The sequence below is a fragment of the Ovis aries genome, chromosome 10 (genome assembly GCF_016772045.2).
Source record: "Ovis aries strain OAR_USU_Benz2616 breed Rambouillet chromosome 10, ARS-UI_Ramb_v3.0, whole genome shotgun sequence".
NCBI lineage: Eukaryota > Metazoa > Chordata > Mammalia > Artiodactyla > Bovidae > Ovis > Ovis aries.
The window spans coordinates 22,769,949-22,842,037 of record NC_056063.1 but is presented as its reverse complement, the minus strand read 5'-3'; the positions used below and the strand labels follow the sequence as shown (position 1 = coordinate 22,842,037).

Here is a 72,089-nt window from a genome sequence, read left to right as displayed (position 1 = left end):
AGTCGGTGATGCCACCCAACCATCTCATCCTCTGCCATCCTCTTCTTCTCCTGCCCTCAATCTTTCCCAGCATCAGGGTCTTTTCCAGTGAGTGAGTTCTTCACATCAGTTGGCCAAAGTATTGGAGTTTCAGCCTCAGCATCAGTTCTTCAATCTCAGCATCAGATTAAAATCATATGAAGTTTCTTTTCAGGGCATAGTGGAATGAAGCTAGAAATCAATAACAGAAGGAAAACTGGAAAATCTACAAATATGTGCACACTAAAAAACATATGCTTAAATAAGCAATGGATCAAAGAAGATATCACAAAGGAGATTAGAAAATATCTTGAGACAAATAGAAAACAAAAAACAAACCAAAATTTATGAGATGCTGAAAAGTAGTGCTCAGAGGGAAATTTATAGCAATAAATGTTTACATTAAAAAAAGAAATCTCAAATCAATATCCTAGCTTACTCTTTAAGGAACTAGAAAAAGAAAAGCCAACTAAAACTAGCAAAAGGAAGGAAATAATAAGAATCAGAGCAGAGATAAACAAAGTAGAGAATGGAAAAATAATAGAGAAAAACCAATGAAACCAAAATTTGATTCTTTGAAAAGATCAACAAGATTTACAAATCTGTACATAGACTGACTAAGAAAAAAATTCAAATAACTAACATCAGAAATCAAGCGGGGCATTATGGCTGATTAAACAGAAATAAAAGCTGTAAAAGAATGTTATGAACATTTGTATGCCAACAAATTGGATAACCTAAATGAAATGAACATCTCTCAAAACTGAAAACTGAACCATGAGTAAATAGAAAATATGAGTAGATTTACAGCTAGCATGAAGACTAATCAGTAATCAAAACCTCCCAACAGAGAAAAGTCATGGGCCAGAAGGCTTCACTGGAGAATTCTACCAAATATTTAAATGAAAATTAATATAGTTCAACTCTTCCAAAAAAATTGAAGAAGTGAGAACATTTCCTAATTCAGGCAATGAAGCCAGAATTCTCCTGAGAGCAAACCCAGCAAAGATGCCATAGCAAAATGCTAGCAAGCTGAATTCAACAGCATATTAAAAAGATCATACACCATGGCCAACTGGGATTGATTCTTTGAATGCAAAGATAATTCAGTATACAAAAATTAACCCATATAACACACCACATTAACAGAATGAAGGAAAAACCCCTGAAGATCATCTCAATTGATGCAGAAAAAAATATCTGACAAAATAACAATTATGACGTGCTTTGTGCCAAGCAGTTCAATTAGGCATTTGACAGAGAATGTTTTGAATCCTCAAGGCAACACCTTAAAATGTGTAATATTATACTACCACATCCTTCTTACATATGAAGCAACTGAGGCTCAGTCTTCAAAAACTGAAGTGTTGTGTTTTAATACAATTTAATTTGTATATAAGTCCTATATAGTGAGGAGTAATATCAGTATGTATGTTATAGATTTTCACATTACAAAGTCCAGGAGATTTCTACTGTGTATTGTGGCTTTTGCTTCTCTCTTTTGTATGTTTTATCAAATCATATTAACAAGGAACTTTGGGGTTGGGATGAAGCCTGGGAGGATGATGAGATCAAATGTCCTTGGCCCAGGTGGGATCTCCCCAGCTTCCTAATTGTCGAAAGCTGCTGTTGTATGAAGGAGAATAAAAATGAAGGTACCAAGAGCTGATTTGAGAGTCACTATCCAACTGATAGATACAAAAATTAACCCATATAATAGTCTCTGGTGGCTCAGTGATAAAGAATCTGCCTACCAGTGTAGGAGACATAGGTCTTATCCCTGTGTGGGAAGATCCCCTGGAGAAAGGAATGGCTACCCACTCCAGTACTGTTGTCTGGGAAATCCCATGGATAGAGGAGCTTGGTAGGCTACAGTCCATGGGGTTGCAAAAGAGTCAAACACAACTTAACGGCTGAACAACAACAACCACCACCCAACTGATGGATTTAATAAAATGGCCTGTGGTGTCTTGACCCCTGTCTTCATCCCTACTGATAACAAAGGGCTGAGTCTGATCGCACATTAACTTTCATTGCTGAAATGGGGGTCTGGCCCATCTCACTCCCCAGCTGACTTTGGACTCCTGAATGATGTTTTCACTTTCCACACTCTCCCCAGGGGAAGAAGGGTTCACGTGGACCAGAAGCCCAATAATGGAGCAGCCCCCACAGTGACAGCAGAAATAGCAGAAAACAAAAAGGAAGCTAACATATTGAGAAAGCTGGAATCAATTTGATTTTGACTCAGAGTCATACTCTGTCTCTCTTGAAAAAAAAAAAAAAAAATTCTCTGTAAAAGTTTGGTGCCAGCTCACTGTACTTGAGTTATAAATAAAAGTCAGAATTAGAGCTTCCAATTTTTTAATGAGTTTTAATAGGTATATTGTTTAGTTTCCTGACAAACTGATGAAATGCAGACCTGCTACACTGCAAAAAAAAAAAAAAAAAAAGTCTGTGACATTTGTTTACTTGAACTATTACAAGAAAAGAGATTATATCTTTTTTATAGTGAAACCCCAATGTCTGCTTCTGCTGACTCCTGAATTTGTACATTTTCAATGTACAGTTTAAAAATTGCTTTCTAACTATTACCTTGCTTTAGCACCACAGCTAAGGAGGTGGTGTACATGTCAGGTCAAGTTATCTTGCTCTAATAGATGACATTTCCAGTGTGTGCATGCTAAGTCACTTCAGTCATGTCTGACTCTTTGCAACCCCATGAACTGCAGCCTGTCAGGCTCGTCTGTCCATGGGATTCTCCCGGCAAGAATACTGGAGTGGGTTGCCATGCCCTCCTCCAAGGGATCTTGCCCTCCCAGGGACTGAACCCTCATCTCTATGTCTCTTGCATTGGCAGGTGGGTTCTTTACCACTAGCACTACCTGGGAAGACGAGAAAGTAGAAAAGCATTTGAGGATCCAGTTTTTGTGGATGAGTATTTTGAGTATCTGCCTCACCCCAAAGCCTGGGTTTTTCTCAGGCTTAGAGACTGGAAATTTCTGGGAGGAGTTGCAGCTACGTGGACTCCTTTTCCTCGAGTTATCCACAGAGGTAACTCCATGTTGTGTTGTTTCCATTGATTGCGTTCTGCTATTTGATAGTTTTTACAAGCTCCCTTGTCTATCACTGGTTGCGCGTGTAGAGTGGCAGGAAAAGCACTTAATGTTTATCAGGCAGTGAAAGCACTTAATGCTGTGGGGCATGTGCATGATGGCTGCTCTAAAAAGTTATATGATGCTATAATATGGTGTGTTATGCCAGTGGAGGACAGGAGGAGAAGGGGGCAACAGAGAATGAGATGGTTGGATGGCATCACTGAATCAATAGACATGAGTTTGAGCAAATTCCCAGAGCTGGTAAAGGACAGGAAAACCTGGTATACTGCAGTCCACTGGGTCGCAAAGAGCAGGATACGATTTAGTGATTGAACAACAACAATGCTGGTTTCATCCTTCCAGCGCAAGTTGTCTTAGATGAACCTGGTCTGTTAAAGGGAAAACCTTCCTCCCTTAAGAAAGTGGAAGTTAAAAAAAAAGAAGAAAAAAATCCCCTTAATTTCCACTTCACATCAGGTCAGGTGACTTTTGTTATCTTCTCTAGGTTGAAGCCTTTAACCACGGGAAATAGAGTGGCATTAAGCAAGAATTTTCCTATCACTGAGAAAATCTGCTTATTAGGTTTGCCAGAAGCTGCCTACCTTCCAGCCAAAATGACAGGCTGGTGAATCCCATGCCAGTGGGTGTGGGCGGCTTATTGGGCTCTCAGCCCTGAAGGCAGGGGATACAAGTAGGTCACAGAGCAAGGAATTGGTGGCTCCCCTTCGGTCTAGCCTTTCCAATTCGGGTTTTTAAGAAAACCTCTAGACTGGAGGCTCGAAGGCAAGTTAGCAGGTACGGGACACCTGGAGGCCAGGGAACCCTGATCATAAACAAGGATTAGGAGGAGAAAACCCATCCAGGGTAATTAGAGCCCATGGTACCATCCCCTTCCCACCAAAATATTTATTAAACCCTGAAATCAAAGCCTGGCAAATCCCCAAAGATCAACTCCACCCACTGGGGTTTGCCAAAATCAGTCCCATCCTCTTGGGGCTTAGGAGATGGGGTCCTTGCCCTTTGCCTGTCTACACTTCTGAATTTTGACCATTAGTCAACTCTGCTGTCAGAACTAACTTTTGTTCAAGTGCACATCCAGAAATATCACCCCTTTATTTTCTATTTTCCCTTCCTTAACCCACTGCAACACTCCCCTGTCAAAGAAAGCCTTTGTAGAGTTATCGGACACAAAGCGAGATATCAGAGCCGTCAGGCTGTAGCCTGCGTTCGTTAGAATAGACATGGAATGTGGCCTTTGGCTTGTATAACCGTTGGGTCTAAAAACAGCAGAGACACCCCTTACCGTCCTGGTGACACACAGACTTGTGAGGAATGAATAATCTTATTGGCAGTCATTTGCGGGGGTAAGCAATAGAGAACAGTGAGTAAAAGCTGATTCCAAAATAGAAAAGTGAGTGTCACGTATTTCAGAGGATGTTTTCATTGTACACTGGGGTTTTCATTACTTGATCAATTCTTCTGCTCTTTTCTCCTTTATTTCTAAAGCCTGAGTTTGCCCCCATTCACATCTTGTATTGAACAGGCTGCTGTGCAGGGGACAGTCACATTGTCTGGATCTCTCTTTAAGGGGTCTGACTGCCAGGCGAGAAGATGAACACAGTCTCAGCAGCAGAATGTCCAGGCCTCCGAAGGTGGAAGACTAGTGAGCCCACATCCCTCTGGTAAAGACACTTCCCCTATGGTTTACAATGATAAATCCACTCTTGCACCAGGGGATTTAGATTCTCAGGTGACTTTAGGCAGTCATTTCTCCTTTGCACATGTAGGATACTCTTGTCAACAGTTTGCTCATTTGCTAAAAACAGTAAAATAAAAGCAGGAATCATCCAGTTGGAGGGAGCAACAAAGAACATAACTTGACATCTTTTCCTACCTACTACCAATATGTCCCACGCCCCCCCCCGCCCCGCCGCCCTTCTAGACTGCGTGTACAAACACTGATGTGAGGGCCAGTGTCTTGGATTTCAGAACTAGAATGTTCTGGTGATAACAGTGCGTGGCAGTTAAAGGTTAAGGAGCATGAGTAGACAGGCCTATTAGTGTCTTTGAAGAAGGGCCGCATTATGTAACACAAGGCCAAAGATGAGATCTCTGAACCTCCCAGTTTCTCTCTCCAACCTTCCAGACACGGCCGGTATTGCTGCAAGTCGTCTGGAGCTGGGCACGTCTCAGGGAGGAAGCTCAACTGTGTCATGGAATCAAGGATGCTCAAAGCTGGTTCTAGGTCACAGAGGCAATTTCCCCATTTCGAAACCTAAGGCCTGTGTAATTTAACTGTAGTTGTGTCCACGAGTATTTGCAAGGACTCTGTGCTTTGTGAATCATTTTTATGTGCATCATGTTATGTTCATCCCTTCAAATTTGAAGTCCAGATAAGCATCCATTTTGCAGTTAAGGAAACAGAAATGGTAAGCGGTTAGTTCCAAACCATGACACTGTAAGTAGTGGGGCTGAGACTGGGGCTCAGTTTTACACATTCTGGGTCTTTGTCACCCGATTATGCCACACTGTCTGCAGCTAGAGCGCACACCGTCCAGTCAACATTTACTGTGTGTTTTCTAGGAGCTGGGTGTTGTACACAGCTCTATAATCTATGTTCCTGCTGCGTCTGAACTATTAATAAGATGATGCTGCATAATTGGAATAAATTTTACCTCTTGGTCATTTTTATTCCATTAGAGAAATAAATACAAGGACTTTTTCTTTTCTTTCTTTCTGTTTTTTGATCATTACTTTCCTGTGAAGGTAAGAAATCTCATTTTGGCTCCCTTCAGGAAAGTGGTTCCAACATACCTAACAAAGACAATCATAGCATCCCCTGGGGAAGTACCTAATCCAACTTTGTCATGTTTGGAGATGAGAAAATTAACACTAGAAACTTTAAGCAAGTTTTCCAAGCCACACAGTTAGCTAGATACTGAGCCAGGACTGAAAACCAAAATGCCTGATTTATTTCCCCTAGAAAATACATTTTATTTCTCCTAGAAACTGAATTCTTTTTAGCCAACTGTAGCTTGACCGTTTCATATTAATACTTCTTTTTCCAAAGCAGCTTTTATGAAGGGGTAGTATAAACCGGGACACTTTCAGGTTTCAAGTTATATATATATATATACATAAAATATGTACCCCTGATGCCAGCACACAGGAAGATTAGCTTTAATTAAGCACATTAATTTGAAAACAAGATGAGGAAAATCAAGGAGCGTATCAGTTCTCATTTCTATTTGTCCTTCGTAATCAAACCCATGTGAGAAACTAGAAGAGAACCAAGAGCCTGGCGTGTTTGCCAAAGACGAAGAAAGGACAGCAGAGAAAGAAAACCGAGGGAAGAGTGGAGCAGAGATTTCAGCACGGGTCCCGCTTCCAGCTCTTCATCAGATAAGAATGTTTTGCTCACTTTGGGCCACTTCACGCTACACAGGAAAGCCTGTAGCTGAACTCTCAGCCCACTGCTTCCTGTGGGGGCCAGAGGAGCAGGTTCAGCCCTGCCATTCCTCTGACGGACACACTTCCAAGTCCGAAGAAGCACCTCACACCTCATCCTGCCCTTAGATGGGAGGGTCCACTCCCGGACAGTCGCCAGGAAACGATTGTCCATTTCTCAGGTGTCCTTTCCCTTTCGTGTGTGTGTGTGTGTGTGTGTGTGTGTGTATGCACGTGTGTATATGTGTGTGTGTGTGTTCTTCTGGCTCACAGCACTCCAATTAACCACCATTCATGCAAATGAATTCTTTGCAGTTGTAAGTTTCCTTTTTCCATGACAACCCCAGCAACGATAGAAACAGGAAAGGGCTTTTGAATCAATCATTCCACCTCTCTGTTACCACAGTCCCTCTTCAGTAAGGCTCCTGAACTTTGGGCCTCAGGGAGAAGAGAGACATGTACTGTTTCTATATAATACCCCCTCACAGGAAAAACATTTCTCTGCAAGGCTGCCTGTTGAGACTCCCATTTTGGATTTTCATTCTTAGATCAACTTCTCCTGAGACCAAATGGCAAAAACCCATCAATAATATGAAAGCGAAAGTGTCAGTCACTCAGTCATGCCGGACTCTTTGTGACCTCATGGACTGTAGCCTGTCAGTCTCCTCTGCCCATGGAATTCTCCAGGCAAGAATACTGGAGTGGGTTGCCATTTCCTTCTCCAGAGGATCTTCTCTTCCCGACCCAGGGATTGGAACCCAGGTCTTCTGCATTGCAAGCAGATTCTTTACTGTCTGAGCCACCAGGGGGATCCATAATATGGGCTCATATAATTGGTTTGAAAGCAGCAGTGCTCGAACATGTTTGTCCATGATCAGCTGCAAACTTCTCCCCAGCAGTCCCTTGCCCTCCTTTTCTCTTTTCCTGACCACCTCGCATTACAGTACTCCTATGGCACCTTCCTCCAGCAACTGGTAAGAAATCACGTCATTCTTGCTTCCCTCTTGGTGTGTCCCAGCAGGTGTGACATTGCAACAGGGAAGAGAGGACAGCTGGTTGACCTTGTTCAAACTCCCTGTCCCTAGAGCATTGCTTTTTTGATCCTACTCCTCCTCTTTTTAAAATTTTATTTTATTTTTGGGCTTCCCTGGTGTCTCAGACGAGTAAAGAATCTGCCTGCAATGCAGGAGACCCAGATTCATTGGGAAGATCCCCTGGAGAAGGGAATGAAAACCCACTCCAGTGTTTTTGTCTGCAGAATCCCATGGACAGAGGATAATTGCTTTGCAATGTCGTGTTAGTTCCTGCTGTACAGCAACCTGAATCAGCTATATGTATACATATGTCCCCTCTCTCTTGGATGTCCCCCCCCACCCCTCTCCCCATCCCATCCCTCTAGGCATCACAGAGCACTGGGCTGAGTCTCCTGTGCCATACAGCAGCTTCCTACTTGAGGATTTTCCTACGTACTCCTGCCCTTCACTCCAGCCCAGACCTACTCCTGTGAAAAGCACTGCTCCGACTGGAAGCTTCTTTAAGGCAAATGAGAACCCTAAGAGTCTCTGGTCTCTTTGCACTAAGAGCGTTCACCCTGGAGCTGAATCTAGAATCCAGGCTGGCACTATGGATATGGGAGATAAATGGTGACTTCTCATTCAGGGATTGAGCCAAGTGAGATGAAATGACGTGCTCGCTATCCACACAGTAGGTGGAAAATGCAGGACTGAAAAGACTTAGATCTGAGTTTTTACTCAGTTTTCTTTTCCAGCATCCCAATGTTGACAGAGCCAAGCTTTGGGGACCAATGGCAGAGCGTCAGCTGGGAAAACTTCCTGCTCAGAGGACTTGGTCCTTTGGTTTCTGATTATATTTCTTACTGAGTAGAAGGAACTATTTATTTTTGCTAGGAAATCTGAAGGAGTCGAAGACCCAATAACCCTGGGGATTGTATAATTTATAGAGAACTCCATGAAGGGCAGGACACAAGAACAGAGAATGACTGATATGCCCAAAAGTTCAAGAAATGAAAGGAAACTCATAAAGCTCTTCATAAATGTCAGATTCTCAGATATTCTCTTTTTTTGTAGTTTATTAACTTACTAGACTAATAATTTTATATCTTACATTTGATAGTGCTTTAAAATACATAAAAAGACAATTTAACATATTATCTTTATTAAGCACCTATTTTGGATATGAAATAGTTGTTCTTTTTACATATTCCTTTTTTGTATTCTTTTCCATTTTGGTTTTATCACAGGGTATTGAATACAGTTCCCTGTGCTACACATTAGGACTTGTTTATCCATTCTAAATGTAATAGTTTTCATCTAGCAACCCCAAACTCCCAGTGCATCCATCTTTCTCACCGCCTCCTTGGCAACCGCAAGTCTGTTCTCCGTGCTGGTGAGTCTGTTTCTACTTTGCAGATAGATTCATTTGTGCCATATTTTAGATTCCACATATAAGTGATAACTTATGGTATTTGTCTTTTTCTTGCTGACTTATTTCATTTAGTATGATAATCTCTACTCGCATCCATGTTGATGCAAATGACATTATTTTGTTCCTTTCTACAACCAGTCCATCCTAAAGGAGACCAGTCCTGGGTGTGCACTGGAAGGACGGATGGTGAGGCTGAAACTCCAATCCTTTGGCCACCTCATGCGAAGAGTTGACTCACTGGAAAAGACCCTGATGCTGGGAGGGACTGGGGGCGGGAGAAGAAGGGGACGACAGAGGATGAGATGGCTGCATGGCATCACGGACTCGATGGACGAGAGTCTGAACGAACTCTGGCAGTTGGTGATGGACAGGGAGGCCTGGTGTGCTGCGGTTCATGGGGTCACAAAGAGTTGAACACGACTGAGCGACTGAACTGAACAGATGACTGAGTGTGTGTTAGTTGCTCAGTCATGTCCCACTCTTTGCGACCCCATGGACTGCAGCCCACCAGGCTCCTTTGTCCATGGGATTTTCCAGGCAAGAATACTGGAGTGGGTTGCCATTTCCTTCTCCAAATGACTGAAGAGTATTCCATTATATATATATATATATATATATATATATATATACACACACACACACACACACACAAACAGCACATCTTCTTTATCCATTCATTTGTGATAGACATTTAGGTTGTTTCTGTGTTTTGGCTGTTGTGAATAGCACTGTTATGAACATAGTGTCCATGCATCTTTTTGAATTATAGTTTTGTCCAGGTATATTCCTAAGAGTGGGGTTGTTGGATCATATGGTAATTCTATTTTTATTCTTCTGGGAATCTCCATACTGTTTTCCATAGTGGCTATACCAACTTACATTCCCACTGGCAGTGTAGGAGGATTCCCTTTTCTCCATACCCTCTGCAGTATTTATTATTTGCAGACTTTTTAATGATGACCATTCTGACCAAGTGAAGTGGTACCTCACTGTAGTTTTGATTTGTATTTTTTAACCAACTGAGCTGTCAGGGAAGCCCAATAATTAGCACTGTTGAGCACTTTTTCATTGTCTCTACTGGCAACTGTATGTCTTCTTTGGAGAAATGTCTATTAAGGTCTTCTGCCCATTTATTGATTGGGCTGTTGGTTTTTTATTGTTGTTGAGTTGTATGAGCTGTTTGTATATTTTGGAGATTAAACATTTCTCTGTTGTATCATTTGCAAGTATTTCCCCCCATTCTGTAGGTTGTCTTTTTGTTTTCTTTTTTTCTTTTTTTAAATGGTTTCCTTTTCTGTGCAAAAGCTTGTAAGTTTGATTAGGTTCAATTTGTTTATTTCTGTTTGTATTCCTGTTCCCTTGGGAGACTGACCTAAGAAAATATTGGTACAATTTATGTTAGAGAATGTTTTGCCTATGCTCTCCTCTAGGAGTTTTACGGTGTTATGTCTTATGATTAAGTCTTGAAGCCATTTTGAGTTTATTTTTATGAGTGGTGTGAGGATGTGTTCTAACTTCATTGACTTACGTGTAGCTGTTCAACTTGCCCAGTGTCACTTGCTAAAGAGACTGTCTTTCCCATTTTACATTCCTGCCTCTTTGGTGATGATTAATTAAGATTCTTAGATATTCTAAAGACACTCTTGCTCAGTCTTTGCCAAATTTTTAAGCCCATGTTCTCACACAGTGCTTTTTCAATGAAGCCTCCATGAATCTCTAAAACCCAAGATTTTGAGTAATTTCACTTGTTATATTTAGGATCATGAAAATACGCACCCTTATAGATTCATCGGTGTCCCCAGGGCAGCTAAGTAGTTCCTCTCCCCACATCTGCTGACAATCCCCATAGCCCAATCCCACAGATGAAGAAAATGCCAAGAGATGACCTGCCTGAGATCCTATAGCTAGTTAGCTGCCTGCCCAAGATAAGAACACATGTTTCCTGTCTTCTAGTCAAGAACTTTATCCCCTATAATGTCCTGCATCCCTAAGAGTTCAAGTGAATCAGGAATGTGAGACGTACTTAGAGTTTTCAATTCTTCAGATTCTTTAAAGTGCTCAAAATATTTCCCTGGGGAGAGTTATTCTAGGCCTCTTCTGGGAAACAAGCACATGGTCTATCCAAATGGTTCTTTACTCAAAGAAATGTTAGCAGCAGAGAACGGAGCCCCAGCCAAAGAAATCTCAGTGTGCCTCTGAACAAAGGGATGGGGGAGTGAAGGAGAAGAAAAGAAAAGAAGGCACCCACGTCCACTTGAACTTGATGTCATAAAAACTGATGAACACTCGGCCCAGAGCAGTACAAACCGTCATTCCTAGACTTAACATTTTAAGAAGAAAACTAATCAGCCAAGTGAAATGAGAATTATTAAATGCTTGGAAGTGCCTCAGGAATCTTTAGAAATTTAAGCAACACTCTATAATTAATACATATGGGATTTTTTTTTTTTTTAAAGAAAGGAAAAAGTACAGCCATACAGGGGGCTCACAAAGGAAGACAGAGGATTTCATCTTGAAAGAGAGAAAGTGATCTCTCTCTGAGAATATGAAAGAGGGTGGGTGCACACTGGAGCACGCCTGAGCATTGCTAGGGACAGGAAAGGACAGCAGGCCCTGGAAGGAATGTGTGGGCAGAAAGATTAAGAAACTTTCAAGGCTTTTATGAAAGGACGGGAGAGAAAAAAGCATCGGAGGCCCATTAGGAAGTCAGAAGAAAGGCAGATTTAATGATGCCCATGACATGATTGAGATCATGAACTGCATCATTAAATTCATCTTTTAAAAAGAAGAAAGGAAATATATCCCCAGGTATCTTTTTGTGTGATGGGGGTGGAGCTGGGAAGATAGAAATCTGAATCTTTTTTTTTTTTTAATGGCTACCAGTAAACAGGCAAATTTTAAAACCAAATGAAGTCAAAAGCAAGCAAAACTAATCTACAACTTGAGAAGCTGAGAGATGGATAAGCCTGGAGAGGAGAGGTGGGAGGCTTCAGGGATACTGGCCATGTTCTATTTCCATACCTGGGTGGGATTCCAGGGGTGGGGGCATGCTCTTTATGAAAATTCACTGGACTGGACACTGTGACCCATGTACTTTTATGTATGTATTATACAGTAATAAAAGGTAAAACTAAAGTAAAATGAGAGCTTTTAAAAAGGTAATTATTAAAATTGTAGTGATGTGACATCTGAATCCAAGATGGGTGATAAGGTAATAGAATTATCAAGCAGTACATAGATATTTTCAAAAATCATTAGAGTGCTGAAACTTAATGGAACAGCAATCCATCAGGGTACAACCGCGTTTTACTTTGCAATCAATATATTCCTGTACCATTATAGGTATATGCATTTATGCATTTAAATTCTGTGATGGATAGGGCTCATTAATAGGAATCTTAAATCCTATTTGAAATTAAATCACTGCTCTCTTTCTTTTTTAAAAGCAAATCCAAATTTCCATATATACAATTTGTTTAAATTGAAATGTATTCAAATTGGCAGAAAGGAATGAAATCATATAGCCATATGTGACTTTTAAGAAAAATACTAGTCGATCAACCAAAAATAATTTGATTGCTAATTGTGTGACCAATCCAATACTAGTTACTCACTGAGGATACAAGAGAAGTAAAAGATTTTGTTTCTGTTAAGAACTAGTAATCTAGTTGAAGAGAGAAGACTAATGAACATGAGTGGCCCAGAAATGCTACATTGTTCATTCAAAGCTCTAAGTGGTGATATGAAAGTAATAGTATGACTGCATGTTAGTTTTTAAAAGTTTTTTTGATGTGGATTCCCTGGCGGCTCAGATGGTAAAGCATCTGCCCACAATGTGGGAGACCTGGGTTCGATCCCTGGGCCAGGAAGATCCCCTGGAGAAGGAAATGGCAACCCACTCCAGTACTCTTGCCTAGAAAATTCAATGGATGGAGGAGCCTGGTGTGTTACAGTCCATGGGGTCGCAAAGAGTCGGACACGACTGAGTGACTTCATTTTCACTTTCACTTTTCATTTTTAAAGTCTTCATTGAATTCGTTATGACATTGCTTCTTTTTTACGTTTTGGATTTTTGGCTGCAAGGCATGTGGGATCTTAGTTCCCCAACCAGGGTTCAAACCTGTACCCCTGCCGTGGAAGGTGAAGTCTTAACCATTGGACCACCAGGGAAGTCCCTGACAGGTATTACCTTAGCGTATGGCTTTGACTCTCTCCTTTCATAAAAAAATGTTGAAATAAGAATTACTGTATCGACTGAAGTTAGTATAGACTATAAACTGAAGACTCATAGGAATTATCTGATGGAGATCAAGTTAGATGTCATTTTATTAAACAGATTCATTAAAATTTTCTAAGAAATTCTTTACAACAGTAAAGAATTGTGAAACATGCAGTTGTTACCAATCCATAACATTTTCTGAAAGGCCTAGAATGTTTAAAAAGGAGGGAAGAGAGGAAGCAGAGAGATCCCTTAAGTTGAATGGCAGTACCACTGGAAATCAATTACCAATGTGATATGTAGGAAGGAACCGGTCCGGTCCAAGCGCTGAAAGCAATGTTGAGGTCAGAGTACACAGCAAACTACACTAGGTTTGGGATGATGACCTCGCAGGAAATGGCAAAACAAATAACCAGAATCTAGGTTTCTCTCTACACAGTGGCAAAAACTCCCATGTGAAGCAGGAAAAGCGTAGTCTTGAAGGATGAGCAATAATAGCTCATCTGAATGTCCACAGTTCAACCTTGTTTCCAACCACATCTGTGAATGAATCAGAATTTTCCCTCAGTTGAGTTGACTTCTGGCTGAGTGCAATAGGTTGAATAAGGTCCCCACAAAAATATCTCTGTCCTAATCCCAGGAGCCTCTGTCTCTTGCCTTTTAGGGCAAAAGAGACTTTGCAGATGTAATTAATATAAGGTTTTTAATACAGGGAGATGAAAGGACCCGCCAGGCTCCTCTGTCCATGGGATTGCCCAGGCAAGAATCCTGGAGTGGGTTGCCATTTCCTCCTCCAGAGGATCTTCCCAACTCAAGGATCAAGTTTCCTGCAGATCCTGCTTTGGCAGCCAGATTCTTCTACCACTAAGACACCTAGGAAGCCCATTTTGTACCACTACGTTTGTAGTGGTATTTTATGGAAGCAATAGGAAACTAATACATAGAGTAAGATAATCAGTCTATTTAGACCTGATTTTCTCCAAGATGTCTCTCATGTTGGGCACTGGATTGGAGCATAGCATCTGCAGAGTGACAGGAAGTTCACAGAAAAGCAAGGTCTTCTTTTAGAGTATTTCTCATGCCATTTTCTTGTATTTTTGTTCTGTCGCATTTGGGGCTTTAGAAGCTCTGAGCTTGAATTTTAAACCCATATTGAAGCCCTTGGCATTATCAGCTCTGAATTGTTATAGGAACCTACACTTTGAGCTGGATCCCTGAAATTCATGTCTATCAAGGCTATGATCCACCTTCAGAATGCATGCAGAGTGGTGCCCAAACTCCAGGAAAAAAAAGAACTAGTCATCTGGCTAAAGAAAGATCATTACAGTACACCTAATGGGCTTCCCAGGTGGCTCAGTTGTAAAGAATCTGCCTGCCACTGCAGGAGACACAGGTTCAATCCCTGGGTCGGGAAGATTGCCCGGAGAAGGAAATGGCAACCTACTCCAGTATTCTTGCCTGGGAAATGTCATGGACAGAAGAGCCTGGTGGGCTACAGTCCATGGTGTCTCAAAAGAGTCAGACACAACTCAGCGACTGAACAACAACAGGCATGGAAATACTGGCATAAGAAGGACATTTGTCAACCCTTCTAAAAACTTCAGTGGAATGATAAGAAGTTAATACATTAAAAGAGAAAACTTAGTGCTTCAATAGGAAGGCTCAATATATATGTGTTGTCTGATCAAATCTTTATAGTAGGGATGACCCTAAGGAGAGGAGCAGTTTAATGTGGAGACAAGAAGTTCTTGAGTTACATGTGGGACTGGTGCAAAAACAAAATGCTTACCAAATGTTGTAAGCTTTATTCAACTCTTCTAGGCTTACCACTTCTTAAGTGTGTTAGGATTTGCCTCATCCAGGCAAGGGTGACACCCTGTACTGACAACCATGGGCTACGTGATTTGCTTGTGGTTCGTACGTGATACAGTATTAGACTAGCCTTGTGCTGGATCCCGCCCGGAAGAAGACCTTGCACTCTCTACAAGTGAAGCAATCTTTCCAGCAGAGAAGCAGTGGGAAGTCAGGAGACCTGGATTCCAGTCCTACTATGCCCTTGTGAAAGTAACTAATTTTCTCCACACTGGAGTATCTTCTACCTCAAAAATCCCCTCCTATCCTGAAATCCTGTTACTTTACCCTTGGCCTAGAGAACAGCACTGTCCATTAAACGGAATCTTGTCCTCTGTCAGGTTCTTCTGCCCCCAGTATTTCACGTCTTGACTTGTACACAGTGAGGAGCACGAGGCACCTCCTTTTGATCCTGTGGTTAAAAATCCTTAGTTCTCCGGTGTTGGAAACATTCTCTTCAACTAAATATCGTAACCTTGACATAGCTGGATTTGCACTTAAGTATAAACACATACCATTGGCAAGACCTTGTGAAATAATTGACTTCCACTGACCTTGGGGCTGGCAGCATAACAATTCAAGTTTCTCATTATCATTCTGTGCCAGATAAGAGAATTTTCCTCCCATTCAGCTGATTTTCAGCCTTTGTTTGTTAGGTAGTGAGAGCTTTAAAATGCTTAAAATTGTATGCTGTGATGTGAACTCTGGAAGCCAAATTAGAATCTGGTTAAAATGGTAAGCAGCAGCCATGGGGTCTTGACTTATCAAAGATCTTGACTTACAAAACTGATAAAACATGTTTTTTTTGAGACATCTGGGAACCATGTGACAAAATAGGAAATTTTGATCAATCTTCAGGAAGTAGATATTACCTAGAACTTACCATCTTTTCTTACTTCTGCCCACATTATTATTATTCTCATCACAAATTAAAAGCAATACATCAACCCAAAATGTTTAATCCCCTTATTATTTACCCTAGCTAATCAAAAGTGAGAATTCCAGTAAACTAAAGCTGCAGGACCTTGAAGGAGAGAATGGATGGGAATAAATAAATAGAAAGAGCTTAGTACAGGGTCTGATACATTTTAGATGCTCAGTAAAAATGGTAACTTATTAACAGCATAACATCTTGACTTTGCCGTTTGTCTTTTTGTTCATTTATTTCAGAGTTTATCACACACCAGTCTTGTTTTCTCTCTGCCTCTTGCTGCTTTGGAATTTGATGCCTAAATTTAATATTCATGATAGTGAAATTCCTCTACAAGTAATTAATTAACACATCCCATAGAATTAGTTATAATGGAATTTTAATGGCATCTCTGAAAATTGTACTATTACATTTAGAAATTAAAAATCAATTTTGAAAGGGGGTGGGTCAAATTGGAGTCATTTATGAAGTCAAGAGGTATATACTTTTACTTCAAAAGACAATAGTTTGTGGAAAATGTCATTTACCTTAGAAAAGAAATTGTGTACTAATAAAAAATCAGGAAGCTTCAGGAAACTATTCAGAAGTTGATACTTTGAGCTTTGGGTGAATTTTAACCCAGACTCTATAATAAACTTGATTTTATAGCATAAGAAACAATCACCTACCTTAGTTTTTTCATCTAGAAAATAAGAATTATGATTTGATACAAGAGTAATAGTTTATAAAACTGTGGTAGACATATACAATCCTGTAGAATTACTCCAAGATAAGGTATAGGAAAAGACCCTGATGCTGGGAAAGATTGAAGGCAGGAGGAGAAGGGGATGACAGAGGGTAAGATGGTTGGATGTCATTATCGACTCAATGGACATGAGTCTGAACAAGCTCCGGGAGTTGGAGATGGACAGGGAAGCCTGGAGTACTGCAGTCCATGGGATCGTAAAGAGTTGGACACGACTGAGCGACCGAACTGAACTGAAGGTACACTGTTTCTTAGCATAATGGTGTAAAGCCACTTCTGATCAGGAGCACAGAGGTGGACGAAATGGATTATCCTGGTGTATGCGTGTACATGCCATGGTAAATTGATTCAGTCCTGTCCGACTCTGCTACCCTAGGGACTATGGTCCACCAGGCTCCCCTGTCAGTTGGGTTCTCCAGGCAAGAATACTGGAATGGGTTGCCATGCCCTTCTCTAGGGGATCATCCCGACCCGGGGATCGAACCCTTATTACTTGTGGCTCCTGCAGCCCCCTGATGCTTGCATCGCTGTGGTTTTGTAATCCTATGATTGCCCCAGGTGGGGTACTCCCACTCGTTTTGAGTAGATAAAGTTCAGGGCCCATAAAGAGAAGGAATCATGGTTATGGGAGGAAAATAATCTGAACCTGCACTTTACCATCCCAGCTGATAAAATTTGCCTCTATTCAAATTTGAAAGAGTACATATTTCAAAAATATTTACTGGCTGATTACAAAGCTGTAACAGTCATGATGCCAAATCAAATTGGATAAATGTTGCCTGGTAAATAGAAAGCCCTCCATCGATGTTTGTTCAATTAAACCTGAGTATAAATGATTGTGAGTTATTCTGGAAATTAAAAATTCCTTGAAATAGTAGATATCAAAATTACAAGAGCCAAGTATTATTCAGGAAAAATTAAAGATGAAATGATTAGATTCCTTATCAAAGGCTCATCTCATAGGGATTTTCGAAGAAATGTTTAGTTGATGAAAGACTTTGGGTTTTTAAATGATCTTTTGGATGCATTTTTGTACCTTTTAGCTTGTTTTGTGTTTTCACATTTTGGCTCTTTGTAAGTGAAAGTGAAAGTCGCTCAGTTGTGTCCCACTCTTTGCAACCCCACGGACTGTACAGTCCATGGAATTCTCCAGGTAAGAATACTGGAGTGGCTAGCTGTTCCCTTCTCCAGAGGATCTTCCCAACCCAGGGATTGAACCCAGGTTTCCTGCAGTGCAGGCAGATTCTTTACCAGCTGAGCCACAAGGGAAGCCTAGTGGCTCTTTGGGCCTTTATCAACAAATATTTATGGGTTGACTACCAGGTTTCAGATACTATTTGAAGCCCTGGGGAAGCAGAAGTGAACAAAAGAGGAGAAAGATCATACCTTCATGAAACTTATGTTGCAGCAGAGGAAACAAATGTGAAAATGACATAGTATCTCAATCATTATATGGAGATAAACAAGCACACAAAAAATAAAGAAAACATATTTAATCTTACAGTACAGGACCTTGAAAAGTACAGTAGTCAATGCAATAGCTGGCACCCAGGGACTGGCATCAAGGGAACAGGCAGGAAGAGTTACTGACTGGAGAAGGGAGAGGAGGTGGGAGATGGTAGAGCTGAAGGGTCATCAGCAGTGGGAGATGGAGGTTACGTTGCAATTTCACTCATGCCTGACATTGATGAAATGCATGTTTGCATCTTTGAAAGTTTGCAGCTTGAAGGTTCGTATGGAGGGGACTTACTGTAATTCAACTCCATTCTGACATTCTCTAACCTGGAGATAATGTCAGATTGCACAGGTCTAAGGCTCAGTCCAAATACAAGGCTGCCTGCCCCCTGCTCCACCACGCCCACTTCAGATGTCAATCACAAATTCAATTTGTCACCTGTGCTTCTGATCCACTGGCTACAGGTCAGAGGTTTCCATGAATGACACCCTCGTTGGGTTTGATTAATTTGCTAGAGTGGCTCATAGAACTGTCTTTGTCTCAATCTGTTATTACTTGTTTTTATTGTGTACCACTGCCATTTTTTGTGTTTTTTATGTGTTATCTGTGTGAAAAGTGTTATAAACCTATTACATACAGTGCTATATAGCTGTATTAGTTGGGTACCTAGGCTAACTTTGTTGAACCTAATAAACAAATTGGACTTATGAACATGCTGTCGGAACAGAACTCATTTGTGTGTAGGGACCTACTATTAGGACAACCAGCTGGTGTCAGAGAATTGCTTGATGGTGTGGAAAACCCTCCACACCTTGCAATCAGTGAGTTGAATTTCAGTAGTCTACTGATGGTGCTGTCAACTGCTGATCAGTTATTCTATTTGGAATCACGTTCTCAAACTCTGGTTTCAACAATCCTCCACTTGTGGTGCTTTGCTTACAATTTTATCAATCTCTTCTTTGCCTTCAATGTGGACTCTTTTTTTATCTCACTTCCTAATGTAAGTAACCCTAAATATCTGTTTTCAGCTCTCTCCCAGGTTTGCATTGCATGCTCTCAAATGATGGCTTTATTGATTTCCAAGACTTAAACTTCAAATCTATCCCTTAATTGATTCCTCACTTCCATGCGTAATTTTCAATACTGTAATCTTTTCAATATTTGAGCTGCTGCTGCTGCTAAGTTGCTTTAGTCGTGTCTGACTCTATGCGACCCCACTCTAGACAACAGCCCACCAGGCTCCCCTGCCCCTGGGATTCTCCAGGCAAGAACACTGGAGTGGGTTGCCATTTCCTTCTCCAAAGCGTGAAAGTGAAAAGTGAAAGTGAAGTCACTCAGTCGTGTCCGACTCTTCGCGACCCCATGGACTGCAGCCTACCAGGCTCCTCTGTCCATGGGATTTTCCAGGCAATAGTACTGGAGTGGTGTGCCATTGCCTTCTATGATGTAATAAGCCCCACGTTGCTGAGTAACCCAGAGAAAGTCACACCTCTGACACGATCTCTCGCTTGTGAGATGAAAAAGTTTATCTTTCTGGTTTCACATGTATGTTGTCAGTCAAGGTTCTTGGCTGGAGAAGGAAATTTGAGCAGAGAGTAGATTGTTACAGGCTATTTGTGAGCTTTAGAATTGGTAGTAAGGCCGAGGAGACAGACTTGAGGACTGGAATAGGACGCCTCTAGTGTTCTTGCCTGGAGAATCCCAGGAGCGGTGGAGCCTGGTGGGCTGCCGTCTATGGGGTCGCACAGAGTTGGACACGACTGAAGCGACTTAGCAGCAGCAGCAGCAGCAGCAGCAGCAGCAGCAGGAGTTTACGTGCAGAGAAGGAAATGGCAGCCCACTCCAGTATTCTTGCCTGGAGAATCCTGTGGCCAGAGGAGCCTGGTGGGCTGCTATCCATAGGGTCACACAGAGTTGGACACAACTGAAGCGACTTAGCATGCATGCATGCACTGGAGAAGGAAATGGCAACCCACTCCAGTATCCTTGCCTGGAGAATCCCAGGGACAGAGGAGCCTTGTGGGCTGCCGTCTACAGGGTCTCATAGGGTCAGACACAACTGAAGCGACTTAGCAGCAGCAGCAGCAGTTTACGTGACTGGAATCACAGATCACTCCCACTAAAGGAAAAGCCTCCAGACATTGCAATCATGACCTTGGGACACTGCAACTTCCACCACCGTGACTGTGCCCCACATGAGATGAACTAACTACCTGGTCACCATCTTGATCTCACACACAGTATTCAGCCTCCAGTTGGCACATCCTGTTAACTGATCCTGGGTCACATTGCCCGTGCCCTGGGAGCAGGCAGAGGAAAGATCTAGCTGACCCAGGACACAGAGATTTCCACCCCAGCAGAATGGGGATTGGATGTGGGACAGCAAACCCCTCTCCCAATAAGAAATGTTTACCTTAAATTTCTCCCAGCTACCTCCAACATGAAACATTGAAAGCAGGATACTCTCTGTTACCCAGGCAACTTGTGCCTGAAACATCTACCTCACATCCTCAGGATAAGGAATCTTGCTCCACAAGGCATTGTTTTCATAGTTGTTTGATCTTGTTCAGTTGTTGCTGGTCAGATTGCTACATTTTAATCACTTCTTTCTTTTCTTTTCCAGCTCTGGCACATAGATTTTGTTAGGAAGTCATTAATGAAGGAATGATTTAGGGACTCAAAGCAAAACAAGGCAAATCTCAAGGCAGAGTTTTATTGATCCAGGCCAAAATAATCTTGACTTGAATTCTTGCCCTTTAATGTGGTTTTCCTTGACTGTTTCTCCCTTGTGATTTTCAATGAGCTTCAATTACCAAGTAATGCTTTCTCAACTCCCGGAACATGAATGACAGAGAGCAGAACCTGGTGACGCAGGGCTTACCTTCTTTTAGAAAAGGAGAGCATAGGGAGGCAATGCCTCTTCCGGTTTTTTCTCCTTTTACTGTGAAGCAGATCACCACATTCTCAACACTTGGAGTAATCATCAACTTTTGAAAGTATATTTCATTCAAATATTTTAACATTTTCATAAGTAGATGACAGAAGTTGTAGTGCAGTGTTGCTTCAGTCGTGTCTGACTCTTTGTGACCCCATGGACTGTAGCCACCCAGGCTCCTCCATCCATGGAATTCTCCAGGCAAGAATACTGGAGTGGGTTGCCATCCCTTTCTTCCGGGGACCTTCCCAACCCAGGGATTGAACCTGGGTCTCCTGCATTGCAGGCAAATGCTTTACCATCTGAGCCACCAGAACCTATGAGCTGATGAGGGAAACATCACAGTAAATTAAGCCTGATAGGTACCTATGGAAGTCTACAGATGAAGAGGAAGTGAAGCTGTGGCATTGTTCTAAGAAACACATTTTCCTTTGCTTTTTTAATTTTTAAAACATTAAAAAATAATTGAAGTGTAGTTAGTTTCGGAGAAGGAAATGGCAACCCACTCCAGTACTCTTGTGTGGAAAATCTTGTGTGGACAAAGGAGCCTGGCAGGCTACTGTTCACGGGGTTGAGAAGAGTTGGACACAACTTAGTGACTGAGCATGCACATGCATCATTTACAATAAAAATATTTGTTGAATCAATTCCTGGTAATTTCATGAAAAGTATAGTTCTTTGAAGACAGGGAAGTTGAAGACAGTCAGGACAACCAAGATGTAAGACCTGAATATTTCCAACAAATTCCTGATTTAAAAATCACAATTACAGGCTTGGTTTTCACAATGTCATCAAATAAGGGCTGTTGATACATGTTTATGCTATAGAGAGTATATGTGCTTCTCCTAAATAGAATCAAATTGAGATTTTAAGAAGGGACATATTTTCCTTTGCTTTTCATTGTGAGATGAGACTCAGAATGTCCCCTGCATTCATGAAACAATGAAGGAGAAAACATGATGTTATTTGATTATAAATATCCACAGAGGATAATAAATGCCTTTGCTACCTCTAAGCCCATGTGTTATGTTGAATTTTCAGTGTCTAGCAGTTATCCCTGACGCACTTTTTATGGTTTTAAAACTTGGGATCTGATTATATACTCCTGGGCTCTTCACTGAATTGCCTATTTGGAAAAGCAAACCACCCACCATATTTAAAATTAGAACCTGCCTCTACCACCTAGACATTCTTAAACCGCTGACCCAACTCTGTTTTTCTTTTTTTTTCTATAGCAACTTATAGCCTTCTAAAATACTAGATGAAACAACTTTATGTTTTTTATTGCTTATTTTCTAACTTTTTCTGTTAAAGAGTAAGCTCTGTGAGGACAGGAGACTTTATCTGTTTGATTCATCTCTGTCTTAAGAGTTCCATACAGTAACTGGGCATATTCTAGGCATGTAATTAACATCTATTGAATGAATGAACAGTGTCTACATGGCACTGAGTCTAGCTCTCATGCCTAAGGCTTGTGTGTCTGGTGTGCCTCCTTATTATGCCCAATTCCAGATCTGTAGTCCTTCCCCCCTTAAAAATCAGCCTTTCCAAAGGATTGAAAACTCACTCATAGCAAGATTTCAAAGACTCCTCACAGTTTAGAGCACTCCTATTTCCTGCAGTAATTGCATTTTAAGATGGATCAAAGTTATCAAATCAAAGTGATACAATTTTTTCTGGAGACTTTTTTTTTTTTTTCAGAGCGGTTTTGAGTTCACAGCAAAAACTGAGAGTAAGGTACAGAGAGTTCTCATATGCCTTCTCTGCTCACACATGGATAACTGCCCCTAATTGTCAGCATCCTTCACCAGAATGATACATTTGTTATAATTAATGAACCTTCACTGACACTTCATTGCTCACAGATTACATTAGGGTTCACTCTTGGTGTGGTAAGTTCTATGGGTTTGGACAAATGTATAATGACATGCATCCATCATTATAGTTTCATACGGAAGAGTTTCACTGTCCTAAAAAGAGTTTCACTCTGTGCTCTATCTGGCCACTCCTCACCCTCCACAACCTCCAGCAATTACTGATCTTTTTCCTGTATCTGTAGTTTTGTCTTTCCCAGTATGTCAAATAATTGGAATCATACACTGTGTAGCCTTTTCAGATCGGCTTCTTTGCTTAGTAATATGCATTTAAGGTTCTTCCATGTCTTTTCATGGTTTGATAGCTCATTTCTTTTTAGTGCTGAATAATATTTCATTGTCTGGATGTACCACAGTTTATTTATTCATTTACCTACTGAAGGGCATCTTGATTGCTTCTAAGTTTTGGTGGCTATGAATAAAACTGCGATAAACATCCATGTGCAGCTTCTGTGTGGACATAAGTTTTCGAATTCTTTGGGCAAATACCAAGGAGCACAACTGCTGGATCATATGGTAAGAGTATATTTAGTTTTCTGGGAAACCACCAATGTGGCCTCCAAAATGGCTGTGCCATTTTGCATTCCCACCAGTGATGTATGAGAATCCCAGTTGCCCACATCTTCACCAGCATTTGGTGTTGTAGGAATACAGTTTTAATCACAAAATTTTCACCACATCTTTTTAATGTGCATGGCTTATGTAGTTTATCAGGGGTAACTTTGGTTTGAAGATCAAGAGACTCAATCCCTTGGATCATTACACAGAATTCCTAATTTATGCATTTGTTGTGAACAGAGTGTTGTGTCCTCTTTTTCAAGATTTTACTGAAAACTATGTGCTATCTAGAAGATAAAATGAGTATAAATCACAGTCTAATCACAAGATGGTTGGTATTTTCACCCACTACTGTAGAAGACCTGGCTTCACCATCTTAATGTGAATTGCTTTAGTTTTACTTTTTAAAAAAGAAATCTATAAATCATCACCACCATCGACACCAGCATCACCACCATCATCACCATGATCAGCGTCATCACCATCACGAGCGTCAGCATCATCACCACCATCACCACCATCATCACTGTCATCACCATCACCATCATCACTGTCATCAGTGTCATCACCAGGACCAGCGTCAGCACCATCAGCAGCATCAGCATCATCACCACCATCATCACCATGACCAGCATCATCACCATCACCACCATCACCAGCATCAGCATCATCACCACCATCATCAGTGTCATCACCGTCACCATCATCACTGTCATCAGTGTCATCACCAGGACCAGCGTCAGCACCATCAGCAGCATCAGCATCATCACCACCATCATCACCATGACCAGCATCATCACCATCACCACCATCACCAGCATCACCACCATCACCACCATCATCACTGTCATCACCATCACCATCATCACTGTCATCAGTGTCATCACCAGGACCAGCGTCAGCACCATCAGCAGCATCAGCATCATCACCACCATCATCACCATGACCAGCATCATCACCACCATCATCACCATCATCAGTGTCATCACCACCATCATCACCATGACCAGCATCATCACCACCATCATCACCATCATCAGTGTCATCACCATCACCATCATCACTGTCATCACCAGGACCAACATCATCACCATCACCAGCATCATCAGTGTCATCACCATCACCATCATCACTGTCATCAGCATCATCACCAGGACCAGCATCGTCACCATCACCGTCATCAGCATCATCACCACCATCATCACCATGACCAGCATCATCACCACCATCATCACCATCATCAGTGTCATCACCATCACCATCATCACTGTCATCAGCATCATCACCAGGACCAGAATCGTCACCATCACCAGCATCAGCATCATCACCACCATCATCACCATGACCAGCATCATCACCATCATCACCATCATCACCAGCATCAGCATCATCACCACCATCATCACTGTCATCACCATCACCATCATCACTGTCATCAGTGTCATCACCAGGACCAGCGTCAGCACCATCAGCAGCATCAGCATCATCACCACCATCATCACCATGACCAGCATCATCACCACCATCATCACCATCATCAGTGTCATCACCATCACCATCATCACTGTCATCACCAGGACCAACATCATCACCATCACCAGCATCATCAGTATCATCAGTGTCATCAGTGTCATCACCAGGACCAGCGTCAGCACCACAATCATCACCATCACCAGCATCGTCACCACCACCATCACCATCACCATCATCACTGTCATCAGCGTCATCACCAGGACCAGCGTCAGCACCATCACCAGCATCAACATCATCACCACCATCATCACCATCATCACCATCATCAGCGTCATCACCACCATCATCAGTGTCATCACCAGGACCAGTGTCAGCACCATCACCAGCATTAGCATCATCACCACCATCATCACCATGACCAGCATCGTCACCATCACCATCATCACTGTCATCAGCGTTATCACCGTCATCAGCGTCATCACCATGACCAGCGTTATCACCATCACCAGCATCAGCATCATCACCACCATCATCACCATCACCAGCATCATCAGTATCATCAGTGTCATCAGTGTCATCACCATGACCAGCATTGTCACCACCACCATCACCATCATCACTGTCATCAGCGTCATCACCGTCATCAGCGTCATCACCATGATCAGCGTCATCACCGTCATCAGCGTCATCACCATGATCAGCGTCATCACCATGACCAGCATTGTCACCACCACCATCACCATCATCACTGTCATCAGCGTCATCACCGTCATCAGTGTCATCACCATGACCAGCGTCAGCACCATCACCAGCATCAGCATCATCGCCACCATCATCACCATCACCAGCATCAGCATCATCACCACCATCTCATCAGCATCATCCTTATCAACACCATCCTCATTGTCACCATCCCCCTCACCATCACCATATCCCATGAAGTTTGATATTACAATATTTTCAATTTCTTAACTAAATACAGTAAAACTGTACTGTTCTGAAGGTCATAACTGGAAACCACAACTCTGGAACTGAGTCAATAAATGATCTCTAGCTGTTTTGAATCACCTAATTAAAAATATCTTTTCAAGATCTCTCTTTTCTTCTTGCCAACTTATACTGTTCTGCTGGCTTTGGGCCTCCAGCGGAGATCCTCTGGGGCAACCTGGTTTCTTGCAGCCATTTGGCCTTGTCTATTGAAGGGGAATTAGGAAGAATGTGACTTGGCTGGGCCCCTGATGGGGAGGAAAGCAGGGCCTGAGGGAAACATGATACGACTGCGCTATTGTTTTCTAGGCTAATCTCATTATAAATTTTAAAAAGTTTAGTCATTTGAGATCTCTCTTCTACCTTTATACTTGATTTATTGTTTGACTGGTCATTAGAAGTTAAAAAAATTTTTTTCTCCTGACTTTGAAGTCATTTTTTGTTTTCTATCCCTGTATTTGACCTGTTTTCCTTTTCTTTCTTTTCTCTCTCTCTCTTTTTTTCTTTTTTTGCCATTCCTTGGGGTATGCAGAATCTTAGTTCTCCAACCAGGGATCGAACCTATGTTCCCTATGGTAAAGTGCAGAGACTTAACCACTGGATGGCCCTGGAAGTCCTTTTCTTTCTTTTAAATCTCTAGAAGCTTTTAGATCATTTGTTTCATCTTTAGTGGGCTGGAATTCCTAATTAATGAGTCTTTATGTAGGTGTCTTTTCAAAACAAAGCTCTTTTGGTAAAACACTTGAAGAGCCCTTTCAAAACTAGAGTCCTGAATCCTTCAGTTTGAGAAATTTTTCTTGCATAATTTTTAATGAAATTTACCATAAAGTGACTGGGCAGAGATTAAAGCTTTTAGCTGAAGAACTCCCAAAATGTCAGCATGTAGCCTAAGTCTTTGTTCTGGATCATTCAGTGTCTCAAGAGATGAATCTTCATTTTTTACTCATAGGCTATACTATTCGGACTGGCTATTGATTTTCTGTCTGAGCCCAGAGATGGACAAAGATTAGGGGTATCGTTATTCAAATTGCAGACTTTATTTTCTCTTTTGTTTTCTCTCTAGCCATACCTGCAGTCCTGGAGTCCTGATCTTACCTTACTAACGTTTTCTAGGAGGAAGCCTCTGCTCTCCTATAGAGGTAGGTAATCACCTGCCTGTGGGTGGGACAGCACACCTGAGTCTCAGTGGCTGTCTATTGACTTCAATAAGCCCTGTTTCTGGGTCTATATACTTCACCTCTACCTTCACTGGTGATCCTGAGCCTTTCTGAGCTCTGCCTGCAAATTGATATATCTAAGTATTTAGCTCGAAGCTCAAAGTTTTGAAGCTTCCTCCTTTCTGCTAGGTCAGGTACCACTCCATCATGGTTCTCTGTGTTCCAAAAATTTGCCAAGATCTTTCATGTGCTCTACCATTTTCTTTGACCTTGTGAAATAAAACTTAAAATTTTTTTCACTATCCTGTTAGTGGGGTTCAGAAGAGAATTCAAATTAAGAGACGATCAGCCATGCTTAACTGGAACTCCAATCAGTACTTTTCAAAATGCTCCCTCTTGGAAATCCATGACTCTACATCAGTCCTGCTGGCTGGAGAGAGGGGGAAGGTGGCAAGGCGATGAATCTCTGATGATATTCAACCAGCTTAGTGCTGATTCATCAGTTTGATACCCTGAGTTCCAGGCAAGGTGTCTTTGAACAAAAAGTTCTGCAAGTAAAAGTACTTTGGAAATTGCAAGTGTAGATAATCTTTAATGCAAACTTATGATGTTCATATCTGAGGACTATATGATTCACTTATTCATTCAATAAACAGGTATTGTGCTTCTGTTCTATGCCAGGCACCAAGCACTGATTTCCTCCTACTTGATATAAACAGATTTAATAATGCTGCTTCGTATTAATACATATTCTGTGGAACCACACATCTCACCTATTAGAATCATGACATGGATTAAAACAAATGCAGGCTCATCTGTCCATGGAATTCTCTGGACATGAATACTGGAGTGGGTAGTCATTCCCATCTCCAGGGGATCTTCTCAATCCAGGGATTGAACCTGGGTCTCCTGCATTGCAGGCAGAACTTTTACCACCAGGGAAGCCCAAAAGCAAATTCAAGTGATTCAGAATTATTGTTATCCCATTTGAAGAGCAGAATATCAGCATATTTGATAAACCTACTTGTTCAAACCTGCTTCTTCTTCTTCTGGTTCCAAAACTGGGACCAGAACTGTTATTACTTAAGGGTAGAAGGTCACGAGAAGAGCATGTTTTTTTTTCTGTTTAAAACGTTGCCTCTAACTTGTATTCATGTAAGACAAATTGATTTAGTTGTATCCAGTTAAACTGATCAACCCCTGGATCATTTGGAAACTGATTTTGCTTTCAGTTCAGTTCTGTTCAGTCGCTCAGTCATGTCCGACTCCTTGCGACCCCATGAATTGCAGCACGCCAGGCCTCCCTGTCCCTCACCAACTCCTGGAGTTCACTCAGACTCACGTCCATGGAGTCAGTGATGCCATCCAGCCCTCTCATCCTCTGTCGTCCCCTTCTCCTCCTGGCCCCAATCCCTCCCAGCATCAGAGTCTTTTCCAATGAGTCAACTCTTCACATGAGGTGGCCAAAAGTTATGTATTATTTCAATTTTGGATGAAAAAGACAATTTTTCTTTCTCATTATTTTTTATTTTTATTGAAATATAGTTGATTTACTATGTTGTGTTAATTTCAGATATACAGTAAAGTGATTCAATTGTATATACATCCATATACATACACACACACACACACACACACACACACACACACACACACACACATGTATAGGGCTTTCCTGGTGGCTCAAATGATAAAAAATCTGTGTGCAGTGCAGGATACCTGGGTTTGATCCCCTGGTCGGGAAGATGCCCCAGAGAATGGAATGGCTACCCACGCCAGCATTCTTGTCTGAGTCCATGGACAGAGGAGCCTGGCAGGCTACAGTCCGTGGGGTCGCAAAGAGCTGAATGCAGACTGAATGACTAACACTTTCACTGTTCATAATTCAACCTACGACACTTAGGATCCTGGATGTCATTTCTGACACCTCACTCTCTTTCCTCTGTGCATCCAATCCATAGCTGAATCCAGCATGTTCAACCTGTTCTACCTTGAATACGCTTGGGGCCCAGCTATTTCTTTCCACCCTTAGCCCAACATTATCACTCTTTCTCTTGGACCATGATGGTAATTTCTTCACTGATCCGCTCCCACTCCAGTCTCTCCTAATCCATTTCCCCCCTGTATTAGCCAGAGAGATCATCCAATAGTGCATATTTGATTATATCTCTCCTATTCTTACAGCATTCCACAGCTTCCCACCGCCTAGAGATAAACACAGAACTCCTTCATGTGGCCTACACTCAATTGGGTCCAGCCCTGTCTCTCCAACTTTTCTCCCAGTGCTCTGAGCTTGGGCCAAATAGGAACTTCTTTCAGTTCCTTGATTGCACCATGCTCTTGCCTCTAGGCTTTGGACATGCTGTTCCCAGTCTGAAACACCCCTCAACCCTACTCCCCAGACACTGACTCATGCTTTTAACCTCGACTTTAACGTCGAGTAGCTTCAGGAAGCCTGGATCACTGTAATAGGCTGGATGGTGGCCCTCAAACAGACATGTTCATGCCTTCCTCCCTGGAACCTGTCACTATAATCTTGTTTGGAACAAAGGTCTTTGTAGATGTAACTAAGTTAAAGATCATGGTTGTATCCCCAACACGTAGCCCGGTGCCTGTGGTACATCATAGGTGCTAATACTCAATATTAACAATGTTAACAACAATTACTTTCCTTGGGAACTTCCATGGTGGTCCAGGGGTTAAGATTTCACTTTCCAGTGCAGGGGTGTGGGTTTCATCCCTGGTCGAGGAGCTAAGATCGCACAAATCTCTCGGCCAAAAAATTAAAACATCAAACAGAAACAATATTGTAACAAGTTCAATAAAGACTTAAAAAATGATCCACATAGAAAAACTCTAAAAAACCCCTTTTCTTGAATAAATACATGAATGACTCCGTCCATATTTCAATCTAGGTGCTATCCAAGCAGTACATACAGATTTAGTAAAAATCAGAGGTCTGGCACCTGTGAACGCCCTGTAGATCTGACCTTCCAAGTATCTTAAGGGATCTGCAGTCTCCCTAGTAGACAAAAAGCTCACATCTGGCAGGATACTTTAGGACTCCCCACCCCCCCCCCCCCCGCCCCGAGGAACACCATTTCCTCCAAAATGAAAATAAATACACTCTGATTTGATTTTACAAATATTTTAAGGGATCCTCTTATCAAAATATTTGTTGAAATGTAATTTTTGTGTTATGCCACATTAGTTATTTAAAACTGTGTTTGAAGGAGTGACCTCATTCTTAACCTAGAAAATTCCATAGTGTAACTGGAGAAAAGAATTCCGGGTTTACTCTTATATGCAAAAAATCAGAAATACATGAGAAGATATATATTACTAAAGACTAAAAGAAAACCAACAATGACAGGAAGGAATAATAATAAGCAAATTCACAAGTTCCACGTCTGTTTACATCCCATTCTTTGAGCTCGACGTCATAACCGGTGGTACTTCCTTGAATGTCCGACTGCTTTTCCTTTCAGAAACGGCTCCTTCGCAAATTCCTGGTGAGCAATAAATCCCATGACCCCATCTCTTCTGCCTTTGGAAGAGCTGATGAGAGTACTTCTTATTCCTACGTATGAAATTTGTTCAACAGTGAGCATGCATTTCAAGTTAGATCTGTCAGACTGATTTTCGGGGAATGCTGTGAATTGCATGAGAAAGATGTAGTTTTTATTGTTTTCTTTTTCTTCTGAGACGGCTGGTTCTAGGAACAGTGCAATCTAAGCTTCTCATGATCATCGTAGCTAGCGTGTGGTGACTGCCTGTCTGAAAAGGAAGCCAACTCACATGAAAGCAAAGGCAAGAAATGGGAAGAGAGAGACAGACTCTTGATGCAGTTTTTCAAACCTGGGACCCATGAGTGCCTGGAACTGTTTTGTTGCTGTTTTGTCACTAAGTCGTGTCTGACTCTTGTGACCCCATGGACTGTAGCCCGCCAGGCTCCTCTGTCCATGGGACTTCCCAGGCAAGAGTACTGGAGTGGGTTGCCATTTCCTTGATCCAGGGGATCTTCCCAACCCAGGGACTGAACCTGAGTCTCCTGTGCCTCCTGTATTGGCAGGCTAATTCTTTACCACTGTTTCACCATGGAAGCCCAGGACTTGGTTTCCCCTTTGATTATTCCTATCTTTAGATAGTGATCTAAGCTATGAAGGGGTCTGGGTGGTGAGACAGGGAGAGGAGAGATGAAGAGGAACGTGACCAACATGGCTGAGTCAGTGTTAGTTGCTCATTTGTGTCTGACTCTTTGTGACCCTGTGGACTGTAGCCTGTCAGGCTCCTCCCTCCATGGGATTCTCCAGGCAAGAATATGGGAGTGCTTTGCCGTTTCCTTCTCCAAGGAATCTTCCTGACCCAGGGACGGAACCTGGGTCTCCTGCACTGTTGGCAGATTCTTTGCCATCTGAACCATGAGGGAAGGCCCACAGAGATGGCTAGATGTTCTTAAAAAATTAATTCTTTCAGGGACTTCCCTGGTGGTCCAATGGTTAAGACTCTGCACTTTCAAGGCAGAAGGTGCAGGTTCGATCCCTGCTTGGGAAATTAAGATTCTACATGTGGGCGTGGCCAAAGAATACATAAATAAAATTTTAAACAAACCAAAAAATCATACTGCTTTCAGTTCTGTGTTGTAGAGTTGTCTCTGGGCAGTGCCTGTCCATTAGGCACTACCTGCCCATTAGGCACTACATTTCCTAGACAAGGACATGTGACTTGTTTTTGCAAAGGAATGAGGATGAGAATGAAGTGTGTCCCTTTATTTTCTATGAATAGACTATTAAATCTGTTTGATATCCCATGTAAATCATCCTGTTAATGTTATAAAACTAAGCCACACAACTATATTGAGATGTTCTTGATACAGAACATTGTATAAATGTAATGAAGTGTGTCCATTTAGAGCCAAGGCAGTTCAGACTTGGGTTTGCCTTCTCTCCCCTCTCTTGCCCCCTTTCGTGGGTTCCAGCTCATTTTTATTTAAGATCAATAGACAAGGGAGTAGATTCCTGAAAATTAGTCTTTAAAAAATGCAAAGGAATTTAAGACTGAACTAGCAAGAAAGAGGCATTTTAAAACATTCTCAGTGCTGAAATGCTTGTGCTCTTTTTGGACTAACAGAAATAATCTAATCTGGTTAATAGTGTTGACAGTTAAATGACCCTCCAAACCATGTCCCTCTGACCTGAATACCAAGAACCAAAATGTTACTCTCCTGGTCTGGAAGCTCCCTCGCTCACTGCTGAAGCATTTGGTTTTGGTCATTTCTCAAGCCCTCAGTTTCATCTTATCGATCATTGCTTCCTTCCATCCCTGCAGCCCCAATTCCATCATCTCCCTTGCTTCACTGGAGCTCTTGTAACCACCTGCCTATCACTCACTAAGAGACATTTCAGCCTATACTTTGTGTTGGAGCCAAAGAGTGAAATGGTCAGGCCTATGTTTAAAAACTTAATCCCATTATTTTGCCAACAAAGCCAACTCTGTTTGGCTTATGCTGTTCTGCTATTTTTATCCTTTCTTCTGAGTGTGGGCAAGTTTGAAAATTGAAGCTCAGATGGGACATGGATGCTATAAATGTATCCAAGAGGCTCAATGGCTATTTGAACTTTCAGCGAAGAATTAACCAGCTAGCCACAAAAAGAGAGGAAATGTTTCCATTGTTTTAAGATGACAATAATCCTATTGTTTTGATTTGGAAACAACTGGAGGTTTGAAGAAAGCTTCCAGAGTCTAAATAGGGCTCTGAGAATGTATCCTCACACTGCCGCCGGAGGCTAACTAGCTCTGTAAATGCCAGACTCCTGGGATAGTCGTTAAGCCTTATGAAATGACAAATTATGGGTCCCCTGGAGCCAGAAGAACTTTTTTTCTTTTATATCATCCACATGATCACCTATTCCAGATGCATCCCTAGAAGTCATGCATGCTTGAGAAATGTGCTCTCTTCTCTTCCAGTTATTGGTAACTGGGTTATTATTGAAAGAGAGATGGGTCTGATCCCTGGATCATGAAGATCCCCTGGAGGAGGAAATGGCTACCCACTCCAGTATTCTGCCTGGGAAATCCATGGACAGAGGAGGCTGGTGGGCTACAGTCCACGGGGTGACAGAATTGGACACGACTTAGCATGCACACACAGCCCACTGGAACGCCATGTCTTGACACCAATATGCTTTTCCTGGGCTCTTTGGATAAGTGACTGTCCCTTTTGATTGTTGTCCTTGTAGACATGCTCTGAGCTAGTTTGGATTAGCAGTGGGGTGAGAGAGGAGTGGTACAAGGGATTTGTTTGGGGAACAACAGATTGAAGAGGCAGAAATTCCCTGGGGGTCCAGTGGTTAGGACTCTGCGCTTTCACTGCTGGGGGCCCAGGTTCTATCCCTGATCAGGAAACTAAGATCCTGCAAGTCAAATGGCTCCAGGGGATGGGGGGTAGGGGAGGAGAAAAGGCAGAAGTGCCCTGAAGAAGGACATGGCAATGAGAGAGGAAGGAAAAATGCAGGAGAGGAGTAGGGAGGGGAGATTAGTCCAAAGGCCACCCAGCTGGGGTGATGGTGCCGTATTGGAGGAAGAGCTATTAATATATTGGCTGTAAGGAGCCAGAAGGGGCCCACATGAAAACTATGGCTAAATACATTTGGAGCATCCATGCTTTCATTGTTATACACAATAAACATGTACTGAGTTGCCCACTCTATGCCAAAGTTCAGATGGGAAGCCACATCTCTTAGAAGAAGGCCATTATTTTACCTCGGTATTTTGCAAGTGTTTCGTGATAATTTTCATGATTGCTGACACTAATGTGCACATTTTGCAGATGTGGAAATATGAACCACTGAGAGGTTAAGTGATTGCCTAAGGTCACAACACAAACGACTGGCTGCTTAGTGATTAGGAGACAGAGACTTTAAATTTCAAATGTATTGCCTCTGGCTAGATAACAACTAAAGGTTTAATTGATCTAACATGATTTAAAAAAAATAATTTTCTTCTAAGAGACATAAGATTGGCTTTAGCAGCAAGTATAAAGCCTCTAGTGCTTGCCCTTTTCTGGGACTATTCCCTTAGGGTGTGGAGCCCAAAACATTGAATACTAATTGCTCATTTGATCATTTTTTAAAAGTTATTATCAGATGATGTCCTTGATACACAAAAAGCTTTTTGCCTCTTTAGTATGCTTTTGCAAATCAGGGCAAGAACAGTGATGCTGTAACATCCAGGATTCCTTCAGAAACATCAGCCATTTGTGTCTGACATCTTATCTCCAAGACTCTACACTTTAGCACTTTTAAGTGATCGTAAAAGTCGACTCCAGAGAGTCCATATCAGAGAATGGAGCTACAAGAATCCCAACTAATATGAGAAAGAAGAGAACATAAATCAGGGAATTCCTTAAGAGGAACCAAATAATTCAAACTCAAAGTATAGGGACTGTTCAGTTGCTAAGTTGTGTCTGATTCTTTGCGTTCCCGTGGGCTGCAGCACACCAGACTTACCTGTCCTTCAGTATGTCCTGGAGTTTGCTCAAAGTTATGTCCATTGAGTTGGAAATGGCTTCAGTCCAATTATACTGTAGAAAGAGCTAGCCAACAGATGTGAGAGAAGTGAGAAGAGATTGAGTGAAAGGGTGAAGGTTTGCAAATTGTCAGAGATGCATCAATTCAAGCCTGATGTTTGGTCATTGGATAAAGAACGTGAATCCTCTCCACCCTGCAGAGCGTTATCCTGCCTGTTTTAAACTTCAAGGGTAAAGACCGTCATGTCCTGTTCGATAAATGGTGATAAAAGCTGGTTTGACACGTCCCTTGATTTATGCACCCTTCCGGAGGGATAGAACCTGACATCCTGTTTGTTGTCACAAACAGCTATAAATTGTAAATCAGGTGACAGCCATACTCTTCTATTTAAAGGACATCCTCCTTAAAATAAAAAACAAACAAACAGATTTTTCTGCCTATTGTCCTGGTTTTACAATATTTGAAAACAACTGTTTGAAGCATGAGGGTTTTCCCCAGCAAACGGGCCAGACCTCAAGCCAAATGCCACACTGTCCTCCTTGACCAGAACGTACTAAAGAGCAGAGAGTGTGTGCTGTTAGAAACTGTTCCAAGTCAAACAGGAGTTTGAAAATTGCCTTCGCATGAGCTCAGAGTAGCCAATTCCTTATTGGCAATAAGAAATAGAGAATTTTCATTCAATAGTCAATGGCCAAGTATGGCTTCTAGGGTCCAGAACCTTGGAAGCGTTAAGCTTAGCTTCCTCTCTACTTTTTTTCTGAGACAGATGTCCATTGCTTAAGAATTATTATTTTTTTAAGTCTAGGACCTGAATGTTATTGCCTACCTGCTTGATTTTGCATTTTGGGGTTCTTTGAGTCAGTGCTGATATACTGTATATTAGTTCACAAAGGGACCAGAATGGGAGAGTTGGCCCAGGCTTTATGTCTACTTATATCTAATCTTTTTTAGATAAATATGACCCATGTAAAAATTTCCCATGCTGATGTGAAGAAGAGGTATAAGTAATGCAGAGAAGAGGTGTAAGTAACACAAAGGATGCTGACTGAAAAGGTGAGATTGCCTGTGGAATCCCATTGGAAGTTCACGTTCAACAAGACATAATAAACGCATGTTGCATCTTACTGAGTCGAGCACATTCCATCTTGTCATGAATATAGAAAGTCTATCCTGTCACGTAGGCCTTGTACCCTTATGAAGAATCTGCATCATGGATGTGTTGGCTCACTCATGGTTTAGAATGACTAACTTTTTTCCTTGTTGCAGTGACCTCAGTCATGTCTGCTGGGATGAGAATCAGCAGGTTCTATTGGGGCAGAATAATCCGGGATGCATCAGAAGGGATCAGAGAGATAACATTGGAGGAGCTGGGTTTTCTGCTTGAGAAAGTGCTGTGAAAAATGTACTTGTCTGCTCAGGACCACATCTTTTGTCAATAAGAGATAATCTGTTAAATTCTGCTTTTTCACATAAGCCAGTCTTCTGGAAGTCAAGGAAGAAGTAGATGGAAAAGTACTCCTCTTGTGTTTAAGACTAAATAATTCAGATGTTTGAAAGTGATCATTTATTTTCCTATTTTTCCTTGAACAATTCTGAACTGTTTAAATGATAATTCCTTCCTATATTTTCCTTCTCATTTTCATTTTTAGTCTGTTTCCAACAACTCCCTTGCTACTGTATAATCCTGTAACATTCATTCTTCTCATCTCAGGAAATGTGTGGTCTCAGCAAAGATGATGAGATGGAGCTCAAAGCTAGAGAAGAGAAGGAAGGCTGGTGCTTTCTAATGAGTGTCAGTCAAATCATGTCCATCTGTGGCCAGATAGTGGAGGACGGCATGTGGGGCTTGGAAAGAAAACATCTCTATATTTTGTAAGTTTGTTTTGGCCTTCCCTGGTGGCTCAGTCAGTAAAGAATCTGCCTGCAAAGCAGGAGACCCGGGTTTGATCCCTGGTTCGAGATGAGCCCCTGGAGAAGGGACTGGTTGCCTATTCCAGTATTTTTGTCTGGAGAATTCTGTGGACAGAGGAGCCTGGTGGGCTATAGTCCAAGAGGTCACAAAGAGTTGGACACAACTGAATAACTAAGCGCACACAGCACACAGTGTGTTTCCTCTGTATAGACTCTTGAAAAACTAACTTTGAGTGTATTGAAACTAGGAGAAATGCGATTTGCCCGCACGCTGTTGAGAATAGTTATAGGGTAGACTGTCAGGTGAGGGGTAGGTAGCATCAAGACAGCCAGCCCTGAAAAGGAGGGGAGTCGGGAGAACCAGTGGGATGGGGGCGGGTGGCAGCGATGGGAGAAAGGAAGCCGAAAGCCAGGATGGACTCAGACACAGGTGGACATGCCACCTCCTGTCCTGAGTCTTTGAATGCAGGCTCTTTCCAATGGTGGGTACCTCTTCTCCTTCCCCAGCTTCCCCAACATGGGGTTGCAAAGAGTCAGAGATGACTTAGCAACTAAACCACTACCAACACCACTCTACTGTCTGCTAATATTTAAGAAAGAGGCCCCCCAAAGCTGGAATGCAGCCTTGCGTGCCATCCCATCTTTGGGACACACAGGAAGGCGATCTTGGAACCCCTGATGTCAGTCTCTTTGCACATTTTCTCTTGGGATGGTCAGATTGCAAGTGATGAAGATTTTGTCCTGCGTAGGGTGTAAGCCTGGCTGCCAATATCCTATAAACTGAGTGCTTATACAGAATTTATGGTCCTAATATTCAATGGCCAAATGGACTTTGACTTGACCATCTATTTTCAATAGGCATCCCCATCTCCCACTGTCTGTTCTCCCTTACCCCAGAGATCAGTCATCCTGTCCTGAGAACAAATCTCTGGGTTTCCACCAAGGTGTGAAAATACCGAGGCCAAGCTGTGCTAAGTGAGAACAATGCGGGCAATTTGACAGTCTGAGTGTTTCTCATACGGACTTTCAAATAACCACTCTTGTTTTCAGCTCTGCTGTCATTCCCAAAGTATAATTGCCTAGTGCTGCCAATTTCTAATTATTAGAGGGGTTCCACAGTGCAAATCATGTCCAGCTTTTACCACTGGTGAGTTCACTGTTCATTTTAATTCCTGCAATGTCTCTTATCTTTCATCCTTTTGCTTTCTAGCTTGCACATTTCTCTTGCTGTTTCTTTCTCTCTTGCTCTTTGACCTTGTTGATGCATGCCTTAATGTTTTTCTTTTACTTTCATTTTAGTGAGGCCTCAGGAGAGTGAGCAGTTATTTAACCTACTATATATAACCACAAGTCCTCTTGTGATCTCTAAAAGTAGTTTTCTCAGGAGCAAAAGCACAAGAGCAGGGTTGTCGTGTACAGTTGCACAGTTGGAATAGTGCACAACTCTAAGGGAAACTATTCCTGTCATATGTTTTGACAAATGTCTAGCAAATCACAGTGACGTGTCTTGTTCTGTAAAAATAACATAGCAATTGTTTAATAGATAGAAATAAGGGGATTTCATCAAATAAATAATAATGAATTTATTCTAATAAATAATCGGAAGGGATTACTTTTTCTAAATTCATGCAAAAGAGACATGTGCTAATGACTGTGCTGAGCAAGGGATTTGAGCTGAGACTTCTGAATTTAAAGATGTTTCTGAGTCTTCTGGTTTACGTTGGGCCAGACGGCCTTCCAAAAATGGGCTGAGCAGAGTCTGAGAGTGCCAAGCCAACAGGGAGTTTCAACAGGTGGCCTCGCAGTAGTCTGATCAGGATTTTTAAAACGTCTTCTGTGAGGGAAATAACCAAAATTTTCTAGCCAACATGGTGAAATAAAATCTTCCTAACTGGTAATAGTTGTAGACAAATTTGTATTTAAAAATAAAATCAGCAGCAGATTTCTGGTTGAAAGTCAGTTGGCTTAGAGATCCTAACAGGACCTCTCCTAACTTCCTACTCAAATAACTATAAAGACAGCAAAAAGGGTGAACATTTGTGCAAAACCCCAACTCACAGCCAACCCATTGCCAGAATCTTGGAAAAAAGTTTCCCAATAATGAGGTCTCTGGGGTGGACCTAGACATCAAAATCAGTGCCCTAGGTGTGCACTGCCAGCTGAAATGGAACTCAGCTGACTGCTTCAGAAGAGGGAGGGAGAACTATGGGCCCTGGCTCAGAGATCCAGGGTGCGCATACAAGCCCAATTCAGTTCAGTTCAGGGGCCCAGTCGTGTCCGATTCTTGGCGACCCCACGGACTGCAGTACACCAGGCCTCCCTGTCCATCAACAACTCCTGGAGCTTGCTCAAACTCCTGTCCATCGAGTCAGTGATGCCATCCAACCATCTCATCCTCTATTGTCCCCTTGTCCTCCTTTCCCAGCATCAGGGAGTCAGTTTCAAATGAGTCAGCTCTTCACATCAGGTGGCCAAAGTATTGGAGTTTCAGCTTCAGCATCAGTCCTTCCAATGAATATTCAGGACTGATCTCCTTTAGGATGGACTGGTTGGATCTCCTTACAGTCCAAAGGACTCTCAAGAGTCTTCTCCAACAACACAGTTCAAAAGCATCACTTCTTCGGCACTCAGCTCTCTTTATAGTCCAACTTTCATATCCATACATGACCACTAGAAAAACCAAAGCTTTGACTAGACAGACCTTTGTTGGCAAAGTAATGTCTCTGCTTTTTAATATGCTGTCTAGGTTGGTCGTAACTTTTTATCCAAGGAGCAAGTGTCTTTCAGTTACATGGCTGCAGTCACCACCTGCTATGATTTTGGAGCCCCCCCAAAATAAAGTCTGTCACTGTTTCCACTGTTTCCCCATCTATTTACTATGAAGCCCAAACAGCGATACATATGAAAACCTCAAGCTGTGGGGCCTAGCTTATGATCCAAGGTCCATATAGAAGCCCAGACTATCCACGCGATTGCATGGATAGCTCTTTTGAGTTTACTAGACTGAGGCACCTGATACCATTAGTAATTTTCTTTCCTTGGAGATTTACTTGGAGATTTTAACCCCTTAGAAACTACATAGCAGGAAGTGTGTCTGGAGAGAGATGAGAAGAGAAAAGGCTGGAGAAAGCCTAGCAGAAGTATGTTGCATTCTGGTAGTTTAAAACAAATAAAGAGTTAGCGATGAGACCAGACATTGGAAGGACATGTTGGGATTCATTTTTAGGGTAAGGAACCCCGCATTGGGTGTAAGAGAATGCCTTGGTCCACAACAATGATGCTGGGAGAATGTGGGCCAGTCACTGAAAATTCAGCAAGAAATTGTCCTGAACTTGCCCTCCAGTTGTAAATCATTTCCAATTGTAAATGGACAACACATGAGGTCAAGGGCAAGTCATGGTCCTTGCCTGCTGGAGAAAACTAACCTCTAAAACAAGCAAATGGGAAAAACTGCAATAGTACAAGGAACATGTGAGAAAAATACTAAAGAGCAATAAAGTAGAAACTTAGAGAAAGTCTCTTGAAATATCACAAAATGATATCCTGGGTGTTTGGTAAACTTGGTATCATGATTTCAAGTTTCACACACATTGTTACCATACCAGTAAGAAAGGAAAAACAGTATATATACAAAATGGAAAACACACAGTTGTTGCCACACCAAAAACTGCACATCCCTGTGGATGAGAGGTGAAGTAGAAATTAGAAAACATGTGGGGACTGCTTAAACTCTCATACTAGAACCAACAGAGTCAACTGGGGCATTGAATCCCATAGAATATGTGTCAGCAGCCCAAAGCCAGCCCACTGCTGAAACCAGGGCTTAACGTGGGGCACCTCAACTCTAAAAGGAAGTGGAAAAACTTACCGTTGCTGCCAAGAACCTTGACTTGCATAAATCTGCTTATACAGACTATACAGAGGGGGCAAAGATAACTGAGTAACCAGGACCTGGGCCAGCCACTGCTACAGGCTCTGGGGCTCCATCTGTGATGCACCCCAATCTCATGATGGAAGGAACCCAAGCACCAGTCTAGAACCTGGTTCTGCTTATGCTGCTAGACGTGTGTATGTGATGTGTATGTGAGAGCGAGAGAGAGAGAATGAGATCAAATGACCAAGAAATATGAACAATATAAACAACTAGAGAATAAACTCTTGAAGAAATGCAAATAATAGAGCAATATGAAGATGACTTACTATAAAGTTCTTTTGAACTGTGTCTAAGAAAGTGTAGCCCATAAAGTCACCAAATCCTTCTAAACCCAGCTCCACATCTTCTTAGCTGTGCGACCTTGTGCTAGTCACCCGATCTTGTTGAGTCTTAGTTTCCTCATCCAAAAAATGGGCATTAAAATAGTACCTATTTCATTGAATTACTGGGACTATTAGTTATGACAGTGTCTAGCATAGATCAAACTAAAATGCAATGATGGAAGTCAGATATTCATTCAGTTCAGTTCAGTTCAGTTGCTCAGTCGTTTCGACTCTTTGCGACCCCATGAATCGCAGCACGCCAGGCCTCCCTGTCCATCACCAACTCCCAGAGTTCACTCAGACTCACGTCCATCGAGTCCGTGATGCCATCCAGCCATCTCATCCTCGGTCATCCTCTTCTCCTCCTGCCCCCAATCCCTCCCAGCATCAGAGTCTTTTCCAATGAGTCAACTCCGCATGAGGTGGCCAAAGTACTGGAGTTTCAGCTTTAGCATCATTCCTTCCAAAGAAATCCCAGGAGTAATCTCCTTCAGAATGGATGGGTTGGATCTTCTTGTAGTCCAAGGGACTCTCAAGAGTCTTCCAACACCACAGTTCAAAAGCATCAATTCTTCGGCACTCAGCTTTCTTCACAGTCCAACTCTCACATCCATACATGACCACTGGAAAAACCATAGCCTTGACTAGATGGACCTTAGTTGGCAAAGTAATGTCTCTGCTTTTGAATATGCTATCTAGGTTGATCATAACTTTTCTTCCAAGGAGTAAGCGTCTTTTAATTTCATCACCATCTGCAGTCATTTTGGAGCCCCCAAAAATAAAGTCTGACACTGTTTCTTAGAAATGGTAAAAAGAAAAAAATCAGAATCAGTAACAGAAAATCTGATGAATAACATAGAAGATAAACTTCAGAAGTTCTCCCAAAGTTTCTAAGAAAATAGAAAGAGATTTAAAAATAATGATAGAAAATAAAATAAGCATAGAGGACATAGAAAAACATTCTGACATTTAATTCAAGCATTCTGACATTTAAAGTAAGGATAGAAATTTTTGAATTACTGTTGATAACCTTGGATTCACAATATATAAATCTGTATGAAAAGATGGTTTACCTTCTTTTCAAGGATCTGTGAAATACATACTAAGACACATTGTGTTATGCACAGCCATAGGTTTTCAAAAGATTCTTTGGGTTACCTTGGTCAAAACCAAGGGTCCCTAATTATAAGTGGGTTTCTAGGCCCTCAGTTCTCTATTCAACTAAAAGTGTTCTGCTTTTCTTTTTTTTTACATGTTGGGGCTTCAGTGAAGGTTTAATTTTTTAAGTGTTGCACTGGTTGAATAACAAAAGGCTGAAAATTGCTGCCCTGAAAGTAATAAATTTCTAAGAGTTGAAACAGGGTATATAAAACCAATTCTCAAAACTATCAGAAGAGTGACACCAGAAATTAATAACAAAAGTCAAAAACAAAACAAAACAAACCATCCTGGCTGGTTGGAACTTAAAATTACTATTCTAACTCATTACTGACTCAAGGAAAGGGAAAGTCACTTAGTTGTGTCCGACTCTTTGCGACCCCCATAGACTATTGAGTCCATGGGATTCTCCAGGCCAGAATACTGGAATGGGTAGCCTTTCCTTTCTTCAGGGGATCTTCCCAACCCAGGGATCGAACCCAGGTCTCCCGCATTACAGGCAGATTCTTTACCAGCTGAGCCACAAAGGAAGCCTATTATGACTCAAAGAGGTAATCAAACTATGATTATAACCTGTATGAAACTGTGACATAGTGCAACCTATAAGATGTGATGAAAACAATAATCAGGGCATAATCACAACCTCATAGTTCCATTATAAACTGAAAATTAGAAAAAATAAGCACTTCATTCTCCTATTTGGAAATTTAAAAAAATTAGCTCAAAGAAAAAGGGAATTTTAGAGATAAAAGTAAAAAATAAATGAAAACAAGAATAACAAATATTATAATCAATATATCTAAGAGCTGAATCTTTGTGAGTTAAAATTAACAAACAAAAAGAGACAATGAATTAGAGAAATCTCTGGCAATTATAATTTTTAAAAGGAGGAAAGAAATTCATTTAATAATGAGTACATTGCCATGCTTAGTCACTCAGTCATGTACAACCCTTTTTGACTCCATGGACTGTAGCCCACCAGGCTCCTCTGTCCATGGGGATTCTCCAGGCAAGAATGGAGGTGGCTTTCCATGTCTTCCTCCAGGGGATCTTTCCAATCCAGGGATTGAACCCAGGTCTCCCACAATGTAGGTGGATTCTTCACCATCTGAGCCACCAGGGAAGCCCAAGAATATTGGAGTGGGTAGCCTATCCTTTCTTCAGAGGAGCTTTCTGACCCAGGAATCAAACCAGGGTCTCCTGCATTGCAGGTGGATTCTTCACCAGCTGAGCTACCAGGGAAGCCCTTTAATAATGAGTAGTAATGAGGTAATAATGAGTAATAATGTGTAGTAATGAAGGTTATAATCCCAGGCCCAAAAGAAATCATAATTTTATTAGAGAATTTGTATACTCTGGGCAGGGAATCGATCCCTGCCACATGAATCAATCCCATATATTAGGAAAAAAATTTGATATATGAATCAAAATTCTTTAAAATATGCTGACTTTTGGACCCAGAAATTTGTTTCCAGTCATAAGTCTGATAAAATTACTATAGAGGTGAACCTGAACTTATTTAAAATAGAGATTCTTTATTGCATTATCCCAAAAGGACTTCCCTGGTGTCTCAGATGGTAAAGAGTCTGCCTACAGTGTGGAGAGCTGGGTTCGATCCCTGGGTTGGGAAGATCCCATGGAAAATGAAATGGCAACCCACTCCAGTACTCTTGCCTGGAGAATCCCATGGTTGGAGGAGCTTGGTGGGCTATAGTCCACAGGGTTGCAAAGAGTCGGACAAAACTGAATGACTTCACTTTCACTTTTCAAAAGAACAAAACATGAGAAATTTCATAAATGTTCAACCAAATTAAATAAGATATGGTACATTTATTCAGTGCAATGCCATGTAACCATTAAAAAGTTGTAGAATATTTGACACATTTATTTCACTTGGTAAAGTGAAAAGGGCAAGCTTCAAAACATCAGTCCAGGCTTTGGGGGTGGATTAAATGATTTCATTCATTTATTTCATGCCATCAATGGAAAAGACATTTCACATGTGTTAGTTTTCTCTCCCACACAGGATTATTTTGAGAGCTGGTTGTACATAATGTAGCTGCTCCAAGCCTGGCATGTGGTTATTCTCCATCATGTAGACTATTGTCCATGGTGAGGAGAGTTAAGGCTTCACTCTAGTGCACACAGGCATTTTTGTCCCAGGATGCAATGAGTCTGATGTGCTGAGGAAATGACAATGTGAGAACATGTGTGTGTTAACCCTTCACCTTCTGCTCTCTCTAAACACATGTTTAGCACTGCATGTCTTGCTGATAATCAGAAAAAGGCAGCTGCATGAAAATTAGAGATCACTCTAGAATCCAGCCACTATTTCTGAGTCTGACCATGAGCCAAACTCTCTTTGTATACGTCTCATCTGGCTCTAGCGTGCGTTCAGAGAGGCCCTGGCCAGTCCTACCAGTTGCCACATCCATTAGAAGACAAAAACTCCCTTTGTGATTGTTCTCATTACGCTTGGTGTATTTTACCAAGAGCTTTAATAAAATTCTCTTCAGTTCAGTTCAGTCGCTCAGTCGTGTCCGACTCTTTGTGACCCCATGAATCGCAGCAGGCCAGGCCTCCCTGTCCATCACCAACTCCCAGAGTTCACTCAGACTCACGTCCATCGAGTCAGTGATGCCATCCAGCCATCTCATCCTCTGTAGTCCCCTTCTCCTCCTGCCCCAAATCCTTCCCAGCATCAGAGTCTTTTCCAATGAGTCAACTCTTCACATGAGGTGGCCAAAGTACTGGAGCTTCAGCTTTAGCATCATTCCTTCCAAAGAAATCCCAGGGTTGATCTCATTAAGCTTGGTGTATTTTACCAAGAGCTTTAATAGAATTCTCTTTGTTGGAAGTCTGCAAACATTACAGTTGATTTTAATTTTTATAATGTGTTATGTTGAGTTGGAATTGGACTCAGTCTTCCTTGAAGCGATAGTTTCACTGAAATATGCAAGACATGAGCTGACCCCTTCTTTTGCCCTGACATGGTCAAGGTGATGGATTCCTATCACATATGTCCAACAGAGGCTCTAACAGGAAGCTGTGCAAGTCTTTGCAGTGTACCTCAACATTAATGACTGTTATTTACTCTCGCATCAGCCCTGCATAAAATACCATCTTTGCAAAGTGCGATGGAATAACCTGCCTAGGTTTCTCTCCCCCTACAATTGGGGTTTTTTAGAACTCTCATTGTAGGAACATGTGGGTACAAGCCCTTCACTTCAGGTACATGACTTACTATGTGGCTTACTGGGTTGGACTTCTTTATCCTCCCGTCCTTTAACATTTCCGATAATCCCAAGCACTATTTTGTATCTATTTCTAGCCTTCAGTTATCCTCCTATTTTGTGTCTGTTGAGTGTATCTTTCTTCCTCATTCATCTCCTGTTCTCTTATTCTAATATTGGGCAAGACATAGTTGTTGCTATCTAAGGGCCTTTGGAGTCATTTGTTATTTTGGTAGCACACATACAAGCTTATTTCCTTTCTTGGAATTGGGAAGTCATGTGGTATCAACTCATTAAATTGGAATTGTTTCAGGGATCTGGTTTATGGGTGTATAATAAGGTCAGGTTCTAAGGCCTGTGGGCAAATGTGACCTCTTTGTAGAAGGAGGACTTCTGTGGTGTGAGAAGCAGGGTTCTGACGATGCTCAGAAGGTTTCCTGGTCACCTAAATAATCTTACAAAACAACATTTTAATGACTTAAGTGTAAATAGATTAGACACATATGGATTCAATTTCCCTTCAAATACACATGACTTGGTAAAATCCAGAGCTTAGAGCAAAACGTGTTTTGGTTTATAAAAACCCAAACATTGGAAAATAAAACTGGAACGTTTGTCTAGCCCCCAAATACCATGGGGTCAGCTTATTCCTTACCGCCAATTTACAACTGGTTCCAGGAAAGCAGAGCATGCCCCAACTCTTCTTGTCTTATGTGATGACGTGCTCTTAAAAGAAGATATTTTCTTATTTTAAGATTTTTTTTTTTACTTTGATGTTTTTTCTTTAAGAAAAACTTATCAAGCCTTCCAAAGGTAGGACATCATTTGCTCTATCTAATGCATCCCCGATGTCTTTTCTCTTTGTGCGGTTCCATCTTTGCATCTTCACATTTGCTTACTTTGGATTATTGATGAGTATTTGTAGCCCCTGGGGGAAAACTCTTTTCTTAACAATGATAATCAATTGTTTAAATATATATTTGTAGCTTTTCAAAGACTCAACTATCTCTGAAAATAAAAAGTACTTTGAACCACAGTATAAAATTGTTCGAGCTTCTCTAAACCTACTGGGCCTGTAAGCTCACCGCATTTTTCCTGCAGTGCCTCCTGAGTTTTTGGTCCAAGAGGGGGAGTGCAATGGATCACCCTGTCTCTTTAAGGTGATGGATAAGAAAGGCAGTGAATGGGTAGCGAGTGAAGACAGTGGGTGTTTAAGACTTGCCCACCAACCAGAGAGGTGATTCATTATACCCAGTACAGTGTCTGTGTGTGTGTGTGTGTGTGTGTGTGTGTGTGTGTGTGTTTGGTGGTGACTTGTCCCTAATTCCCAAAATAACAAAATAAGAGCTCTGAGTGGGAAAATGTGACTCATCAGTAAATCAAGTCAAATTGTTGACGGACCCTGTCTTCAGCCCATTATAACCATTTATACTGGGCATTGTGCATTCTGATTGTTAGAACTATTTACATCTACCTGTGTTTTGAGGTTTGTTGCTTTTCCTTTTTATTAATGCAAAGCTCCAATACTTTGGCCACCTGAGGCAAAGAGCCTATTCGTTGGAAAAGACCCTGATGCTGGGAAAGATTGAAGGCAGGAGGAAAAGAGGATGACAGAGGATAAGATGGTTGGATGGCATCACTGACTTGGTGGACATGAGTTTGAGCAAACTTCAGGAGGTGGTGAGGGACAGGGCAGCCTGGTGTGCTGCAGTCCATGGGGTCGCAGAGAGTTGGACACGACTGAAGTACTGAACCACAACAACAATACAAGAGTGTGCCAGTGCTTCAGTTTGGAATACAAACTAAAAATAAAAAAGGATACGTTTATAACAATGGACATTCTGCAAAATGAATTCTTCTGTGTTGACATGTTGATGCAGTCAACATTGCCACAGATGAATGAAATCAGCTGATAACTGAAACTATCTGTCAATAATATCGCACCCTCCCTTACCGAATCATTTTATCAGAAGTACTCATCTCGAAGGTCATAAGGATGGTGACCATTTTGAACATTTATTAGGTACTATGTGCTTTATCTCAAGTATTACTCATCTTCCCCCAAACTCTTCAGCTTGGATGTTCTTAATGCCACTGCCTTCTTGAGAAAACTGAGAATCGGAGTATATAAGTGACTTAACAAAGGTTACACACTTGAACATAACAGAGACAGTATTTGAATCCAGATCTGGGTGATCACAAATGCATTGTGTTCCCCCCAAGTCCCTCATTAGCCCTTTGATTATAAAGTGGTTAGGAGGGGCAGCAAAACTAAGACAGTGGTAGTAACAGCAAAGTAATAGCTAACAGTTACTGAGACAGGATTGTTAGTATGAGTTGGGCTTCCCTGGTGGCTCAGGTGGTAAAGAATCTGCCTGCAATGCAGGAGACTTGGGTTTGACCCCTGGGTTGGGAGGATCCCCTGAAGGAGGGCATGGAAACCCACTCCAATTCTTGCCTGGAGAATCCCATGGACAGAGGAGCCTGGCGGCTTCACAGGGTTGCAAAGAGTCAGACACAACTGAAGCAACTTAGTACCACTTTATGATGAACTTTTATTGAAGTATAGTTGACTTAAAATATTATATTAGTTTCAGGTGTACAACACAGTGATTTGATAATCTCTAAAGAAGCCTCAGTCTATAGAGTGGATAGGAATCTAACTTTTTCCGAATGGTTCTAATTAAATATCAGATTGAATCAGGGTCCCCATTCTAGGAGAGGGTAAGCAGATACTCTGTTTAATTTGCCATAAGTTGCCCAGTTTGGCATAAATCCAGTGCATCCATCCTAACTTCAGGGGCATAGGATATTAGTTCTGTGTGTATGTGTGTGTTCACAAATAATTCCAAGAAGTTTTGTTTGCTCACCTGCTCTCAGCAGCTGAGGTTATGCAGAGAAGTTTCTACAATCCCATCCGCATTGGTGCCTGTTTCAGGTGGAAAGATTCCCACTACAAATCACAGGCATCCTAAACAGACTCCTTTAAGGATAGGAAATGTATTAAATGTGTAACTGGGAATTGAGGAAGAAAGTGTCAGAGTCGGTTTAACCTAGTGGCTCCCACTCCATCTCCCCACAGTTCCCCAGGCTGCTCCCTTATCTGTGTGCAGCTTCCTCCGTGGCAGCAGAAATGGGTACTGTAGTTTCAGACTTCACATCCACGCACCACAACGTCTGCTGCTGCTGCTGCATCGCTTCATTCGTGTCCGACTCTGTGCGACCCCATAGACGGGGGCCCACTGTCTCTGGGATTCTCCAGGCAAGAACACTGGAGTGGGTTGCCATTTTCTTCTCCAATGCATGAAAGTGAAAAGCAAAAGTGAAAAGCGAAAGTGAAGTCGCTCAGTCGTGCCTGACTCTTTGCGACCCCATGGACTGCAGCCTACCAGGCTTCTCCGTCCATGGGATTTTCCAGGCAAGAGTACTGGAGTGGGGTACCATTGCCTTCTCCACCACAATGTCTAGGGGAGGAGAAAATAGCTACTGATTCCAGTGGCTCAGTCTCAAAAGGGAGGAAATTTCTTACCCAGAAGCTCTCATCACAATTCTAGTGTCTAACTGATCCACGTTCTCGTGGCAGGAAATGCCACGCATTGATTGGTTTAGTCTTGGAATCTCCATCAACCAATGGCAAGGGAGAAGGGGTTGTCCCGAGACCAATCAGGTCTTCTCTTGGTCCTGAGGTTGGGCAGCGTCCCTGAATCCCATGAGTGCTGAGAAGAGGAGCGGATAACAGCCTAGACCTGGGGTTCCCTTAGGCAGAAGAAAAGGATAAAAGAGGTTTAGGGAAGGGCCCTGAAGGACATGGTGGGGGGCCGGGTAGGGCAAATGAAGAGGGGCACAAAGCTTAGCAGCTTCCTAGACAGAACTCTGCCAGTGGTACCCAGGGGTGATGAATTGTATATGCAGACCCCTCTGAAGGGATCTCCATGGAGACAGATGCCTGGTTCCAAGGAGCGTGGCTATGGGGCTGGGTCCTGCTCCAGCAATGGTCAAAAAGAGTGGCTTGGAAATGTGATGGCTGTGGAGCTTCTGTGATGTTACTTTAGTGGTTTCCTTTCAAAAACTTGCAGAAGAGTTGTTTTTGCACGGTCTTGTGCATTCTGACAGCAGTCACTAGAGGGCTCACGGGACAACTTGCCCTCTAGAGGTAGAGCCCAGAAAGCTGATGCGAGGCTGTCCTGGGGTTCAGAGCCCTGGGAGCTGATTGGAAGGCAGGCAGTCACAGGAGACCTTGCAAGAGAAACCTCAGGGATGAACAAACTGGTTAAGCTCTTAAAAACCACGTGTTAATCTCTCATGAGAATGACTAGCGAAATAGTTATATGTGTGTGGTCCAGTATGGAGCCACGAGCCATGTGTGGCTACTGAACTCTTAAAATGTGATTCCTGCAACTGGAGATGTGCTCAAAGTACAAATTACACACCGGATCTTGAAGGCTTTGTGTGAAAGAAAAAGAATGCAAAGTCTAAATTTTGTATATTGATTATATGTTGACATTATAATATTTGAATAATTGGGTTAAATAAAATCTATTAGTGAAATTAAAATCACTTCTTTTGCTTTTGTTGTTTAAAATTAATTAATTAATTTTATTATTATTTTTTAGATAATATGAATGGGCTTAGGACTTGGTGTAGTCATTTTACCATTTATTTTTTTATGTGTGCGTGTGTGTTTTTAATTGAAGTATAGTTGACCTGCAACATTATATTCATTTTAGGCATATAGCATGGTGATTCAACATTTATAAAAGAAATTTAAAATTTCCTATGTTTGGGGACTTCTCTGTTCGTCCAGTGGTTAAGATTTCTTGCTTCTAATCCATGAGGCACCGGTTCAATCCCAGGTCGGGGAACTAAGATCCCACATTCTGCTTTCACCAAAAAAAAGTTTAATAAAAACAACTGTCTATGTTTGTGGTTCACATTATATTTCTGCTGGACAGTGCTATGCTGAGCCATTGCGAAGGAGAGAGAGTAACTTGGTGGGGTGGAGTGGAAGGGTAGATACCCTGAGAAACCCTCGGGGAGGTTTGAGGTAGTTGAAGAGACCCTTCCACCATGTGCCTGGCCTGGGGTCAGAGGCACTCCCTGAGACTTTGGTGATGATGACAGTGATGACAACGGTGACTTGCCCTTAATTCTGTGCGTCAGATTAAGCTCAACACCCAGTGTATTAAATGCATCCCACGATTGCCTCAGAGTTTCTGTGTGAATCAGAAGAGATGACTAGGGTCAAACCTGGATACAGGAAAAAAAAAAAAACACACCTTACGCATGCCTTTATCATTTTTCTTTTTGCAGTGTTTGACCATTGAGCATCTAGAGACTGGGAAACTGAACTTTCATGAAACACCGTTGCTTGTGTGATCTGTCTCTTCAGAGACAGAGGCCTCTGACCTTTCTGTTAACATCACCTATCACTGCGAGCTCGGCATGTGTCAGACAGATAAGTATGTTGTGCCTCACCTCCTTTTTCAGAGAATACAATAGAAATCTTCCAGCTCCTTCCTCTCTCAGAAGGCAGAAGTTCATTACTTTTCAATACTCTTTACGTAACTTGCAGAAGACAGATGAATAATATAAGCTGTTAAGGCAAAAGCTTCCCAAAAGGCTTGGCCAAGGCTAAGGCAAAGAATCAAATCAGTTGGAAATGGAAACAATCATGTGAAGTGATGAATAAAATGGTGACTCCTAATTATAAATTCTGGGGTATCAATGTGGACCATCCCTAGACTCTCAAAGTAGCAGGAGCTGATGGTATCTATAGCCAAGGTTCTGTTTCCAGAATAAGTCCTTGCCCAGGTGGTGCTAGTGATAAAGAACCTGCCTGCCAGTGCATGAGACATAAGAGACACAGGTTCAGTCCCTGGGGTGGGAAGATCTCCTGGAGAAGAGCATGGCAACCCACTTCAGTATTCTTGCCTGGATAATCCCATGGACAAGAGGAGCCTGGGGGCGACAGTCTATGGGGTCACAAATAGTCGGACATGACTGAGCAGATAACACTTTTACATTTCATGCCATGTGATCTTTCTGCTCACCATCTCAGCCCCTGACCTCCAGAGCAGAGTGTCCACTTTTGACCCCAAAGTCACCACTTGGAGGAAAGAAAGCCCTCCCATACGGTACTTCATTCTTTCCCCTCCAACCTTCCCAAAGTGAAGAAACCAAGATCCCTCCCTGCACCTGCCAATCAAAGGTGAGGAATCCTTTTATTCCTAACTGGCAATACTGATAACAAGGTCAATATTTATTTCATATTAAGGTAGGATTAGCATTTAACAATGGATTGAGTTTCATTCTACAAATCATACAATAAAACTGTGTGTATTTTACAGCCATAGTGTCAGAGGCTGACTTTTAAAATACCCACCTATACCTCCAACATGCAGTCCCCAAATCCTACAACTCTAAAGAGGATGCCTCTCATTTAATATACCAAATTCCAATGGATTTGACAAAGGTCAGCCCCCCACTGTTGCTGGTGCAGCTCAGTTTAACAGCATGGATCGCTTTTTTTGCCCAAATTCCATTTCATCTCTTTCAAAACAAAAGCAAAGCTCATTTTGCCTTTTGTTTAGGGTTTTTCAGACAGTTTTTCAGACTTCCGGATGAGATAGCACATCTCCTTTTGTACTCATCTTCTAAGTCTAGTACATCCCACAAAACATGTACTTCAAGCATTTTGACAAACACACAGTACTAAGGAGGCTTAGTACAAAGAGAATAGGATGCCGTGAAGGTTCGCATGCAAAATACGCTCCTCGACCTTGTCTAGATGCTAAGTATCCCTTTCATCAATGAGTAATTCTACTCTGCCCAAGACGCTGAGTGATACAAGTGTCAAGAAAACAGGACTGCTACCTTCAAGGTGTAGTTTTCAAGGGAGGAAGAACTAAACAAGTACACAGATAACTATAGGACCCCCCATATTGTGTGAGAGTCTGGGGAGGACACGAGGCAGTGGTCCTTTAAAACTCCACAATTTCAAGTTTTTTTAATTGAAGGATAATTGCTTTACAATGCGGTGATAGTTTCTGCTATTCAACAGTCTGAATCAACCGTATGTAAACAAATGTCCCCTCCCTCTTGAGCCTTCCTCCCACCCCACAATCCCACTCCTCTAGGTCATCAGAGAGCACCAAGCTGAGCTCCCTGTGCTCTACAGCCCCTTCCCGCTAGTTATGTTTTACACGTGGTCATGTATATATGTCAGCCCTAATCTCCCAGTTCACGCCACCCTCTCCCTCCCACCCTGGGCCCACATGTGCATTCTCTATACCTGCATCTCCATTCCTGCCTTCCTGCCCTGCTATAGGTTCATCTGTACCATGGTGAACACATATCTATTGCTAAACGAAGTCTCTTTTAAAAGTGAAAAAAAAAAAATGACTGTAATTACTTGAGACAAAGTTTAGGTATACTGCAGGTCCTTCCATGAGCTGTTTCTGTTTCATTCTGTGGCCAATATTTTGTGTCTGCAGGCGGGGTGGGTCTGGGAGCCACAGGTGTTGCAGAGCGGCAGCTGCAAAGGCCAGGTGGATGGCAAAGGAGGGGCAGGAAGGAGAGGTCAGGAGAGGGCTGGGGCCTGCTGGGCGTGCAGGGGAATGACGGAAAATCTCTAGGTTTTGTCAGAGGCATAGGCGGGGCCGTCAAGAAGAGACAGGGCGGTGTTCCCAGAGCTGTGGTTTGGGGCCAGCTATATAACACAAGCACTGAATCTTCTGGGCAAACCGCTTCAAGCTGCCTTCCTATCAACCCCAAATTCAACAGAAAGTATACAGTTCCTTTCCTTTTTATCTCCACGCTTTGTATTTCCATGGGGCCAGGAACTTCCAGCAGTCAAGACATCTTTCTTCTCAAGACTCTGTTGCTCACATCTGTGGTTCTATCTCCTAAGAGTTACTTGATACCTTTGCACTGGGTTTTATTTTTACGTTTCGACAAATAATTCCTTGATTTTCAAACAACTGTATTTGCTATCATGTGCCAAGTAGTTTATTTCAGAATCCTGGGATCTTTGAAGTAAAAAGCCCAAAGAACTGATAGTTAATAAGAATGGTCGTTTTGGTTCTTTGTTAGAGTGAATACTATGAGGAATATTACTACCGATACCAAACAGCCATCCTTAAAAAAACGGGAAGGTGAAAAGCTCTCTTATCATTAGAATTCTTGTGCTGAAGTATTAAGACAGTATCAGGCTTTTAAAAGGGGGAACTAGGATATTTCAAATATAGATTTCTCCCCCTCTCAGATGATAAAAAGTAGTGCCTTTGGCCGTGGTAATAATTTCACACAAAGAATAAAAATTAAAAACCATGAATACATCTGAAAATACAACTTACCAAATTTTACTGACTGGTAAATTATAGACTGCGTTGAGTTACTATGACAAATGTTAATGGAATATGGGTTGTTAAATGCTGTTTTTTCATTGGCTGATGACTGGTCTTTAACTATGAGGGAAGACCAGCCCGGTAAACAGGAAGTCATCTCTATGGCAACGGGCCATTCAACTTAACTTTTTTAACCCATGAAGAGGTAATTACTTTATTTTTTATTTCCATTTTTACAGTATTCACAGTTTATAATAGCAGTGAGGACCTCTGGGGTCAGGCATTTCCTGGCTGCTAATAACAGGCTGATTTCAGGCCACCGAGGCTTGAGCATTGTGCCAATTTTTTTTTTTTTTTTAATAAAAAGAGAGCTATGATTTTCTTTTTTCCTTCCTGAAGTCTGTAGCATAAATAAATGACAGGATTTTATGTTCACACACATGGTGTTTTGATTTCCTGCAGATGATAACATCAGGGAGGAGACTGATCATCACTGGTGGGGTGGTGGGGGGTGGGGTGGGGGGGACTGAGATGGAAAAGCCACGGGGAATCCTTCTGGATGGCTGGTTAGAAGATGACTCCTGGGTACTGAAAGCGAAGATGAGACGGTGGTTCTGCCCAGGGCAGAACTCACTACACCAAGATGCACAGCCTTGGAGACCAGGGAATGTTCTGGTGGAGGCAATCATGAGTCAATGCTTCTTTTTGAACTCGCTGTGGAGACCAGATTCCAGGGCCATTTCCCTGGCCTTTGCTCAACCAGGAAAATTTTCTTCCCTATTAGAAACCTCTGTGATCTATGCATCAAAAAATCATAAGGCAGGGACTTCCCCGGTGGCACAGTGGATTAAGAATCCACCTGCCAAGGTGAGGGACATGGGTTCCATCCCTGGTCCAGGAAGATCCCACATGCCTTGGAGCCCATGGAACTACTAAGCCTGCCTACTACAACATTGAAACCTGCTCACCTAGAGCCTGCACGCCTCAACAAGAGAACCAACAATGAGAACCCCGGGCACTGCAAGAAGAGTAGCCCCCGCTCACTGCAACTACAGAGACACTGCGTACAGCAACGAAGACCCAGCACAGCCAAACACAAAACAAAACTGTAAGGCAGACCACAGTCATGAGTTGTCTCGGGAACAAAGGTGAGGCTTGGACAAAGCCATTGTTTTAGGTACCAGAGCATCACCCTAGGTACCTTGAATGCCCCAACAGCCACTGTCTGTGGGAGAGGCAGGACCCAGACACAGAAGCACAGCCCTCCCCAGCAGACTTTGGGCAAATTTGAATCCAGCTTTAAATACTCTTTAAAGACTTCTCCACCAGCTTCTGGTCTCTGAAGGGAAGAAGGAAAGGACACAAGAGAAAGTTGTAGCAATCCTCTTCTGCTGTCTTGCTCATAACACCATTGTTGCTGCTGTTTCTCACTTCGGTTATGTCCGACTCTGTGACCCTGTGGACTGTAGCCCATCAGGCTCCTCTGTCCATGGGATTCTCCAGGCAAGAAAACTGAAGTGGGTTGCCATTTCCTATTCCAGGGGATCTTTCTGACCGGGAATGAACTTATGTTTCCTGCCCTGGCAGGCAGATTCTCTACCACTGTGCTACCTGGGAAGCACCCGCTCAGAGCAGGATCAGATTAACCATCAGGGTGTCAGCATCAACATGAAAAAGAGAAGACAGGAGGCAAATCTCTGACAGCCATAGCCTCAGCCATCAGAGTCCTAGGAAGCCAGCCCACTGCTGCCGGGCCGCAGAGAGGCAAAGGGAAAAGAGGGCTCACAGCAGGCCGAGGGGAGCCAGGCCTGGCCACCCACCAAATCCTCCCAATCCAGAACTCAAACCCCACTAGGCTCTCAAAACAAAGAGATGCTACCCACGGGAAGAGAGGGAAGCCAGGGAAGAGAGGAAAATCCTACAGAAAAAGGAGACCCACAAGGCTCTGCCTGGCTTCCCCGGATCCCGGAGATGCCTGGAGAATTTGCAGTTCCTTGATAAATGCTGGTATTCTGACGAATGCATGGTTTGAGATAAGATTATTTTCAAGTTTTATTTCTAAAAAACCAGACAGAAATTCATTTACCTTTATATACATATATATATTTCTGATATGGACCATTTTTAAAAAGTCTTGAATCTGTTACAATGTCGCTTCTGTTTCATGTTTTGGTTTTTCAGTGGAGAGGCATGTGGGATCTTAGCTCCCAGACCAGGGATTGAACCCAGCATCCTGCTTTAGAAGGCAAAGTCCCAAACACTGGACCACTAGGGAAGTCCCTAATATCTTCTTGAGCAGTGCTATCAGCACACAGAGAGCTTCCCAGGTGGCACTAGTTGGTAAAGAACTCACCTGCCAAAGCAGGAGATGTAAGAGGTGTAGTTTCGATCCCTGGATGGGGAAGATCCCCTGGAGGAGGGCATGGCAACCCACTCCAGTATTCTTGCTTGGAGAATCCCATGAACAGAGGAGCCTCGGGGCTACAGCCCATAAGGTCACAAAGAGTCGGACACGACTGCAAGACTTAGCATGCATGCCCGCTCAAGAAATGATCACTCTAGTAACAGACTTCCCTGTTCCCTTTTCTTGTATCCTGTTTGCCTTCCACAGCTCTAAAACATCACCAGAGTAAGCAACAAGCAGTCCATCGGGTCACAAAGAATCTGACACGGCTTACCGAATGAACAGCAGCAAAGCAACAAGCAAACCCAAAACTGTGTTTTTGGTTTGAGGCCAGTCGGTATGGACGAATTTCCTCTCTACCTAGCTTGGAAGCTCATTTTCCATTCTCTGTCACTAGATCCACTCAGTTTCCTAAGAAGTAGACGCCACGTGCTCCCAGAAGTGGTTTGGTTTAGATGGAGAAATCTTCATGGAGAAGGTGCGGAATCAAGAAGAGGATCTGGGACTGGACATGAGGACCACTGGAAAGCCACCATAAATTTTTCCATTCATGCAACACAGATTTATCCAATACCTACAGTGAGCCAAGCCCTGAATGGAAAAAGGCTCAAAAGACGCGATTAAAGATGCTGAACTGATCAGTAGGCTGCAGGAAGGGGTGGGTGGGACTTGGGTACAGGAGTTGATTTTGGGAGAGAGAAATCCACCATCTCCCTCAGGCTCCAATCAATCTGAAACGGTTTTGAACTACAGCAAGAATCAGGGTCTCCACAACCCCTGTACTTCTCTGCTCTGTTTAATAAATGTTCTTCTTGGGATAAGACAGAGCAAGAGTCCTCGTGGTTTTCACCAAGTCCTGAACGTACCTAAAGCCCAGTCCCTCTGAAAACCAAGTTTCTTTACTGTTCATCTCTCTATTCACAACTCCATTCCCTTTCTCATCCCTTCTGAGCTCAATCCTTTGCTAAAGAACACTAATCTACCAGAGTCAGCAGGCTAAAACTACTGTTGTCGCTAACATCGGTAATGTACTAACTTTGCTATGATAGAAACCATCATTAATATACAAACTCAGGTTGCTTCTCCAGGGTAAGTTGAGCTAATAGACCCTCAAGTCTGTGGAACACCTGGCCCGAGATAGCCTGTAAACCAGAGATGTTCTGACTCCAGAAACCATGATTAAGAAATGCCACAGAGAAGTCACAAGATAACGATTAATCCCAGCCTCTTAGCTCTTTCCCTTAAAAAAAAAAAATCCTAATTCAAAGATGGAGTTGCAGTGAGCCTGAGGTTTGTCTCATACTCCTTTGCTTGTGGTCCTACGAATAAATCCTGCTGCTGCTGCTGCTAAGTCGCTTCAGTTGTGTCCTACTCTGTGCGACCCCATAGATGGCAGCCCACCAGGCTCCCCCGTCCCTGGGATTCTCCAGGCAAACTCTGACTTTTCTACAAATACTGGCTGTCAGATTTTGCCTTTCTGCACTGCAGGCAATAGAACCCTTGCTTGATTCCACACCCACTTTACTTATTCTTTCCCTCTCATCTGGCAAATGTTTACTGAATACTTACTAACCACTAGGCACCACATTAGGTACTAAGGACACGCTGATATTCAAGACAGACTCAGTGTCTACAGTCATGGAGCTTATAGTCTAGCACAGGTGTTGGCAAAATTTTTTGTAACAAGGCAGGTAGCCAACATTTTATGGTTCCTTTTGCAACTATTCAACTCTGCCATCTTAGCGTGAAAGAAACCATAGACAGTACATAGATGAATGAGCATGGCTGTGTTCCAGTGGAACTTTATTTACAAAAACAGGTGGAGGTCCAGATTTGGCTTGTGGGTCATTGCTTGCTGACCCCTGGTCTGGAAGGGAAGTCCCTCGGCATGCAATTACAGTGAGCACACTGATTGTTTTGAAAGGGGAAGAGTGATAAGAGAGCAGAGATTAAAGGATCTGAAATTGTTGAGCCTTCTGGAACTGAGGATGTGATGTTCAAGCTGAAATCCAAATGCTCATTAATAAGTTAACCTGGTTGGTGGGGTACTGGGAAGTTGGAGGAGCAGAGAATATTCCAAGGAGGCAGAGAAGTATGAATAAATGCCCTGGCATGAGAGAGAGTGTGGGAAACATGTGGCGTGGCCAGAAGGATGAATAAAGATGAAAACTAGTGAAGATGAGACTATAGATGTATGTAAGGGTCAGGTGCTGGAGGACCCGATAAGAGGTGCTGAGAAGTTTGGGCATTGCCTAACCTAAGACAATAGGACCTTCTTATCAGGTTTTAAACATTGGAGTGTCATGACCACACCTGTGTTGGAAAGCTCTCTCCACTGTGGAATGGAATCAGGTAGAAGTTTTCAAACTGGAAACCAGTTAGAAAGCTGAGGCTCAGTCCACACAAGAGGTGATGATGGATTGTGGTGGCAGAGATGGTGAGGATTGATGGCTGAATTTTGCAAAGAGAAGATAGTCCTGGAATAAGCAACAAGCTCAAAAACTGCTTCTGTGGTTTGAGGAGGTGACTCCTACTTAGCTTGGAGCCTCATGTTGCTACTTTTCGCTCTCTGGAAAGAGGAACACCTTGATGGGGGAAGGGATACAGTTACAGAGGCCAGGAAGTAACTGTGTGAAGTCGCTCAGTCGTGTCCGACTCTTTGCGACCCCGTGGACTGTAGCCCGCCAGGCTCCTCTGTTCATGGGATTCTCCAGGCAAGAATACTGGAGTGGGTTGCCATTTGGTACAAATGGAGGAACAGGATTAAGAGGTAGCTTGAGCTGAAGTGGACCATCTCCTCCATCTCCTTTCCTCCCCCATACACAAGAACGTGTACCGGGTTAGAACTTCTGAATGGGTTATATGGGCTTTGTAAAATGAAGACTCTTGTTTATAGACTTAAGCTCGTGCTGGTATTGGTGAATGACTTCCCTGTATCTAACATGTCTCAACACCTGGATAGACTTCCTCTGACTATGGCAGTCAGGAGTGTGTCCACTGGGCTGCTCAAAAATATCAACTAACCTGACAACATCTCTTGGATAGTAGAACTCTCTTTCTAATCAAAGATTACCCTCAGAGAGAGCAAGAGAATTGGCTGTCATCTCAAAATGTGTTAAAGATCTTTGAGAGAGACAGGTGATTTCAAAAAATTCTGGAAATTTTAAAGCTAGATGCTATTTCATTACCTTCAGTTCCACTAGCATCACGTGGGTTTTGTCTTGGTAATCAGGCAAGATTCATGGACAGAGAAAAAAAAAAAAAAACAACCCAAGAAATCTCTTTGCTTATGACAAAAAATTATTTTCTGATCACTTTATTGGGGGGAAAACAACAGGTCCTGTTGCTAACAGTAAATGTGTATTTAAAGTAGGTTAGTTAGGCTTTTTCACTTTTTTCTTTTGTATGTGATATCAGAGAACGTTCTGATTTCATTCTTTTATATGTAGCTGTCCAGTTTTCCCAGCACCACTTATTAAAGAGAATGTCTTTTCTCCATTGTATCTTTGACTCCTTTGTTGTAGATTAATTGATGATAAGAGCATAGGTTTATTTCTGGACCTTCTTCCTATTCCATTGATATCTGTTTCTGGTGTTTTTGTGTGTGTGTGAGTGCATGTGTGAGTAGCATGATGTTTTGATTATTGTAACTTTGTAATATAGTCTGAAGTCAGGGAGCCTGATTCCTCCAGCTCCATCCTTCTTTGCTGTACACTTGAAACAAACACAACATTGCAAATCAACCATACTTGAATTTTTAAAAGGTAAAAAAAAAAAAAAAAAAGATTACAAGATTCCTGTTGAAAATCTCACTTATTTCATGCATTTTGTGTAAGTATGGACAGAAGAATAAAATAAGAGCCAATGTGTGTGTTTCTCAACAGAAAAGAATACAGTTTGAAGGATAAGAGCCAAGATGAACACACCAGTCTGCCTCTTCATACAGCATCCCCCTTTGTGTGCCATTAACCCCAAACTTCTACGTCAACAGACAAGAGTCAGGGACATCCCTCGAACGCTGGGTGTCCTCAGGATCTCAGAGCCCAGGGTCATGACTACTGCATGACCTGACATCACTGTCTACACAGGTGAAGGGAAGTGAAGAGGTCGGAAACCAACCCCCCCCAACCCTGCTTTCAATGAATGAGTCTGTTATCCCACTTCACCCTCCCTAGTCACATTCACTAAAAAGGCTGATCTTCTCATCTCAGTTCTTAACATAAATAACTGCCTGCTGCTGCTAAGTCGCTTCAGTCGTGTCCGACTCTGTGCGACCCCATAGACGGCAGCCTACCAGGCTCCTCTGTCCCTGGGATTCTCCAAGCAAGAATACCGGAGTGGGTTGCCATTTCCTTCTCCAATGCATGAAAGTGAAAAGTGAAAGTGAAGTCGATCAGTCGTGTCCGACTCTTTGCGACCCCATGGACTGCAGCCTACCAGGCTCCTCCGTCCATGGGATTTTCCAAGCAAGAGTACTGGAGTGGGGTGCCATTGCCTTCTCCGAAATAACTGCCTAATAATCCATTATTTTCCCTCATAAAACAACACAAGTGATGCCATTTTGTGAAGCTGGGTGTGAACATGAAGACTGCCGAGTCTTCATGAAAGTCTGTACTTATAGATGGTCTCAAGTAACCCAATAAGATGGCAAACCACTTGTAAGCAGAGACTGTTTTCTATACTTCTTTGTATTCTTCTCAATGCCATGGATACAGGCTCGATAATTGAGAAATGCACAGTTTGGTTCATGGTCTTCCCATTGAATTCTGGCGGTGGTTCTCAAAAGAGGCTCACACACAAACACACTCCTTAGAATGGGTTTTGGCTGGGTACCACCCAGAATGATGAAAATTGCTTTGAAAAATGGAAGCTTTCTTGACCCAATATTAATACCAATTTCAAGCAGATTCCTTGCAATGACTTGCAGCTGTGGCTGTCATCCTGCCATGAGGAAGGTGTCAGCAAGACCAAGAATAGTAGCAGTCTGTCATCTCCCTGCTTTTGACGGTCTCATCTGAAATGGTAATTAACTAGTTGCTCGGCACAGGATGAAAATAAAAGTCAAGAAAAGTAGCAAAGGCAAAAAGTGCAGTCGTGCTAGCATTAAAAACGTGGAATGTGTTTTCCTGGGCTTTTCATGAGCCCTATTCTCCTCATTTAGGCTGTAAACATGTTTAAACTAGCAAACAACTAAATACCAATGCCCATCAAATGAAAGGAAAGTTCAGTAGACATGTGATTTTTTTGTTTCTGTTTAAAAATGATGAAGAAATTTGCTGAAATAGATTCTGTTTTGATTCATCCCTTGGAAACTAAAACTGCTTTTCTTCACACAGTTAAGTTTCGTGTGTCTTGCATTTCACAGCAGAAAGGTCAATTCAGCAATACCTAGGTAAATCCACAAGACCTTAAATTTTTTAACTAACCTTTTGAATGAAAAGATGATCAGAAGATTTCAACTCTTAATTAGCATGGTTAAACAGGCTTTCTTGGTAACTCAAAAGATAAAGAATCTGCCTGCAATGCAGGAGACCCAGGTTTGATCCCTAAGTTCGGAAGATTCCCTGGAGAAGGGAATGGCAACCCACTCCAGTACTCTTATCTGGAAAATCCCATGGACAGAGGAGGCTGGAAGACCCCAGTCCATGGGGTCACAAAGAGCTGTACACGACGCGACTAACAATTTCTCTTTTCACTTCAGACACATAAACATATTCTGTTATAATGTCAGAATTTGAAATCTGAGGACTATTACTTCTAAGATTAGTTTAATAAAAATTCATGTTTACTTAAGGGTTTATATGGCATTTATCTTTTATGCTTTAGGTTTCTTCTTTCCAGAATAATAAAGCTCCCAGAGAGTATTTGAAAATGGTTTCATTCATAGAATCAGAGCTCTCTCTGTCTGGGAAAAAGTCACTGTCAAAAATAGCAAAGTCTGGATGGAACTGAAGCTGGCCCTTTAACCTTTGCTGAAAGCAGGATATTTCAATTATCTTAAGAATGTGTCAGATAAAGGAAGCGAATCAACAAGATAAACCAAGATAGAGGAAAAGGAAATTTTCCTGGAGCAGAGAAATCAATGAACAGTAGTATTTGCTGGTCATCTACTCTATATAGGTGCTAAGGAGATTTTAAAGTAAAGGTTAAGAAATGGATTACTTACTCACAAAATATAAATGGAGGTAAATACCAGCAAAAAAAATCAAGTGAATCTTAGATTATGTCTTACACATAGGCCTTATAAAAGTCCAAAGAGACAGTGGTTCATGAAGGCCCAAATAGACAAGGGAGGAATTCACAGAAGAATGGAAACTGAAGTGGGCATATTTCTTTTTTCTTTTTTCTTTTTTATTTTTTAAATATCTTTAATTCTTACATGCGTTCCCAAACATGAACCCCCCTCCCACCTCCCTCCCCATAACATCTCTCTGGGTCATCCCCATGCACCAGCCCCAAGCATGCTGCATCCTGCGTCAGACATAGACTGGCGATTCAATTCTTACATGATAGTATACATGTTAGAATGTCATTCTCCCAAATCATCCCACCCTCTCCCTCTCCCTCTGAGTCCAAAGGTCCGTTATACACATCTGTGTCTCTTTCCCTGTCTTGCATACAGGGTCGTCATTGCCATCTTCCTAAATTCCATATATATGTGTTAGTATACTGTATTGGTGTTTTTCTTTCTGGCTTACTTCACTCTGTATAATCGGCTCCAGTTTCATCCATCTCATCAGAACTGATTCAAATGAATTCTTTTTTTACGGCTGAGTAATACTCCATTGTATATATGTACCACAGCTTTCTTATCCATTCATCTGCTGATGGACATCTAGGTTGTTTCCATGTCCTGGCTATTATAAACAGTGCTGCGATGAACATTGGTGTACATGTGTCTCTTTCAATTCTGGTTTCCTCGGTGTGTATGCCCAGCAGTGGGATTGCTGGGTCATAAGGTAGTTCTATTTGCAATTTTTTAAGGAATCTCCACACTGTTCTCCATAGTGGCTGTACTAGTTTGTATTCCCACCAACAGTGTAGGAGGGTTCCCTTTCTCCACACCCTCTCCAGCATTTATTGCTTGCAGATTTTTGGATCACAGCCATTCTGACTGGTGTGAAGTGGTACCTCATTGTGGTTTTGATTTGCATTTCTCTAATAATGAGTGATGTTGAGCATCTTTTCATGTGTTTGTTAGCCATCCGTATGTCTTCTTTGGAGAAATGTCTATTTAGTTCTTTGGCCCATTTTTTGATTGGGTCATTTATTTTTCTGGAATTGGGCTGCAGGAGTTGCTTGTATATTTTTGAGATTAGTTGTTTGTCAGTTGCTTCATTTGCTATTATTTTCTCCCATTCAGAAGGCTGTCTTTTCACCTTGCTTATATTTTCCTTTGTTGTGCAGAAGCTTTTAATTTTAATTAGATCCCATTTGTTTATTTTTGCTTTTATTTCCAGAATTCTGGGAGGTGGATCATAGAGGATCTTGCTGTGATTTATGTCTGAGAGTGTTTTGCCTATGTTCTCCTCTAGGAGTTTTATAGTTTCTGATCTTACATTTAGATCTTTAATCCATTTTGAGTTTATTTTTGTGTGCGGTGTTAGAAAGTGATCTAGTTTCTTTTACAAGTGGTTGACCAGTTTTCCCAGCACCACTTGTTAAAGAGATTGTCTTTACTCCATTGAAGTGGGCATATTTCAAGATTCCAACAAAAAGAGAAGAAATGGTGGGTTTTGCTTGCAAAGGAACCACCTCCTGAAAAGAAAGCAGTGAGGAACATGCATCTTTGGAGGATTGAAGTGGCTAGTCTGATTTGATGACCAGGTTGGTACTGAAAAGTCAGCAAACAGAACGGAGCCACAGGGCAGAGGGCCTGCAGTCACATTTGATACAGTCTGATCTGTGTACAGACTAGGGGAATATCATTTAGGGAAGAGACTTTCCAGGTGGCTCAGCAGTAAAGAATCTGTCTTCCAATGCAAGAGACGTGGGTTCAATCCCTGGGTTAGGAAGATCCCCTGGAGAAGGAAATGGCAACCCACTCCAGTATTCTTGCCTGGGCAATCTCATGGACAGAGAGGAGACTGGTAGGCTGCAGTCTATGGGGTCACAAAGGATTGAACACACCTTAGTGACTAAACAACAACATTTAGGGAAGAGCTGTCTGGCGATGGGCCCCAGGATGAATGAACGGCTCTCAGGCTTTCAGGACTGGATGGGAAGTGGTTGGAGCAGCTGCCATCAAAGAAACCAGGGATCCACATGCACCATGATAGGGGCTGGGCCAGAGTGGAGGGGAGTTGGCCATTCAGTGGAACGATTTGCTAATTCAGGTCAGAGGGTGAATGCATAAGTGTTCTGGCAAACTTGGTCTAGAATCACCAGGACCATGAGCATGCAGCCCCCAGACCTACCGGTGCCTGTGTTGTGTGTGTTAGTCACTCAGTTGTATCCAGCTCTTTGCCACCACATGGACCGTAGCCTGCCAGGGTTTTTTGTCCATGGGATTCTCCAGCAAGAATACTGGAGTGTGTTGCCATTTCTTTCTCCAGGAGATTGTCCCGACCCAAGGATCAAACTCTCGTCTCCTGCACTGTAGGCAGATTCTTAGAAAGGCTCTTATAGACAACCTTGTAAGAGTCTTCTTTTTCCCACCTCAAATCCACCATCGAATACTGACTACCTGATCCTCTGCTGAATTTAAATCCACTTTGGAAGAAATTTCTCCACTGTAGCCTGGACACAATCCATTGCAGGTTGATAATGACTGTGGCCAGAGGCCTCTGCCCCTCCCTCAAGTCTGTCTCGGAGTCTAAATCTCTCTCATCCAGGATCCTGTACAGCCATGAAGACCCAGTGCCAGACAGAAGAAATTATTTATTAATATGAATTATAAATTTATTTGATATCCCTATCATCAGTTCAGGAGCTTCCCAGGTGGCTCAGGGGTAAAGAATCCATCTGCCAATGCAGGAGACAAGAATTTGATCCCTGGGAAGATCAAATCTCCTGGGATTGAGAAGATCCCCTGGAGAAAGAAATGGTACCCCACTCCAATATTCTTGCCTGGGAAATCCCATGGGCAGAGGAGCCTGGTGGGTTCCATGGGGACACCAAGAGTCAGACATGACTGAGTGACTAAGCCCCATGGTCAGTGCAAAATGAAAAACATTGTCTTAAATATATGGTACTGAAACTTTTTCATTTTGTCCTCCTCAATATTGGTATATTCATTTAAAAATGATGCATCTTCTTATGTTAAAAGTCTTAGGGAGAATAAAATGTATAAATATGGTTTATAATTTTTGACATCTTGGTATATCCATAATTGGATATAAATTGGGCTTATTTACATACTTGGTTTAAACCTGTCAGAGCTGGCAAAGATACCACAAAGCATGAGCAGTTCCAGGTGGGGGACGTGCAACTCAGGCTGTTTCTCCTAAATGGTGCTTTTATCCATCCTCTCAATAATTATGTAAAAGTTGCAGTTGAAATGTGGCTAGTAATTTTCCATCCTCCTTGGTGTCAATCAAATGTTCTTTCAACTAATCAGAACTCATTACATTTTAATATGTTTTACAAATGGGTTTAAAAACCACTGAAACCCTTTTTTGGGGGAAGATTTTTAAACATGGTAAAAAAAACTTTGCAAGTTTCCTAAATGTATAAATGATGAGTTTTTAAGGCAAAACACATTGCTTCTGGCACTAAAATAATAAAACATTGGAAAGTTTTCCAGACATTTGCTTCCACAGCGTGTGTTCTCTCAATAACCAGAGTTTCTTTCAAAAAGCGGGTGGTTTTTATTCATTGTTGTAATGTCACCTTTACATTGAAGGAAAAGTTTGCATTTACATCTGATCAAAGTTTGTACTGGAAGGAGAAGCTTTACATTCTTCCTACTGATATCTTACTCTTTTTTTGTCAGAATTGTATTAACTGTTCAGCTCAGTTCAGTCGCTCAGTCATGTCCGACTCTTTGCGACCCCACGAATTGCAGCACGCCAGGCCTCCCTGTCCATCACCAACTCCCGGAAGTTCACTCAGACTCATGTCCAATCGAGTCAGTGATGCCATCCAGCCATCTCATCCTCTGTCGTCCTCTTCTCCTCCTGCTCCCAATCCCTCCCAGCATCAGAGTCTTTTCCAATGAGTTAACTCTATATTAATTTGTAGAAACCTTTATGAGCCACTTGTATAGTTGGGGGAATATTAGTTTAGTTAGAATTAAATGGTACAATCCAATTAATTATGGCACACATTAACTGCAAAACATCATAGTTCACAGGACTCAGGGAGGTAACTGACTTCACCCCCACACCTGCCTTTGGTGGCCTGAGATCACGGGACGTGTTGACTGAGTAAGGAAGTCAGTGTAAATCTTTATATTACATATTAGTACATTTCATTTATCTTATATGTGATAATAAACGTAAGACTGCGAATGTTTTCCCATACCCCACAGGACCATTGTTTTAAACAGACTGTATTTTTTTAGAGCATTTTCAGGTTCGTTGGATCATTTTTGTATCCCTCCTTTACTCTTAAGTCTATCAGTTCAGTTCAGTTCAGTTCAGTCGCTCAGTCATGTCTGACTCTTTGCGACCCCATGAATCGCAGCACGCCAGGCCTCCCTGTCCATCACCAGCTCCCGGAGTTCACTCAGACTCATGTCCATCGAGTCAGTGATGCCATCCAGCCATCTCATCCTCTGTTGTCCCCTTCTCCTCCTGCCCCCGATCCCTCCCAGCATAGCTTTATTTATTTATGTATTCATTTACTGGCCGTGCTGGGCCTTCATTGCTGCATGGACTTCTCTCTAGCTCCAGTGAGCGGGGACCATCTTCTAGCTGCTTGTGCAGTCTTTGAATTCTGGAGGCTTCTCTCACTGCGGAGCATGGTCTCTTGGGCATGCAGGCTTCAGTAGTTGGGACTCTTGGGCTCTAGAGCATAGACTCCACAGTTGTGGCACACGGGCTTAGTTGATCCAAGGCGTGGGGGATCTTCCTGGACTAGGGATTGAACCCACATCTCCTGCATTGGCAGGCGGATTCTTTGCCACTGAGCCACCAGGGAAGCTGTGTATCCATCCCTGACAATCACTATCTTAAATGAATGGTCAGGTTTAGCCAAAGTTTAACGATGACTTCTTACAGCTGTATTATCACCAGAATCTCCCTAAAATTCACAAGAAAAATTATTAACAGTGATATTTTAAATTTTACAGTCATCTTGAACTTACTCGCCTATTGTAAAACATTGAATTTCTCCTAAAGTCCCAATAAATAATTTCTGGGTCTTCCTTACCCGTATTTATAAATCATCTCTTCAAGTTCTCCTCCATGCCTTCCACGTTGGTGTCTGCTGTCTAGACAGTCACCCAAGGGGGGTGCTTTGCCACTGTCACCAGGCTACTGTCCTTGGTGAAGATAATTTGCCCAGAGCCCTGCATCGTGGGACTCCCTCAAGATGCCAACATTTGAGGGATGTTCCTGGTGGTCCAGGGGTTAAGACTTCATACTTCCAACCCAGGGGACATGGAGTCAGCCCCTGATAGGGGAACTAAGATCTCACATGCCATTTTTTTTGGCAAGGCCAAAAAAATTTTTTTTTTCATTTTTAAAAAAGATGCCAACATCTGAAATGTGTTTTGGAGGAAAACAAGTGAATTAAGATAATAATTTCATTGAAATGATAATATGATGTAAGTGAAATATCCCCAATTGATATTTATGTTCCTTGAAGATTTTTTCTACTTTTACAATTTTTACTTTCAAAATGATTTCATCCAAATGTTCCTGCCTGTACAAGCTGTAATATTGCAGAGTTGGAAACAACCTTTAAACTGCTGCCACATTTTCGTGATTATAAACTCCACAGAGTACAATGATTTCATTGGCAGAAAACATATTGGGAGAAAGAAAATCAGGGAAAAAAGAAATATATCCATCCACTAATTAATTCTTTAAAAAAACAAAAATAATTGATGTTCGTGTAAATAGTTGTAAAACTGGCTAGTGATGAACCCAAATTATCAACACGGGAAGAATATAGCATTTAAGAAGTATTAAAAAAAAAAAAACCCAAACCATCCAAATACTCATTCTAAGACAAGTTGTTGATTTTCACCACTGCCATTTTGTTTTGAATTAAATTGCTTATGATCAAATTATTTTTAGCAAATTAATTGGAGGAAACATCCTTCTCCCAGTTCTGAGTCACTTTCTATCACTTACCTTCTGAAGGTCACTCCTTGGGTCCTGGTCATTTTCAGAGCATTTCATGGAAACCGGTCTTTAATTCAGTCTGCAGCCCCGCCCACCAAGAGGCACCGACCAATCACTGCAGCCTTTCAGAGGCTGTTGCCTCTTCTTTCTGGAAGCTCTTCCCAGCTCTCCACGCTCCTCCCTCAAGGCAACTCAGAGGACGCGGCAGTTTAATCCAGGTGCATACTAGGGTCAGGATGGAAAATCTTCAGGTTGAATAGCATTTTATAATTTAAAAAAATTTAAAATACATATGACAAAATAGCATTTTATAATTTAAAAAACCACATTCACATCCATTATTAATTATTTAATTCTGCCAACATACCTGTGAGGTAGTCCAAAAAGAATTAATTTGACCATTTTAGAGATGAGTAAAATAAGTTTTAGATCTGAAAGGAAACTTCAGTGTAAAAGTCCAATTTCTTCATTTTCCATGGTGCATAGGGTAGTCCAGACAATGCTGTACATTCTTTTTAAACAGAGACATTTCACCTCCTCATTCCCACCCAACCAGTTCTTCCAGGGAAGCACAATATGTATGTAGATATCAAGATATACTTTATAAATCTGAACTTACTAGTATGAATTGAAATGTATTAGTAGCTGAATCAATGAAAAAATCATGTTAGCCTACTGAATGCAAAAAGTTGAAATTTGAAGTTAGAGATGACAATAGTTCTCTTGTGCTCGGCATCAAGTCATTCCTCAACTTCCTTTTGGTTTCATAATATTTGGAATATAACAGTCCACCAGGTGTGGTAACCTGACTTCTAAGATGGTCCCCAATGATCTTTGCTTCCTGGTGTCCAAGCCTTTGGTAATCTTCTCCTTTGAACATAGTCTGGGCCCGATGACTTATTTCTAATGACTAGAACACAGTAAGGAGAAGGCAATGGCATCCCACTCCAGTACTCTTGCCTGGAAAATCCCATGGATGGAGGAGTCTGGTGGGCTGCCGTCTATGGGGTCGCACAGAGTCAGACACGACTGATGCGACTTAGCAGCAGCAGCAGAATACAGTAAAGATGATAAGATGTCACTCCTGAGATAAGGTTATAAAAAAGACCATGTCTTCTGTCTTGCTAGCATTCACGTTCTCTGGCCTTTCTGCCTTACTTGCTCTGGTTGAAGCCATCTGCCGTGTCATTAGTTTCCCACAGTGGAGAGACCCACATGGCAAGGAACAAGGAGTCCTTCAGTCAATAGCCTGCAAGGGACTTAATCCTGCCAACAACCAGGTGAATGAACTTAGAATCAGATCGTTCCCCAGTGGGGCCTTTAGATGACTAAAGCTCTGGTCAACACCTTGATTGTAGCTTGGGATAAACTCAGAGAACTGGTTAAGCTGTGCTCAGATTCCTGACCTACAGAAACTGTGAGATAACCAATGTTAGTTTAACCCACTCAATTTTGAGATAACTTGTTATTGCAGCAATAACTAATACACCAGGCAAGCAGTTGCAAAAGGTAATGGACTTTTACCGTCTCTCCTTGCAATCTCTGGATACTCTTGAATTCAACAGAGAAGACAGACAGAGCAAGCATTAGTCCATGTCCCCCATAAATGTAATAAACTTGACAGCAGAAAATAATGTCTCTAGTGTCGTAGCCTGTGTAATAAAACACATTTGAGTGTACTTCTCGGGTTTGTTACAGTATAAACAGTCAACACAGACTTTAAAAAGGTGAATTTTATATGAAATGTTTGTGGAAATCATGGAAGAGGACACATGTAATGGAAAAAAAGTGAGTCTAAAAAGAAAACTAACTTGCAGAGGCTGGGTTTCCTCATTGTAAAATTGGACTAGTAATCCCTAGCACATGGGTCTTAAATGGTGCTCAAGCCAATGCCTGGTCAACTGATGCTCTTTAGCTTCCCTTGTGGCACTAAAATAGGTGAAGTGACTTGATGGATCCAGTGAGAACAGGATCTATAGGGCTCACCTCAAATTTGATATACCGCAAATTACCAAGCTATTCAGTGGCGGATTTTGAACTCTGAATCCAGGTCTCTGGCTTCTTCCAGAGCACACAGGGAGCCCCAACCCACCACCTCTAACTTCCAAGAAGAACTCTCCTAGGGACTCCTGCTTAAGCTGGTAACTCTAGTAGAGTCTGTAAGGCACGGAGAACAAAAGCTTACAAAGATAGATGGAAGAAGAGTGGCATTTCCTTTAGCTAATCCACATTTAAAATACCATCTTCCTAAACACAGTCTTTCCTCCACCCTCTATCTTTGACATTGATAGAGAAGCTTTCAAGAGAGCAGCATTGCTCAATTAGATGAAGCTACTAATTTGAAGGAACAATACATAATGAATGGCACTTACATGTGGTGATTCTAACAGCAAACATCTTCTACTGTTTTTCTCCCTGAAACATTTTATCTTGTCTTTTCCTCCCTTTGTGTAGTGTTGCAGGAGGAAATGGCAACCGGCTCCAGGATGCTTGCCTGAAAAATTCCATGGACAGAGGAGCCTGGGGGGCTACAAAGAGTTGCAAAGAGTCAGACACAACAGAGCACATACAGACTGACTAGAGCAAGAGAGAAAGAGAGAGGGAAGAGGAAAGGATGGAGAAAAAAAGGAGCCTGGTGATAGGTGTATTTGGAGGAAGGAAGAGCACCCAGACCCCTTAAGAGAGTAGGTCCTTCCCCCAGGGCTCAGGTCTGAGTGTCGTGCTACACAGGATTAAAAAAAAAAAGACACAGGCAAAAAGGTCATCCTTTAAACCTCATGGAGTGCTCGAATTAGCACAGGACCCTGCTATGCTTTTTCTGCTGCTCATCCTTTAAAGACTGGTGCAGAGAACTCCAGGGCTCCCATCCAATCTTTTATCCTTCATTTGGCATATAGCTAACACCCTCTTGGACACTAAAAAGAAAAAACTTTGACTTAATAACTTATTGCACATTCTTATAAAACAAAAACATCTGCCTAAATATGTTCCAAGCAAAAACTATTTGTGAAAACACAGATGATAAAAAGGGAGAGAGAAAACTGTGTATCATCTCTTGCTCACGTTCTCTCCCTTCATTTTACTTCGAATATCCGTGTCACCAGTGTGTTATGCTTTTTGACAGCCTTTCAAATCAAAGGGATTTGAATGAGAGCAAAATGAAAGTATTTGCCCAAACTTTGTAAATCTTTCTACTCTTCTGCATCGCATAGTGGAAAACCCACTGCCACGGAGTGAGGAGACCATGTTTCTAGTCTGGGCTCTGGCAGTAACTAACGAGCTGGGTCCTAAGCAGCAGTGCGGTTTCTGAAAGGCTCGCTCTTTCCTATGGAAACCTCTCTCATGTCATTGGTTATTATCTTGTCTGAGTCATGTTCCCCTCTCCCCTGCATCAGCTGACATAGCCTCCCAGCCGGTCTGTGGGCTTCACCCTCACCCCCTCCAGTCCGTTCCTTACCCACAGCTGTCGGAATGTATTTACAGAGGTGAATCAAGGCATGCCACTCTCTGCTTACACTCCCGCGGCTCACCTGTCTGTCTCTTCTCTGGCTGGTGCCCTGTCTGTCTACCACACACCTGGTCTTCTGTCACTTCTTAAGCCAAGTCCTTTCTTTCTTCCCAGCATCTTCATTTCTTATCTCTACCTAGAATGTGCTTCACCCAGTTCTTCTCCCAAATCACTTTAAAGTTGGTATGTCATAAATATTAGTTGAAGTAAATGAATGAAGTGAAAGTGCAAGTCACTTAGGCATGTCTGACTCTTTGCGACCCCATGGACTGTATGGAATTCATATAGTCAAATACATTTCAGCTAAGTCAGTGGAATTC

At 42.1% G+C, this 72,089-nt stretch overlaps 1 long non-coding RNA gene across 1 annotated transcript; it reads left to right on the top strand.

The window, feature by feature from the left end:
- Positions 1-30,633: 30,633 nt before the first annotated feature.
- Positions 30,634-59,531, top strand: LOC121820494 (uncharacterized). Its single transcript, XR_006061058.2, has 4 exons — positions 30,634-30,703; positions 35,672-35,773; positions 50,590-50,738; positions 56,236-59,531. It is a non-coding gene; the product is annotated as an uncharacterized LOC121820494 (long non-coding RNA).
- The last annotated feature ends 12,558 nt before the right edge of the window (positions 59,532-72,089 follow it).